This window comes from Cupressus sempervirens, chromosome 9 (genome assembly GCF_028749045.1).
Source record: "Cupressus sempervirens isolate cs-2001-9-10 chromosome 9, ASM2874904v1, whole genome shotgun sequence".
Lineage (NCBI taxonomy): Eukaryota > Viridiplantae > Streptophyta > Pinopsida > Cupressales > Cupressaceae > Cupressus > Cupressus sempervirens.
Window position 1 is genome coordinate 94,439,742 of NC_143126.1, and position 72,089 is coordinate 94,511,830.

Consider the following 72,089-nt stretch of genomic DNA (forward strand, 5'->3'; position numbering starts at 1 on the left):
TTTTGAAAGGTTGAATGAGAATTTGCATCGAATTGTTGTTAGAATTCATACTCACATTTGCTCATATTCATATACGCAAAGATCAAAGTTGACCAAAAGTTGACCAGATTTAACCATGGTTGACTTGAGTAGACAAATTTCAAAAAGAATTTTGAAATTATTTAATTAAATGGAGTACTTACTTATATTTAATTAAACAAAGTTATTTAATTAAATGAGAAGCCATTCATAATTAATTAAATGAACTTATTTAATTAAATAATAAAATTGTCTCTAATTAATTAAAGATTATTTAATTAAATAGAAAAAGTAATTATGAGAGCATATCTCATTTTATTAAATTAAATATCTCAACAAAATCTCTCTTCAGTTCAAAAAGGGAAATTTCCAGTTCACTATTGATAGAAAATAAGTTAAATGAGTTAACTCCTTTTTCTACTCAAATTGAATCAGTTAACTCCTTATTTTACTCAAATTAAATCTGTTAACTCCTTTTAATTTGGAAATCTCCCTTTATGACTGAACTTCACTTTTAATCCTGACCGTTGATTGAAATCAATCTCAACCGTTGATGAATTTTAAGAAAGTCTATTTAAGAGACCCTTATCTCTTCATTTTGAAAGGTTGAATGAAAATTTGGATTGAATTGTTGCTGGAATTCATACTCACATTTGCTCGTATTCACATACGCGAAGATCAAGTTTGACCAAAAGTTGACCAAATTTAACGACGGTCGACATGAGTTGACTAGTTTTGAAATGAATTTTGAAATAATTAGACGAAATTATTTAATTAAATGAATTACTTACTTCTAATTAATTAAACAAAGTTATTTAATTAAACGAGAAGCCATTCCTAATTAATTAAAGATTATTTAATTAAATAGAAAAAGTAATTATGAGAGCATATCTCACTTTATTAAATTAAATATCTGAACAAAATCTCTCTTCTATTCAAAAAGAGAAATTTCCAGTTCACTATTGATAAAAAATGAGTTAAATCAGTTAACTCTTTTTTCTACTCAAATTGAATCAGTTAACTCTTTATTTTACTCAAATTAAATCTGTTAACTGCCTTTAATTTGGATATCTCCCTTTATGACTGAACTTCACCTTTAATCCTGACCGTTGATTGAAATCGATCTCAACCGTTGATGAATTCCAAGAAAGTCTTTTTAAGAGACCCTCATTTCTTCATTTTGAAAGGTTGAATGAGAATTTGCATCGAATTGTTGCTGGAATTCATACTCACATTTGCTCATATTCACATACGCAAAGATCAAGTTTGACCAAAAGTTGACCAGATTTAACCACGGTTGACTTGAGTTGACTAGTTTTAAAAAAAATTTTGAAATAATTAAACAAATTTTTTTAATTAAATGTAGTACATACTTCTAATTAATTAAACAAAGTTATTTAGTTAAATGAGAAGCCATTCCTAATTAATTAAATGAAGTTATTTAATTAAATAAGAAAAGTGTCTCTAATTAATTAAATATTATTTAATTAAATAGAAAAAGTAATTATGAGAGAAAATCTCATTTTATTAAATTAAATATCTCAACAAAATCTCTCTTCAATTCAAAAAGGGAAATTTCTAGTTCATTATTGATAAAAAATGAGTTAAATCAGTTAACTCCTTTTTCTACTCAAATTGAATTAGTTGTCTACTTATTTTACTCAAATTAAATCTGTTAACTCCCTTTATTTTGAAAATCTCCCTTTATGACTAAACTTCACATTTAATTATGATCGTTGATTGAAATCGATCTCAACCGTTGATGAATTCTAAAAGTCTATTTAAGAGACCCTCATCTCTTCATTTTGAAAGGTTGAATAAGAATTCGCATCGAATTGTTGCTGGAATTCATACTCACATTTGCTCATATTCACATATGTAAAGATCAAATTTGACCAAAAGTTGACCAGATTTAACCATGGTTGACTTGAGTTGACTAGTTTCGAAAAGAATTTTTAAATAATTAAACGAAATTATTTAATTAAATGGAGTACTTACTTCTAATTAATTAAACAAAGTTATTTAATTAAATGAGAAGCCATTCCTAATTAATTAAATGAATTTATTTAATTAAATAAGAAAAGTGTCTCTAATTAATTAAAGATTATTTAATTAAATAGAAAAAGTAATCATGAGAGAAAATCTTCTTTTATTAAATTAAATATCTAAACAAAATCTCTTTTCATTTGAAAAATGGAAATTTTCAGTTCTCTATTGATAAAAAATGAGTTAAATCAGTTAACTCCTTTTTCTACTCAAATTAAATCTGTTAACTCGCTTTAATTTGGAAATCTCCCTTTATGACTGAACTTCACCTTTAATCCTGACCATTGATTGAAATTGATCTCAACCGCTGATGAATTCCAGGAAAGTCTATTTAAGAGACCCTCATCTCTTCATTTTGAAAGGTTGAATGAGAATTTGCATCGAATTCTTGCTGGAATTCATACTCACATTTGCTCATATTCACATACGCAAAGATCAAGTTTGACCATAAGTTGACCTGATTTAACCATGGTTGACTTGAGTTGACGAATTTCAAAAAGAATTTTGAAATTATTTAATCAAATGGAGTATTTACTTATAATTAATTAAACAAAGTTATTTAATTAAATGAAAAGCCATTCTTAATTAATTAAATGAAGTTATTTAATTAAATAATAAAAGTGTCTCTAATTAATTAAAGATTATTTAATTAAATAGAACAAGTAATTATGAGAGCATATCTCATTTTATTAAATTAAATATCTCAACAAAATCTCTCTTCAGTTCAAAAAGGGAAATTTTTAGTTCACTATTGATAGAAAATAAGTTAAATGAGTTAACTCCTTTTTCTACTCAAATTGAATCAGTTAACTCCTTATTTTACTCAAATTAAATCTGTTAACTCCCTTTAATTTGAAAATCTCCCTTTATGACTGAACTTCCCTTTTAATCCTGACCGTTGATTGAAATCAATCTCAACCATTGATGAATTCCAAGAAAGTCTATTTAAGAGACCCTTATCTCTTCATTTTGAAAGGTTGAATGAGAATTTGGATTGAATTGTTGCTGGAATTCATACTCACATTTGCTCATATTCACATACGCGAAGATCAAGTTTGACCAAAAGTTGACCAAATTTAACGATGGTTGACTTGAGTTGACTGGTTTCGAAATGAATTTTGAAATAATTAGACGAAATTATTTAATTAAATAGATTACTTACTTCTAATTAATTAAACAAAGTTATTTAATTAAACAAGAAGCCATTCCTAATTAATTAAAGATTATTTAATTAAATAGAAAAAGTAATTATGAGAGCATATCTCACTTTATTAAATTAAATATTTCAACAAAATCTCTCTTCTATTCAAAAAGAGAAATTTCCAGTTCACTATTGATAAAAAATGAGTTAAATCAGTTAACTCTTTTTTCTACTCAAATTGAATCAGTTAACTCTTTATTTTACTCAAATTAAATCTGTTAACTCCCTTTAATTTGGAAATCTCCCTTTATGACTGAACTTCACCTTTAATCCTGACCGTTGATTGAAATCGATCTCAACCGTTGATGAATTCCAAGAAAGTCTTTTTAAGAGACCCTCATCTCTTCATTTTGAAAGGTTGAATAAGAATTTGCATCGAATTGTTGTTGGAATTCATAGTCACATTTGCTCATATTCACTTACGCAAAGATCAAGTTTGACCAAAAGTTGACCAGATTTAACCACGGTTGACTTGAGTTGACTAGTTTTGAAATTTTTTGTGAAATAATTAAATAAGTTTTTTAAATTAAATGGAGTACATACTTCTAATTAATTAAACAAAGTTATTTAGTTAAATGAGAAGTCATTCCTAATTAATTAAATGAAGTTATTTAATTAAATAAGAAAAGTGTCTCTAATTAATTAAATATTATTTAATTAAATAGAAAAAATAATTATGAGAGAAAATCTCATTTTATTAAATTAAATATCTCAACAAAATCTCTCTTCAATTAAAAAAGGGAAATTTCTAGTTCATTATTGATAAAAAATGAGTTAAATCAGTTAACTCCTTTTTCTACTCAAATTGAATTAGTTGTCTCCTTATTTTACTCAAATTAAATATGTTAACTCCCTTTATTTTGAAAATCTCCCTTTATGACTGAACTTCACCTTTAATTCTGATCGTTGATTGAAATCGATCTCAACCATTGATGAATTCTAAGAGTCTATTTAAGAGACCCTCATCTCTTCATTTTGAAAGGTTGAATAAGAATTCGCATCGAATTGTTGCTGGAATTCATACTCACATTTGCTCATATTCACATGCGTAAAGATCAAATTTGACCAAAAGCTGACCAGATTTAACCATGGTTGACTTGAGTTGACTAGTTTCGAAAACAATTTTGAAATAATTAAACGAAATTATTTAATTAAATGGAGTACTTACTTATAATTAATTAAACAAAGTTATTTAATTAAATGAGAAGCCATTCCTAATTAATTAAATAATTTCGTTTAATTATTTCAAAATTCTTTTCAAAACTAGTCAACTCAAGGCAACCGTGGTTAAATCTCGTCAACTATTTGTCAAACTTGATATTTGCGTATGTGAATATGAGCAAATGTGAATATGAATTCTAACAACAATTCGATGCAAATTCTCATTCAACTTTTCAAAATGAAGAGATGAGGGTCTCTTAAATAGACTTTTCTGGAATTCATCAACTGTTGAGATCGATTTCAATCAACGGTCAGGATTAAATGTGAAGTTCAGTCATAAAGGGAGATTTCTAAATTAAAGGGAGTTAACAGATTTAATTTGAGTAAAATAAAGAGTTAAGTGATTCAATTTAAGTAGAAAATGGAATTAACTAATTTAACTCATTTTTTATTAATAGTGAATTGGAAATTTCCCTTTTTGAACCGAAGAGAGATTTTGTTGAGATATTTAATTTAATAAAATGAGATATGCTATCATAATTTCTTTTTCTATTTAATTAAATAATCTTTAATTAATTAAAAACACTTTTCTTATTTAATTAAATAACTTTATTTAATTAATTAGGAATGGCTTCTCATTTAATTAAATAACTTTGTTTAATTAATTAGAAGTAAGTACTCTATTTAATTAAATAATTTCGTTTAATTATTTCAAAATTCTTTTCGAAACTAGTCAACTCAACTCAACCGTGGTTAAATCTGGTCAACTTTTGGTCAAATTTGATCTTTGCGTATGTGAATATGAGCAAATGCGAGTATGAATTCCAGCAACAATTCGATGCAAATTCTCATTCAACCTTTCAAAATGAAGAGATGAGGGTCTCTTAAATAGGCTTTCCTGAAATTTTTCAACGGTTGAGATCGATTTCAATCAACGGTTAGGATTAAAGGTGAAGTTTAGTCATAAAGGGAGATTTCCAAATTAAAGGGAGTTAATAGATTTAATTTGAGTAAAATAAGGAGTTAACTAATTCAATTTGAGTAGAAAAAGAATTTAACTCATTTTTTATCAATACTAAACGGAAAATTTTCCTTTTTGAACTGAAGAGAGATTTTGTTGAGATATTTAATTTAATAAAATGAGATATGCTCTCATAATTACATTTTCTATTTAATAAAATAATCTTTAATTAATTAGAGCCACTTTTCTTATTTAACTAAATAACTTCATTTAATTAATTAGGAATGGCTTCGCATTTAATTAAATAACTTTGTTTAATTAATTAGAAGTAAGTACTCCATTTAATTAAATAATTTCATTTAATTATTTCAAAATTCTTTTCAAAACTAGTCAACTCAAGTCAGCCGTGGTTAAATTTGATCAACTTTTGGTCAAACTTTATCTTTACGTATGTGAATATGAGCAAATGTGAGTATGAATTCCAGCAACAATTCGATGCAAATTCTCATTCAACCTTTCAAAATGAAGAGATGAGGGTCTCTTAAATAGACTTTCCTAGAATACATCATTAGTTCAGATTGATTTCAATCAACGGTCAGGATTAAAGGTGAAGTTCAGTCATAAAGGGAGATTTTCAAATTAAAAAGAGTTAACAGATTTAATTTGAGTAAAATAAGGAGTTAACTGATTCAATTTGAGTAGAAAAAAGAGTTAACTCATTTAACTCATTTTTGATTAGTATTGAACTGTAAATTTCCCTTTTTGAACTGAAGACAGATTTTGTTGAGATATTTAATTTAATAACATGAGATATGCTCTCAGAATTACTTTTTCTATTTAATTAAATAATCTTTAATTAATTAGAGACTCTTTTCTTATTTAGTTAAATAACTTCATTTAATTAATTAAGAATGGCTTCTCATTTAATTAAATAACTTTGTTTAATTAATTAGAAGTAAGTACTCTATTTAATTAAATAATTTCGTTTAATTATTTCAAAATTCTTTTCGAAACTAGTCAACTCAAGTCAACCATGGTTAAATCTGGTCAACTTTTGCTCAAACTTGATCTTTGCGTATGTGAATATGAGCAAATACGACTATGAATTCTAGAACCAATTCGATGTAAATTCTCATTCAACCTTTCAAAATGAAGAGATGAGGGTCTCTTAAATAGACTTTCCTAGAATTCATCAACGGTTGAGATCGATTTCAATCAACGGTCAGTATTAAAGGTGAAGTTAATTCATAAAAGGAGATTTCCAAATTAAAGAGAGTTAACAGATTTAATTTGAGTAAAATAAGGAGTTAACTGATTCAATTTGAGTAGAAAAATGAGTTTACTGATTTAACTCATTTTTTATCAATAGTGAACTGAAAATTTCTCTTTTTGAACTGAAGAGAAATTTGGTTGTGATATTTAATTTAATAAAATGAGATATGCTCTCATAATTACTTTTTTTATTTAATTAAATAATTTTTAATTAATTAGAGACACTTTTCTTATTTAATTAAATAACTTCATTTAATTAATTAGGAATAGCTTCTCATTTAATTAAATAACTTTGTTTAATTAATTAGAAGTAAGTACTCCATTTAATTAAATAATTTTGTTTAATTATTTAAAAATGCTTTTTGGAACTAGTCAACTCAAGTCAACCGTGATTAAATCTGGTCAACTTTTGGTCAAACTTAATCTTTGTGTATGTGAATATGAGCAAATGTGAGTATGAATTCCTGCAACAGTTCGATGCAAATTCTCATTCAACTTTTCAAAATGAAGAGATGAGGGTCTCTCAAATAGAGTTTCTTGTAATTCATCAACGGTTGAGATCGATTTCAATCAACAATCAAGATTTAAGGTGAAGTTTAGTCATAAAGAGAGATTTTCAAATTAAAGGGAGTTAACAGATTTAATTTGAATAAAATAAGGAGTTAACTGATTCAATTTGAGTAGAAAAAGGAGTTGACTGATTTAATTTAATTTTAATCAATAGTGAACTAAAAATTTCCCTTTTTGAACTGAAGAGAGATTTTGTTGAGATATTTAATTTAATAAAATGAGATATGCTCTCATTATTACTTTTTCTATTTAATTAAATAATCTTTAATTAATTAGAGACACTTTTCTTATTTAATTAAATAACTTCATTTAATTAATCAGGAATGGCGTCTCATTTAATTAAATAATTTTTTTTTAATTAGTTAGAAGTAAGTACTCCATTTAATTAAATAATTTTGTTTAATTATTTTAAATTTTTTTTCAAAACTAGTCAACTCAAGTCAACCGTGGTTAAATCTGGTCAACTTATGGTCAAACTTGATCTTTGCGTATGTGAATATGAGCAAATGTGAGTATGAATTCCAGCAACAATTCAATGCAAATTCTCATTCAACCTTTCAAAATGAAGAGATGAGGGTCTCTTAAATAGACTTTCCTAGAATTATTCAACGGTTGAGATCGATTTCAATCAATGGTTAGGATTAAATGTGAAGTTCAGTCATAAAGGGAGATTTCCAAATTAAAGGGAGTTAAAAGATTTAATTTGAGTAAAATAAGGAGTTAACTGATTCAATTTGAGTAGAAAAAAGAGTTAATTGATTTAACTCATTTTTTATCAATAGTGAACTGGAAATTTCCCTTTTTGAACTGAAGAGAGATTTTGTTGAGATATTTAATTTAATAAAATGAGATATGCTCTCATAATTAATTTTTCTATTTAATTAAATAATCTTTAATTAATTAGAGATATTTTTCTTATTTAATTAAATAACTTCATTTAATTAATTAGGAATGGCTTCTTATTTAATTGAATAATTTTGTTTAATTAGTTAAAAGTAAGTACTCCATTTAATTTAATAATTTTGTTTAATTATTTTAAATTTTTTATCGAAATTACTCAACTCAAGTCAACCGTGGTTAAATCTGGTCAACTTTTGATCAAACTTGATCTTTGCGTATGTGAATATGAGCAAATGTAAGTATGAATTCCAGTAACAATTCGATGCAAATTCTAATTCAACCTTTCAAAATGAAGAGATGAGGGTCTCTTAAATAGACTTTTCTGGAATTAATCAATGGTTGAGATCGATTTCAATCAACGGTTAGGAATAAAGGTGAAGTCCAGTCATAATGGGAGATTTCTAAATTAAAAGGAGTTAACAGATTTAATTTGAGTAAAATAAGGAGTTAACTAATTCAATTTGAGTAAAATAAGGAGTTTACTGATTAAATAATCTTTAATTAATTAGAGATATTTTTCTTATTTAATTAAATAACTTCATTTAATTAATTAGAAATGGCTTCTCATTTAATTAAATATCATTATTTATTTAATTAGAAGTAAGTACTCCATTTAATTAAATAATTTTGTTTAATTATTTCAAAAAAAATTTGAGACTAGTCAACTCAAGTGAATCGTGGTTAAATTTGGTCAACTTTTGAGCAAACTTGATCTTTGCGTATGTGAATATGAGCAAATATGAGTATGAATTCTAACAACAATTCGATGCAAATTTTCATTTAACCTTTCAAAATTAAGAGATAAGGGTCTCTTAAATAGACTTTCTTGGAATTCATCAACGGTTGAGATCGATGTCAATCAACGATCAAGATTAAAGGTGAAGTTCAGTCATAAAGAGACATTTCTAAATTAAAAGGAGTTAATAGATTTAATTTAAGTAAAATAAAGAGTTAACTGATTCAATTTGAGTAGAAAAAGGACTTAACTAATTTAACTCATTTTTGATCAATAGTGAACTGAAAATTTCTCTTTTTGAACTGAAGAGAGATTTTGTTGAGATATTTAATTTAATAAAATGAGATATGCTCTCATAGTTACTTTTTCTATTTAATTAAATAATATTTAATTAATTAGAGACACTTTTCCTATTTAATTAAATAACTTCATTTAATTAATTAGGAATGGCTTGTCATTTAATTAAATAACTTTGTTTAATTAAGTAGAAGTAAGTACTCCATTTAATTAAACAATTTCGTTTAATTATTTCAAATTTTTTTTCGAAACTAGTCAACTCATGTCAACCGTGGTTAAATCTGGTCAACTATTGGTCAAACTTGATCTTTGCGTATGTGAATATGAGCAAATGTGAGTATGAATTTCAGCAACAATTCTATGCAAATTCTCATTCAACATTTCAAAATGAAGAGATGAGGGTCTCTTAAATAGACTTTCTTGGAATTCATCAACGGTTGAGATCGATGTCAATCAACGATCAGGATTAAAGGTGAAGTTCAGTCATAAAGGGACATTTCCAAATTAAAGAGAGTTAACAGATTTAATTTAAGTGAAATAAATAGTTAACTGATTCAATTTGAGTAGGAAAAAGACTTAACTGATTTAACTCATTTTTGATCAATAGTGATCTGGAAATTTCTCTTTTTGAACTGAAGAGAGATTTTGTTGAGATATTTAATTTAATAAAATGAAATATGCTCTCATAGTTACTTTTTCTATTATATTAAATAATCTTTAATAAATTAGAGACACTTTTCTTATTTAATTAAATAACTTCATTTAATTAATTAGGAATGACTTCTCATTTAATTAAATAACTTTGTTTAATTAATTAGAAGTAAGTACTCCATTTAATTAAATAATTTACTTTAATTATTTTAAAATTCTTTTTGAAACTAGTCAACTCAAGTCAACCGTGGTTAAATCTATTAAACTTTTGGTCAAACTTGATCTTTATGTATGTGAATATGAGCAAATGTGAGTATGAATTCCAGCAACAATTCGATGCAAATTCTCATTCAACCTTTCAAAATGAAGAGATGAGGGTCTCTTAAATAGACTTTCCTTGAATTCATCAACGATTGAGATCGATTTCAATCAACGGTCAGGATTAAAGGTGAAGTTCAGTCATAAAGGGAGATTTCCAAATTAAATGGAGTTAACATATTTAATTTGAGTAAAATAAGGAGTTAACTGATTCAATTTGAGTAGAAAAAGGAGTTAACTGATTTAACTCATTTTTTATCCATAGTGAACCGAAAATTTCCCTTTTTGAACTGAAGAAAGATTTTGTTGAGATATTTAATTTAATAAAATGATATATGCTCTCATAATTACATTTTCCATTTAATTAAATAATCTTTAATTAATTAGAGACACTTTTCTTATTTAATTAAATACCGTCATTTAATTAATTAGGAATGGCTTCTCATTTAATTAAATAACTTTGTTTAATTAATTAAAAGTAAGTACTTCATTTAATTAAATAATTTCTTTTAATTATTTCAAAATTTTATTTGAAACTAGTCAACTCAAGTAAACCGTGGTTAAATCTGGTCAACTATTTTTGGTCAAACTTGATCTTTGCGTATGTGAATATGAGAAAATGTGAGTATGAATTCCAGCAACAATTCAATGCAAATTCTCATTCAACCTTTGAAAATGAAGAGATGAGGGTCTTTTAAATAGACTTTCTTTGAATTTATCAACGATTCAGATCGATTTCAATCAACGGTCAAGATTAAAGGTGAAGTTCAGTCAGAAAGTGAGATTTCCGAATTAAAGGGAGTTAACAGATTTAATTTGAGTAAAATAAGGAGTTACCTGATTCAATTTCAGTAGAAAAAGGAGTTAACTAATTTAACTCATTTTTTATCAATAGTGAACTGAAAATTTCCCTTTTTGAACTGAATAGGGATTTTGTTGAGATATTTAATTTAATAAAATGAGATATGCTCTCATAATTATTTTTTCCATTTAATTAAATAATCTTTAATTAATTATAGACACTTTTCTTATTTAATTAAATAACTTCATTTAAATAATTAGGAATGGCTTCTCATTTAATTAAATAACTTTGTTTAATTAATTAGAAGTAAGTACTTTATTTAATTAAATAATTTCGTTTAATTATTTCAAAAAAAATTTTGAAAGTAGTCAACTCAAGTCAACCATGGTTAAATTTGGTCAACTTTTCGTCAAACTTGATTTTTTTCGTATGTGAAATTAAGCAAATGTGAGGATGAATTTCAGCAACAATTCGATGCAAATTCTCATTCAACCTTTCAAAATGAAGAGATGAGGGTCTCTTAAATAGACTTTCTTGGAATTCATTAATGGTTGAGATCGATTTCAATCAACGGTCAGGATTAAAGGTGAAGTACAATGATAAAGGGAGATTTTAAAATTAAATGGAGTTAACAGATTTAATTTGAGTAAAATAAGGAGTAACTGATTCAATTTGGGTAGAAAAAGGAGTTAATAGATTTAACTCATTTTTTATCAATAGTGAACTGGAAATTTCCTTTTTTAAACTAAAGAGAGATTTTGTTGAGATATTTAATTTAATAAAATGAGATATGCTTTCATAATTACTTTTTTCATTTAATTAAATAATTTTTAATTAATTAGAGACAATTTTCTTATTTAATTAAATAACTTCATTTAATTAATTAGGAATGGCTTCTCATTTCATTAAATACTTTTGTTTAATTAATTAGATGTAAGTACTCCATTTAATTAAATAATTTTGTTTAATTATTTAAAAATTCTTTTCGAAACTAGTCAACCCAAGTCAACCGTGGTTAAATCTGGTCAACTTTTGGTCAAACTTGATCTTTGTGTATGTGAATATGAGCAAATGTGAGCATGAATTCCAGCAACAATTTGATGCAAATTCGTATTCAACCTTTCAAAATGAAGAGATGATGGTCTCTTAAATAGACTTTCCTGGAATTCATCAACGGTTGAGATGGATTTCAATCAACGGTCAGCATTAAAGGTAAAGTTCAGTCATAAAGGGAGATTTCCAAATTTAAGGGAGTTAACAGATTTAATTTGAGTAAAATAAGGAGTTAACTTATTCAATTTGAGTAGAAAAATGACTTAACTGATTTAACTCATTTTTTATCAATAGTGAAATGAAAATTTTCTTTTTTGAACTAAAGAGAGATTTTGTTGAGATATTAAATTTAATAAAATGAGATATGCTTTCATAATTACTTTTTCCATTTAATTAAATAATCTTTAATTAATTAGAGACACTTTTCCTATTTAATAAAATAACTTCATTTAATTAATTAGGAATGGCTTCTCATTTAATTAAATAACTTTTTTTAGTCAATTAAAAGTAAGTACTCCATTTATTTAAATAATTTTGTTTAATTATTTAAATTTTTTTTTCGAAACTAGTCAACTAAAGTCAACTGTGGTTAAATCTGATCAACTTTTAGTCAAACCTGATCTTTGCGTATGTGAATATAAGCAAATGTTAGTATGAATTCTGGCAACAATTCGATGCAAATTCTCGTTCAACCTTTCAAAATGAAGAGATGATTGTCTCTTAAATAGACTTTCCTGAAATTCATTAGCGATTGAGATCAATTTCAATCAACGGTCAAGATTAAAGGTGAAGTTCAGTCATAAAGTGAGATTTTCAAATTAAAGGGAGTTAACAGATTTAATTTGAGTAAAATAAGGAGTTAACTGATTCAATTTGAGTGAAAAAAGGAGTTAACTGATTTAACTCATTTTTTATCAATAGTGAACTGAAAATTTATATTTTTGAACTGAAGAGAGATTTTATTTAGATATTTAATTTAATAAAATGATATATGCTCTCATAATTACTTTTTTCATTTAATTAAATAATCTTTAATTAATTAGAGACACTTTTCTTATTTAATTAAATAACTTCATTTAATTAATTAGGAATGGCTTCTCATTTAATTAAATAACTTTTTTTAATTAATTAGAATGAGTACTCTATTTAATTAAATAATTTCATTTAATTATTTCAAATTTTTTTCGAAACTAGTCAACTCAAGTCAACCATGGTTATATCTGGTCAACTTTTGGTCAAACTTGATTTTTGTGTATGTGAATATGAGCAAATGTGAGTATGAATTTCAGCAACAATTCGATGCAAATTCTCATTCAACCTTTCAAAATGAAGAGATGAGGGTCTCTTAAATAGACTTTCCTTGAATTCATCAACGACTGAGATCAATTTCAATCAACGGTCAGGATTAAACCTGAAGTTCAGTCATAAAGGGATATTTCCAAATTAAAGGGAGTTAACGGATTTAATTTGAGTAAAATAAGGAGTTAACTGATTCAATTTGAGTAGAAAAAGGAGTTAACTTATTTAACTCATTTTTGATCAATAGTGAACTGAAAATTTTTCTTTTTGAACTGAAGAGATATTTTGTTGAGATATTTAATTTAATAAAATGAGATATGCTCTCATAATTACTTTTTCTATTTATTTAAATAATCTTTAATTAATTAGAGACACTTTTCTTATTTAATTAAATAACTTCATTTAATTAATTAGGAATGGCTACTCATTTAATTAAATAACTTTGTTTAATTAATTAGAAGTAAGTACTCTATTTAATTAAATAATTTTGTTTAATTATTTAAAAATTCTTTTCGAAACTAGTCAACTCAAGTCAACCGTGCTTAAATCTGGTCAACTTTTGGTCAAACTTGATCTTTGCGTATGTGAATATAAGAAAATGTGAGTATGAATTTCAGCAACAATGCGACGCAAATTCTAAGTCAATCTTTCAAAATGAAGAGATGAGGGTCTCTTAAATAGACTTTATTTGAATTCATCAACGATTGAGATCGATTTCAATCAACGGTCAGGATTAAAGGTGAAGTTCAGTCATAAAGGGACATTTTCAAATTAAAGGGAGTTAACATTTTTAATTTGAGTAAAATAAGGAGTTAACTGATTCAATTTGAGTAGAAAAAGGAGTTAAATCATTTAACTCATTTTTGATCAATAGTGAACTGAAAATTTCCATTTTTGAACTGAAGAGAGATTTTGTTTAGATATTTAATTTAATAAAATGATATATACTCTCATAATTACTTTTTTCATTTAATTAAATAATCTTTAATTAATTAGAGACACTTTTCTTATTTAATTAAATAACTTCATTTAATTACATAGGAATGGTTTCTCATTTAATTAAATAACTTTGTTTAATTAATTAGAATAATTACTTCAGTTAATTAAATAATTTTGTTTAATTATTTCAAATTTTTTTTCGAAACTAGTCAACTAAAGTCAACCTTGGTTAAATTTGGTCAACTTTTGGTCAAACTTGATCTTTGCGTATGTGAATATGAGCAAATGTGAGTATGAATTCCAGCAACAATTCGATGCAAATGCTCACTCAACCTTTCAAAATGAAGAGATGATGGTCTCTTAAATAGACTTTCTTGTAATTCATCAGTGATTGAGATTGATTTCAATCAAGGGTCAGGATTAAAGGTGAAGTTCAGTCATAAAGTGAGATTTTCAAATTAAAGGGAGTTAACAGATTTAATTTCAGTAAAATGTGTTAACTGATTCAATTTGAGTAGAAAAAGGAGTTAACTGATTTAACTCATTTTTTATCAATACTGAACTGAAAATTTTCCTTTTTGAACTGAAGAGAGATTTTGTTTAGATATTTAATTTAATAAAATGATATATGCTGTCATAATTACTTTTTTCATTTAATTAAATAATTTTTAATTAATTAGAGACACTTTTCTTATTTAATTAAATAACTTCATTTAATTAATTACGAATGGCTTCTCCTTTAATTAAATAACTTTGTTTATTTAATTAGAAGTAAGTACTCCATTTAATTAATTAATTTCGTTTAATTATTTCAAAAAAATTTCGAGACTAGTCAACTCAAGTCAACCATGGTTAAATCTGGTCAACTTTTGAGCAAACTTGATTTTTGCGTATGTGAATATGAGAAAATATGAGTATGAATTCCAGCAACAATTTGATGCAAATTTTCATTCAACCTTTTAAAATGAAGAGATGATGGTCTCTTAAATAGACTTTTCTAGAATTCATCAACGGTTGAGATCGATTTCAATCAACAGTCAGGATTAAAGGTGAAGTTCAGTCATAAAGGGAGATTTCTAAATTAAAGGGAGTTAACATATTTAATTTGAGTAAAATAAGGAGTTAACTAGTTCAATTTGAGTAGAAAATGGAGTTAACTGATTTAACTCATTTTTGATCAATAGTGAACCGAAAATTTTCTTTTTTGAACTGAAGAGAGATTTTGTTGAGGTATTTAATTTAATAAAATGAGATATGCTCTCATAATTACTTTTTCTATTTAATTAACTAATCTTTAATTAATTAGAGACACTTTTCTTATTTAATTAAATAACTTCATTTAATTAATTAAGAATGGCTTCTCATTTAATTAAATAACTTTTTTTAATTAATTAGAAGTAAGTACTCCATTTAATTAAATAATTTCGTTTAATTATTTCAAAATTCTTTTCGAAACTAGTCAACTGTGGTTAAATCTTGTCAACTTTTAGTCAAACTTGATCTTTGTGTATGTGAATATGAGCAAATGTGAGTATGAATTTCAGCAACAATTCGATGCAAATTGTCATTCAATCTTTCAAAATGAAGAGATGAGGGTCTCTTAAATAGACTTTCCTGAAATTCATCAATGGTTGAGATCGATTTCAATCAATGGTTTGGATTAAAGGTGAAGTTTAGTCATAAAGGGAGATTTCCAAATTAAAGGGAGTTAATAGATATAATTTGAGTAAAATAAGAAGTTAACTGATTCAATTTGAGTAGAAAAAAGAGTTAACTGATTTAACTCGGTTTTGATCAATAGTTTACTGAATTAACCTAGAATTTCACTAAATTTGGTAACTTTTTTTTTTTATAAAAATAACATGAAATTAAATATCACATATAACTTGTACTTAATAACGGAAGCAATAGCAATGTCCATCTAAAAGTAAACATAACATATATAACTGATTACATTCTTTAAAGATCCCTTAACATTGAATTACATACATGAATCCATCTAGTACAACATCCACATAAAATTATGTTGATAAGTCCAATGTTTAAATATTACATTTCAAATGCTCATTCATCCTCTATACATGTCATAGGGTATGACAAGCTCAAAGAATATACATATGTAGAATAAGGTACATCACCCTATTCTAATTCATGATACATCAAAGTAAAGATAATCACATGATACATCATCATAGAAGACATATACATCTATCATAAAGATCAAGCAAAATAAACTAAGTGCACGGTTCCTCCCAATCGTTAATAGCATCATTAGACCATCGTGAGCCCTAGCCATCCCTCCGTGTGTAACATCCCAAAACACTGAAGAGATCATCGGTATTAACATAATAGGAATGTCACTCCTAACATATACAACATCATATGTAGAAAGTAATCTAACATGCAAATATAAGCATAAGATAACATTATCTAACATATGCTAATCATCAATGAAAAGATACATATCCACCATCACGAAGGATGCATCAACCATGATGTCTCAATGAATCTCAAATGATAAGAGTGAAAAATACACTACCACCCGACCACGTGGTACCTAAGTGGTCCACTCCCACCGTGTTGGGGAGATAATCTCAAGTCCCAAACAGGCTATCAAAATTACATAGCATAAATCCCTATAATCCAAGAATCCTAAAATTATACTAACTCAAAGGTTCTAATCACACACAAAAATCGACATCTAATTCCCAGAGGCACACAAAGACATGTAAGAACCTATTATGCAAGCGAGAAAGTATCATCGCATTTATCTCGTACAAGTTACCCTGGCAGTTAGGTAAACTCCACGGGTCCATACAGATCTCATGCGGCCACTAGTATCCTCTCATATTGACAAGGCATACTATGGAATGCAAGGTCACAACCATGCGTTCTCACTACTCCCATCCTATTCTATACAAGCACTCAAGGCATGGGCGAGAATCAAAACTCTTATCTTTTTAAGTTCATTCAATTAGTATTAGGTGTGAATGTTATCACTTATTAATCCAACTTACAATGAGTTACCCTGGTAGCCTCTTAGGGCCCCGACCCCCATTGCAAGCCACTTTAAAACACTACAAGTAGATTACCTACCCTAGGCTCATGGAATCATAAATCACCACAGTCCTGTACAAGCGACTGTAAATAAAATCCAAAAGATAATTCATAAAAAGAATCGTCAAATAAGCATCAAATATCCATAATAAGAATCATCAAATCTCCAAGATAAGAATTATTAAATCTCCATGAGCATCCGAAAAGCATCCATAGAAAATCATGACCACAACAGTTCTCTATTGGCAACTGAAGGCATCACTGATAATCATAAGTATCCATTGGTTCTCAATAACCAAAATATATCTCAAAATAAATCACCATAATCATTGGTTCTCAACAAGCAACCAAGAATATCTCAAAATCATACTAATCGAAGACTCCAAAATGGTTGAGTCAAACATGTCACAACATGACATCATCAAAAATAAATTCACATTTTAGTCCCATCATGGTGACTAGAATGTAATCCAAGGATAACTGATCGATGATTCAAAAATGATTAGCTCAAGTGTCTCATACGCATACATCTCAGCTTCACACATGAAGACTGATGAATAATAACAATCAGTAAATACAAACATTTCATAGAGCATATGATCACATTACCATGGTTGGGCTTATAAAGATTGAGACCAAATAAGATCAACATGCCAACACATCTCATAACTCCCGAGCCTCTGGTAACAACCTAAGACTGGTCAACACTAGTCAACCCAAAAACTCAAAACAAGAAGCATAAAAAATACACGATGCAAACACATGTTTTGGTTTTGCTATCTTACATAGTTGAATCAAGTGTAGAGGTTTCCAGTTTTCTGTTTGCAAGTATATTTTCAAGTGTCTCAAGTTTCATCATTTGACCTACAAGTCAATCCGTTTGTTCCCCGATAACATTATCCTTCCATTAATAAAAATTATATTTAAAAAATAACTTAAGGATAAATATTCACTAAACTGATCATCATTGACCTTTAATTAAATTGTTCTCTTATTTAACCATGATCCATATTCTAATTGATTAACTTTTCAACTTTTTTAAGATCATTATTCGTTATATTATAAGAGAACCAATTATCATTCTTCAAATAAGAGATTATAACTTTATTTATCTCAATCCATTAACATAGGTACACCATTCATGACCTATTAACATCTTTTTAATTTTCAATTAAAAACTTAATTAAGTATTACTAAATTTTGAGTCTTTGAATTTAATCATCACCATCGTTAACAACCATACAATATCTAAAGTCATAATTAAAGTTATAATTCAAGTCATAAGAATAAGACCTATCAACTTCAATATAGATAATCTACAATCTCATTAAAAGAATTATATCAAATAAATCTCTATTACATATCTTAATTACTAATTAAATCTAATTAACTCTCATTAATTGATTTAATTAATAATTGTATAACCATAAGAACGTTCTAATTAACGTCAGTTGACTAATAACTAACTAGAATTCTGTAAGTTAAAAGTCAACTATAATTCAATACTCAAATGATCATATTAATAATTCAATAATAATAACTTGTTAATATTTAATGACAAACTATATTGGGAATCTTTTTGTTAAATCCTTAATGATCACATACATCACTCTGCAACAATATTCTCATTTATATTTTAATAATAACAAGTTATAATAAATCCTCAATACCAGGTATTATTATCTCAAATAAGTTTTCCTTATGTACGTTGATTTAGTTAACTGATAATCTTCCAAATTATTAACCAATTCAATTTGATTAATATCTTTTACAGTACTTCGATCATTAACTAATCTCCTTTAGAGTAACTCTGTTCGTATTAGTTGATAACTATTTATACTATTATTTATTAATAGTTTGTTAAACCCAACAAACATTAATAAATAATAAACTTATCAGAACTATAAATAATCAATCTAGAGAACTTTTACATAGAACTTCATTAGCTAACTCTTAGTACTATTAAGGTATTCAAACGTATTAACCAATAACATAATAATTCAATCTTAATCCAATATCATTTAGAATTTCTAAATTTAAATCAACATAATATAACTTATCATCTTACAATTATTTAATCAATATTAAAATCAACTATTAGATTCCATTTTCTAATTGTTCTAATAATATTTTGTCTATACAAAAGTTGTTTGAAAAAGATCCCTATCAGAAACTAATAAGACTTATTGTAGATTTTAACATGAATAATTTTCAAATTTTTAGCATTATGATCTTCATTAAACAACTCTAAAATTATTTAAAATATATTAAATAGTATTCAATATAAATTATAAAAAGTCCACTATATAAACTATATTAAAATATCTTTTCTTTTAATCCATTTACTTAGATTGACTAATAATTAACTACACTTCTTCTACTATTAACTAATCTTAATTAAATTCGATTTAATTAAATTAGATAATAGACCATATAAAACTAATGCATATTAATAAGATTATAATAAAGGAAGATTGCAATAATATTTTTAATTCATTAAATAATTTCTAATAGATTATCTCTAATCAAATTTGTTGATAACTATTTAAACCATTATTTATTAATAGTTTGTTAGATCTAACAAACATTAATAAATAATAAACTCATCAAACTATATTTCCATAAGTTCCATTAGTTATTATTTAACTAACCTTTAAGACATATCAATAATTCAAATCGTAGCTATGTTATAACAATGTTATAATATAACTATGACTCCTTGTCAATATAATAATTCTTATTTAAATCTAAATCCAATATTATTAAAATTTGAGTCTCTTAATAATCATCATTAAACACTTTTACCACCCCTTAACTATATATTAAATAGTATTTAATATACATTAAATAATTAATATTAAAAGTCATCCATTCTCTATTGAATTGAATATCTCTATCCATCAGCTTCATCCACAAACTTTCCATTAAAAATCTTCATTAATTCATTTAGAACATTTTTATTAGTCTTTAGACTAATTAAATAATTATTAAATTATAATTCTATAAGTTAAATCTAAACCCTAAAATAACTATTGCAAGATTTAGTTCAACATTAATAGGGTCCACATAAAAAAAAATTATTCTAACAAGCTCACCATAGTATTTAACTAATTAATAAAACATCAAGATTATTCTAATTAGGATATTCCAGTTTCCAAATTAAAACTTTTATAACAAACTAATTTAACATTAATATCATTTCTTGACAATAATAACAACTAATCCAAATTTGAATTAACATACATCTCAAACTAATTAAACATAAATATTATCTCGTACAAACCTTGACCACTAAAACAATTAGCATAATTTAGTACTAAAGATATATCCAAGTTAAATCAAAACAAAATTATAATAATACTAATCTAACTAAACTAAATTTTAAACAAATTCAAACTATCTCCAAGACAAACATTTATTAAAATAGGATTTACTAAATTAAATACTAATTACAACACTAACTTCTAACATAACTAAACCCAATGCTAACTTTGTATTATAATTCTACTAAATTAAACTACTACTAATTTAAATAATAACTAAATCTAACTATCATAACCTTAAGATTCCCATACTAACTACTAACTTTAAATTAATAAACAATCTAAACTACAATTAATAAGTGTAATTAAAACATAAATAACTACAAGCAATAAAGACCAACCCTATGCTAATCTAATCACTAACTAAACTTAACCCTACTACATTCCCCACCCTACTAACTAAACCCCACACCCCTACGTCTAGATCTGACCCCTCCTTTTTAGGGCCGCTCACGCGCTGCCCGAGGCCTGCGCGTGGCAGGTCTGTCCCCTGAACCGCGTGGGGAAGAAGGTACGCAGGGGGCCAGAGAAGGCTTTACAAGCCGTGCCCTCCTGTCTCGTCGACCCAGCTGCTTTACTTGCCCCCACACGTCACTGCAGGGTCAGCGACATTAGTAGGAAAAGGGGCATGGCAGGGTTAGCAAATAAACAATTAAATTTGATCATTCCCTACCCTTCCTATGATAAATTTGACCCCTGTACTTGCTGACAGGTGGTTGGATTGTCAGTCTTTTTTTTCTTTTTATAAGCTCTCCCAAGTGATATGACCAGTTCCATGGTCTTATGAATTAAATACTTAAAAGTTTTATAGTTGAGGGATGGATTTTAAAAATGCTAACATATATAATTAAATGTTTTATTTTCTATCCATTTTAAGTTATACTATTAAATGGAGTGACAAGGATCTTAGGTTGCATGACAAGGGGGAATACTTAATAGAATATTCTCTATGACAAGAAGTGGAAATTAACTTTTCCATACATTTTTCAGAGAGGTCTTTTAAGCCTGGAAATGCAAATTTTTTTTTGAAAGCCAATTTTGGCTAAGTGTTGGCATGCTTTCTTGCTTAGGTTCTTTAATATGCAAAATGAATTTAAACAATTCTAGAGTTAATAGAGTTCCTATGAACAAGCACACTAATGCCAAAAGGACACAAGGTATTATAATTATCCTTCTATAATAGTTCATGTTAATTCAATCATCTAAAGGCAAGGTTGTATGTTTTATCTATAGTCATCATAGTAAGGTGTGTGTTCTTTCTTCATTATTTAAAATCAGAGATATTCAAGCCTCTTAATCAATTGCTCTTGTTCTTAGGAATCTTAGAAAGGGATTATGAACCAATATTCAAAATTCAAAAGGTGATGAATTAATCCTTATCAAATTTAATTGTATCACTATTGTAACTTAACAATGAAAGTGCTAGCTTGGTGATCACAATATAGGATTGATACTATAACATGTTAATGTTCAAAATATTGAATTGAAATTTCAACACACCCATATGCCTTTCATCTTCATAATTGAAACTCAGAATTTCCCAATTCAAGACATTAACTATCATTCTAATTTCTCACATACATATGCCAAAATTTGAAACCACATGACAGCAATGCAAGCGAATTTTCATAATCTTTTCTTTCCTTTATTATTCATCCTAGTTCAAGGCTCCATCGGGCAAGAACCAGTAAGAAAACCCGATGTCTTTGCCACTACATCAAATTCAATTAAAATTTACATAATATTACAATTCAATGAGATTTCTTCAAGGATTCCACAATAGAACTTTTATCAAATGACTTCATTGCATCAAGAGTAAACATGGAAAATACAAGAAACAACATGGAGATAACAACACAAGGAGATAAGCAAAATGAACATACATTCCCACCTGGTTGCACAATAGGTCCAACAATGAACCAATATAAGGGAAAGGTGGATTTTCTCAATAGGAGAAGTCAATCACCATACCTTCACTTAGCCCTTTCGGGGCTTAAAACTTCAAGAATTTCCATTCTTCCTCAAGGCCCTTACGGGGCTATATTCACAAGGATTTTCATTCTTTACCACATTCAAGAATTCTCAATAACAAAAAAGTATGGGATGACAAGTAGGGGCCCATACACCCTACCCTTTTTTTCCCTCCTCTCTCCATGAGAGGAGACTCTACACTAGTGAGTTCCAACTAATGCCCTTTCCCCAAGCATGGCCACTTCTTCCCTATCCAAGGGTGAGTGTTGCCAAATACATCCCCATGAAAAATCTCTCAAAAAAAACAATCAACACACCAAGAAGGCATAACATCAAAGAAAACAAGATAAAATCTCTCCCAATACCACCCTCAACACACAAGCAAGGAATGCATATCTACACAATGTCTCCAACATGATTCAACAAGATTCAAAACATGAACACACACAAAGAACCATTCATGGAGTGAAGAACTCCTACCTTCATAAAAGAGTTATGGCAATGGTGGTTTGAGAAGAGCTTTCCTTTTTCTTTCTTCAATCTTCAAGGCTTCCTACAAAACTAGAGGATTGGGTAACAAAAAAACTAAACTCCCCCCAAAAAGCCTCTAAGTATGGTCCCTAACCCCGCTAAGCTTCAAGTAACTCAAGATGGAGGTTTGGTTTCACTAACCCAAGTAAAGAGCAACCCCATTTTCGAAATAAGCCTATAATAGGGTTTTTAAGAGACCCTAAGAGTCAACCTAGGAGGCTAAAGGTTTGGAAAGTACCCCCACCCATACCCTTACCCATAGGGGTACTTAAATTTAATGCTTCTAAGCCTTTAAAGGCTCATTAGGATTAATTAAAAGTTAGTAGAATAGTAAGATCAAATTACAACCTTTAAAGAATTACAATATATGATTAGCACAAAATTAACAAGAAATTTAACTCCGTTTCTTCCATTGAGTTATCTCGGCTGATTTTCCTGCATACTCATTGCACAGATCAATAGGTCCAAAAATCATGTGCATAATGTGAATAACATGCTAAAGAAAATTATACATAATTTAAAGCATCCACTTCTTAATAAATAGTTGTTTATCTAATTCTAATCATATTTTTAGACTTTCGACTTGCATAACCAAATGTGTTAGCTTGCATACATTTTCTTTCATCATTATACATATTTATAACAATTAAATGGCAAAATCAACTAACTGAAGTAAGCATCACACATCACAAAATAGCATAACAATGCTCAGTCTATCCAATAATGTTCTGACATGTCAGCATTAGTATCAAAATAAAAATCTATCATAGGTGCTAGGATGGGTCGGGGTGAGGCCTCACAGAGGGTCTCTTAAATAGACTTTCCTAGAATTCATCAACAGTTGAGATCGATTTCAATCAACAGTCAGTATTAAAGGTGAAGTTCAGTCATAAAGGGAGATTTCCAAATTAAAAAGAGTTAACAGATTTAATTTGAGTAAAATAAGGAGTTAACTGATTCAATTTGAGTAGAAAAAGGAGTTAACTGATTTAACTCATTTTTGATCAATAGTGAACTAGAAGTTTCCCTTTTTGAACTGAAGAGAGATTTTGTTGAGATATTTAATTTAATAAAATGAGATATGCTCTCATAATTACTTTTCCTATTTAATTAAATAATCTTTAATTAATTAGAGACACTTTTTTTATTTAATTAAATAATTTCATTTAATTAATTAGGAATGGCTTCTCATTTAATTAAATAAATTTGTTTAATTAATTAAAAGTAAGTACTCCATTAAATTAAATAATTTCATTTAATTATTTCAAAATTCTTTTCGAAACTAAACAACTCATGTCAACTGTGGTTAAATCTGGTCAACTTTTGGTCAAACTTGATCTTTACGTATGTGAATATGAGCAAATGCGAGTATGAATTCTAGCAACCATTCGATGCAAAATCTCATTCAACCTTTCAAAATGAAGAGATGAGGGTCTATTAAATAGGCTTTCCTAGAATTCCTCAACGGTTGAGATCGATTTCAATCAACGGTCAAGATTAAAGGTGAAGTTCAGTCATAAAGGGAGATTTCCAAATTAAAGGGAGTTAACAGATTTAATTTGAGTAAAATATGGAGTTAACTGATTCAATTTGAGTAGAAAAAGGAGATAACTGATTTAACTCATTTTTTATCAATAGTGAACTCGAAATTTCCCTTTTTGAACTGAAGAGAGATTTTGTTGAGATATTTAATTTAATAAAATGAGATATGCTCTCATAATTACTTTTTCTATTTAATTAAATAATCTTTAATTAATTAGGGCCACTTTTCTTATTTAATTAAATAACTTCATTTAATTAATTAGGAATGGCTTCTCATTTAATTAAATATCTTTGTTTAATTAATTAGAAGTATGTACTCCATTTAATTAAATAATTTCATTTAATTATTTCAAAATTCTTTTCAAAACTAGTCAACTCAAGTCAACCGTGGTTAAATTTGGTCAACTTTTGGTCAAACTTTATCTTTGCGTATGTGAATATGAGCAAATGCAACTATGAATTCCAGCAACAATCCGATGCAAATTCTCATTCAACCTTTCAAAATGAAGTGATGAGGGTCTCTTGAATACACTTTCCTAGAATTCATCATTAGTTGAGATCGATTTCAATCAACGGTTAGGATTAAAGGTGAAGTTCAGTCATAAAGGGAGATTTTCAAATTAAAGAGAGTTAACAAATTTAATTTGAGTAAAATAAGGACTTAGCTGATTCAATTTGAGTAGAAAAATGAGTTAACTCATTTAACTCATTTTTTATCAATAGTGACCTGGAAATTTTCCTTTTTCAACTGTAGAGAGATTTTGTTGAGATATTTAATTTAATAAAATGAGATATTCTCTCATAATTCCTTTTTCTATTTAATTAAATAATATTTAATTAATTAGAGACACTTTTCTTATTTAATTAAATAACTTCATTTAATTAATTAGGAATGGCTTCTCATTTAATTAAATAACTTTGTTTAATTAATTAGAAATAAGTACTCCATTTACTTAAATAATTTCATTTAATTATTTTAAAATTCTTTTCAAAACTAGTCAACTCAAGTCGACCGTGGTTAAATCTGGTCAACTTTTGGTCAAACTTGATCTTTACGTATGTGAATATGAGAAAATGTGAGTATGAATTCTAGCAACAATTCGATGGAAATTCTCATTCAACCTTTCAAAATGAAGAGATGAGGGTCTCTTAAATCGAATTTCCTGGAATTCATCAATTGTTGTGATCGATTTCAATCATCGGTCAGTATTGAACGTGAAGTTCAGTCATAAAGGGACATTTACAAAGTAAAGGGAGTTAATATATTTAATTTGAATAAAATAAGGAGTTAATTGATTCAATTTGAGTAGAAAAATGAGTTAACTCATTTAACTCATTTTTGATCAATAGTGAACTAAAAATTTCCCTTTTTGAACTGAAGAGAGATTTTGTTGAGATATTTAATTTAATAAAATGAGATACGCTCTCATAATTACTTTTTCTATTTCATTAAATAATCTTTAATTAATTAGAGACAATTTTCTTATTTTATTAAATAACTTCATTTAATTAATTAGGAATGGCTTCTCATTTAATTAAATAACTTTGTTTCAATAATTAAAAGTAAGTACTCCATTTAATTAAATAATTTCGTTTAATTATTTCAAAATTCTTTTCGAAACTAGTCAACTCAAGTCAACCATGGTTAAATCTGGTCAGTTTTTTGTCAAACTTGATCTTTGCATATGTGAATATGAGCAAATGTGAGTATCAATTCCAGCAACAATTCGATGCAAATTCTAATTCAACCTTTCAAAATGAAGAGATGAGCGTCTCTTAAATAGACTTTCTTGGAATTCATCAACAGTTGAGATTGATTTCAATCAATGGGTTGGATTAAAGGTGAAGTTCAATCATAAAGGGAGATTTCCAAATTAAAGGGAGTTAATAAATTTAATTTGAGTAAAATAGGGAGTTAACTGATTCAATTTGAGTAGAAGAAGGAGTTAACTGATTTAACTCATCTTTGATCAATAGTGAACTGAAAATTTCTCTTTTTGAGCTGAAGAGAAATTTTGTTGAGATATTTAATTTAATAAAATGAGATATGCTCTCATAATTACTTTTTCTATATAATTAAATAATTTTTAATTAATTAGAGACACTTTCCTTATTTGATTAAATAACTTCATTTAATTAATTAGGAATGGCTTCTCATTTAATTAAATAACTTTGTTTAATTAATTAGAAGTAAGTACTCTATTTAATTAAATAATTTCGTTTAATTATTTTAAAATTCTTTTTGAAACTAGTCAACTCAAGTCAACCATGGTTAAATCTGGTCAACTTTTGGTCGAACTTGATCTTTGCGTATGTGAATGGCTTCTCTTTAATTTGAGTAAAATAGGGAGTTAACTGATTCAATTTGAGTAGAAGGAGTTAACTGATTTAACTCATCTTTGATCAATAGTGAACTGAAAATTTCTCTTTTTGAACTGAAGAGAAATTTTGTTGAGATATTTAATTTAATAAAATGAGATATGCTCTCATAATTACTTTTTCTATATAATTAAATAATCTTTAATTAATTAGAGACACTTTTCTTATTTAATTAAATAATTTCATTTAATTAATTAGGAATGGCTTCTCATTTAATTAAATAACTTTGTTTAATTAATTAAAAGTAAGTACTATATTTAATTAAATAATTTCATTTAATTATTTCAAAATTCTTTTCGAAACTAAACAACTCAAGTCAATCGTGGTTAAATCTGGTCAACTTTTGGTCAAACTTGATCTTTGCGTATGTGAATATGAGCAAATGTGAGTATGAATTTCAGCAACAATTCGATGCAAATTCTCATTCAACCTTTCAAAATGAAGAGATGAGGGTCTCTTAAATAGACTTTCTTGGAATTCATCAACGGTTGAGATCAATTTCAATCAATGGTCAGGATTAAAGGTGAAGTTTAATCATAAAGGAAGATTTCCAAATTAACGGGAGTTAATAGATTTAGTTTGAGTAAAATAAGGAGTTAACTGATTCAATTTGAGTAGAAAAAGGAGTTAACTGATTTAACCCATTTTTTATCAATAGTGAACTAGAACTTTTCGTTTTTGAACTGAAGAGAGATTTTGTTGAGATATTTAATTTAATAAAATGAGATATACTCTCTTAATTACTTTTTCTATTGAATTAAATAATATTTAATTAATTAGAGACACTTTTCTTATTTAATTAAATAACTTCATTTAATTAATTAGGAATGGCTTCTCATTTAATTAAATAAATTTGTTTAATTAATTAAAAATAAGTACTCCATTTAATTACATAATTTTTTTTAATTATTTCAAAAAAAATTTCGAAACTAGTCAACTATGGTTAAATCTGGTCAACTTTTGGTCAAACTTGATCTTTGCGTATATGAATATGAGCAAATGTGAGTATGAATTCCAGCAACAATTCGATGCAAATTCTCATTCAACCTTTCAAAATGAAGAGATGAGGGTCTCTTAAATAGACTTTCCTGAAATTCATCAACGGTTGAGATCGATTTCAATCAACGGTCACGATTAAAGGTGGAGTTCAGTCGTAAAGGAAGATTTCCAAATTAAAGAGAGTTAGCAGATTTAGTTTGAGAAAAATAAGGAGTTAACTGATTCAATTTGAGTAGAAAAAGGAATTAACTGATTTAACTCATTTTTTATCAATAGTGAACTGAAAATTTCCCTTTTTGAACTGAAGAGAGATTTTTTTGAGATATTTAATTTAATAAAATGAGATATGCTCTCGTAATTACTTTTTCTATTTAATTAAATAATCTTCAATTAATTAGAGACACTTTTCATATTTAATTGAATAACTTCATTTAATTAATTAGGAATGGCTTCTCATTTAATTAAATAACTTTATTTAATTAATTAGAAGTAAGTACTCCATTTAATTAAATAATTTTGTTTAATTATTTAAAAATTCTTTTCGAAACTAGTCAACTCAAGTCGACTGTAGTTAAATCTGTTCAGCTTTTAGTCAAACTTGATCTTTACGTATGTGAATATGAGCAAATGTGAGTATGAATTTCAGCAACAATTCGATGAAAATTCTCCTTGAACCTTTCAAAATGAAGAGATGAGGGTCTCTTAAATAGACTTTCCTCTAATTCATCAACGGTTGAGATCGATTTCAATCAACGGTCAGGATTAAAGGTGAAGTTCAGTCATAAAGGGAGATTTCCAAATTAAAGAGAGTTAACAGATTTAATTTGAGTAAAATAAGGAGTTAACTGATTTAATTTGAGTAGAAAAAGGAGTTAACTGATTTAACTCATTTTTGATCAATAGTGAACTGAAAATTCCCCTTTTTGAACTGAAAAGAGATTTTGTTGAGATATTTAATTTAATAAAGTGAGATATGCTCTCATAATTACTTTTTCTATTTAATTAAATAATCTTTAATTAATTAGAGACACTTTTCTTATTTAATTAAATAACTTCATTTAATTAATTAGGAATGGCTTCTCATTTAAATAAATAACTTTGTTTAATTAATTAAAAGTAAGTACTCCATTTAATTAAATAATTTCATTTAATTATTTTAAAATTCTTTTCGAAACTAGTCAACTCGAGTCAACCGTGGTTAAATCTGATCAACTTTTGGTCAAACTTGATCTTTGCATATGTGAATATGAGCAAATGTGAGTATGAATTCCAGCAACAATTCGATGCAAATTCTCATTCAACCTTTGAAAATGAAGAGATGAGGGTCTCTTAAATAAACTTTCCTAGAATTCATCAATGGTTGAGATCGATTTCAATCAACGGTCAGGATTAAAGGTGAAGTTCAGTCATAAAGGAAGATTTTCAAATTAAAAGGAGTTAACAGATTTAATTTGAGTAAAATAAGGAGTTAACTGTGTAATGCCCCACCAAAGGATCCAAAGAATTTCACTAAGTTTGCTAAATAATAATTTTTTTTTTTAAAACATGAAAGAGAAACCATTCATAACATTCGCGGAAGCAATAGAATATCCAACTGAAAGTAAAACATAATATACATAACAGATTACATTCTTTAAAGATCCCTTAACGTTGAATTACATCTAAATCAACCATTCATCTAACATCACATCCTTATGAAATAAAAATGATACATCCAATGTTCATAAATTACATTTTAATTGCTCAATCATCCATTGTACATGACACATGGTATGAAAAGCTTAAAAGAACATACATCTATGTAAATAAAGAAAATCATCATCCAATATTAATCCATGATGCAATAACATAAATGAAACCACATGTCATACATGATACAACATCACAAAAGATGTAAACATCCATCATAAAAGATAACCATATATCACAAACATAAATACTAAGTGCACGGTTCCTCCCAATCGTAAATAGCATCATTAGACCATCATGGATCCTAGCCATCTCTCCGTGTGTAACATTCCAAAGCAGCAAAGAGATCATCAGTATTATCATAGTAGGAATGTCACTCTTAAAAACATCCTACTAACATGCAAAGTAAAGCATAGGATACCATCATCTAATATATGTAAATCATCAATATAAGAAACATACCAGTAAATACATCCATCATAGGGTATATCATCTATCATAATGATAAAGATAAATACCAACCAAGAATACTCCAGCCACAGTGTCTTAGACGGATCTCAAATGATAAGAGTGAAAAATACACTACCACCCGACTGCGTGGAACCTAAGTGGTCCACTCCCACCGTGCTAAGGAGATAATCTCAAGTCCCAAACAGGCTATCAAAATCACAAAGCATAAATCTCTATAAGTCTAGAAATCCTAAAAGTATACTAACTAAAAGGTTCCAATCACACAAAACCGACATCTAATTTCTAAAGGCACATAATGACATGTAAGAAACCTACTCTGCAAGCGGGAAAGTGTCATCACATTTATCACGTACAAGTTACCCTGGCAGTTAGCTAAAATCCACGGGTCCATACTGATCTCATGCAGCCACTAGTATCCTCTCATACTGACGAGGCATACTATGGAATGCACGGTCGCAACCATGTGTTCTCACTACTCCCATCCTAGCCTGTACAAGCACTCAAGGCATGGGTGAGAACATAAAAAAAATTATCTTTTTAGGTTCATTTAATCCCCATTTAGTGTGTAAATGTTATCACTTATTAACAAAACTTACAATGAGTTACCCTGGCAGCCACTTAGGGCCCCGACCCCCATTGCAAGCCACTTCTTGACACTACAAGTAGATTACCTACCCCAAGCTCATGAAATCATAAATCACTACAGTCTTGTACAAGCGACTGTAAAGAAAATTCAAAAGATAATCCATAAAAAAGAATCATCAAATATCCATGATAAAAACATCAAATATCCACAATAAGAATCATCAAATCTCCATGAGCATCTGGAAAAGCATCCATAGAAAATCATGACCACAACAGTTCTCTATTGGCAACTGAAGGCATCACTGATAATCATAAGTATCCATTGGTTCTCAATAATCGAAATATATCTCAAAATAAATTACAATATCCATTGGTTCTCAACAAGCAACCAAGAATATCTCAAAATCATACTGATCGAAGACTTCAAAATGGTTGAGTCAAACATGTCACAACATGACATCATCAAGAAATAAGCCAACATTTTAGTCCCATCATGGCGACTAGAAAGTAATCCAAGGATAACTGATCGATGACTCAAAAATTATTAGCTCAAGTGTCTCAGATACATATACATCTCAGCTTCACACATGAAGATTGATGGACAATAACAATCAGTAAATACAAACATTTCATAGAGCACATGATCACATTACCATGGTTGGGCTTCTAAAGATCGAGACCAAATGAAACCAACATGCCATCATATCTCATAACCCTCGAGCCTCTAGTAACAACTTAAGACTGGTCAGCACTAGTCAACCCAAAAACTCAAAACAAGAAGCATATAAAATACACAATGCAAACACATGTTTTGGTTTACTAAATTCACATAGTTGAATAATGTGTAGGGATTTCCAATTTTCTATTTGCAAGTATACTTTCAAGTGTCTTAAGTTTCATCATTTGACCTATAAGTCAACCCAATTGTTCTCTGATAGCATTATCCTTCCATTATTAAGAATTATATTTTAAGAATAACTTAACGATAAATATTCTCTAAACTGATCATCACTGACCTTTAATTAAATTGTCCTCTATATTAACCATGATCCATATTCTAATTGATTAACCTTTCAACTTTTCTAGTATCATTATTCGTTATATTATAAGAGGACCAATTATCATTCTTCAAATAAGAGATCATAACTTTATTAGAATGATCAATTAATATCAGTTCACAATTCTTGACCTTTTATCATCCTAATAATTCTCAATTATATATTACTAAGTCCTCACCATTAAAATATCTAAAGTCGTTATTCAAATCATCAGAATAAGACCTATCAATTTTGATATCAGTATTTCATTAAAAGAATTATATCAATTAAATCTTCATTACATAACTTAATTATTAATTAAATCTAATTAACTCTCATTAATTGATTTAATTAATAATTGCATAACCATAGCAACGTTCCAATTAACATCAGTTGACTAATAACTAACTAGAATTCTGTAAGTTAAAAGTCAACTATAATTCAATACTCAAATGATTATATTAATAATTCAATAATAATAACTTTTTAATATTAATAACAAGCTATATTGGAAATCTTATTAATAGATCACATTTATCATGATAATCATTTCAAGTTAAAACTCTATCGCATATAATCATATTGTCAACTCAATGAACATTAATTGATTAAAATCAATTATAATTCAAATTCAAAAATTATTATCTTTTACAAATTTTAATTAATAAATAATTTCCACTAGATTACTCTAATCGAATTAATTGATAGCTATTTAAACCATTTATATTATTATTTATTAATAATTTGTTAAACCCAACAAATATTAATAAATAATAAACTCATCAAAACTATAAATAATCAATCTAGAGAACCTTTACATAAACTTCATTAGCTAACTCTTAATACCATTAAGGTATATCAATAATACATAATGTATTAATCACAACAATAATTCAAATCGTAGCTATGTTATAACAAGGTCAAAATGTAACAATGACCCATTGTCCAATATCATTAAAATTTGCATCTCTTAATAATCATCATTAAACATCTTTATAATTATCATCTCTTAACTATTTAATATATATTAAATAGTATTTAATATACATTATAAAAAGTCCACTATATAAACTATATTAAAATATCTTTTTTTTTAAATTTTCTCTCATTTAAAAATTTATTTACTTCGATTGACTAATAATTAATTACACTTCTTCTACTATTAACTAATCTTAATTAAATTAAATTAAATTAGATTAGATAATAAACCATATAAAACTAATGCATATTAAGAAAATTCTAATAAGGAAAGATTGCAATAATATCTTTAATTGATTCCATGCTTTGATATATTATTTTTGTGAAGTTTAAGCATAAAGAACTCTTGATTATGGGAAATGGAAAAATATATATCCTTGAATAAAATAGTCTTAGTACAATGGCCATATCTCCCTAATGAATAGTTGGATCGAGTTGAAATTGAAATATGTTGGAGAGGGCCAAGTTGCGCAAATTTTGATCGGAGTGATCGAATAAATTCGATCATAATAAAAAGTTATGAATGACTGAGTTTGGGTCTATCCAAGAGGCAGTGACAGGGCAGTTTGTGATGAATTAAAAATTTCTTCTAAAAATATATGTTCTCTAAATTTAATAATTAAATAAAAGGGTTTGTTCATACGCATCTAAAAATATAATTTGATAGAAAGATTACATCTAACCATTCAAATTTTTACCATAAAATTTCTATCTTAATTTCAAATCTTGTCTTTCTAAATTAATATAAATTCAAACCCAAACCCGTTTAAGATCTAATTTCTTCCTCAATTGGATCTAGTGTTTTTTATTATTTTCTTTTTAACCGAATAAAATATCTAGGTTCTAATTTAAATTGCAAATTCATTCATGGAATATAATCAGACACATATAATAGACACGATGAAAACAAGAAGAGAAATAGTGCAAAGAGAATATGCGAATATCACGAGTGCACTTGAACATTAATGCTAATTTTTTCATGCTTCAGAAGTCCATAAAAAATCTCTTCCTTCTCCATCATTCGCAATTCCTCCAAGATCCAAGCCAACTGAAAACTTCCAAGTGATTAGAAGTGCTAGAAGGAGCATAGTAGCATGTAGAAACATATGAGCATATGAGCTTCTCCAATGCATGTAAGCTTTGAAGCTTCCAATTTAGCTTGTAACTTGTAGCTTCCATTAAGCTTGTAGCTTGTAGCTTCTATTTAAGCTTGAAGCTTGTAACTTTTATTAAGCTTGTCCAAACACACTAGGAGAGCTTCTATTTAAAGGCCTCTAAGATGCATCTAGAGTGTATCTAGAAACAACTAGAAGATAAGCATGACAACTAAGCATGGGTCTTCTCCAACCTTCTAGATGAGTCTTAAGGTTGTAGACACCATGTGCTCAAATAAAATGCTAACTCCTAAGTATAGACAACTAGTGCATTCTTAGAGTGCAAACTTCTGTGTTGTCTACATGACAACTCTTGAGAATTTGCAAACTCCTCAATATTAAAATAATACACAATCATTAATATAATATTTACTTAACCCTTTCCAATTTTATTTAATTATTTATTAAATCTCGTGCACTAACTTTAATAATTCCACTTTTCAATCTTAATAATTTTAAATATATTTTCCACTTTTAAATTTCATTTTCCAAAACTTAATTGCTAAAATATTTATTAACTTTAATAATATTATTATTTAGTCATTTATTTAAAAATAAACTCTAAATATATTATTATTAAAATAAATATTGTCACATTCCAAATTTAAACTTTAAACTTTTTATTTTCAAATTTAATTATTTAATTTAATTAATTTCTCAATTAATTAAGTAAAATAAATATTAAAATATTATATTAATTTTTTATTTAATTAAACCATTAATTAAATCTTTTAATTAGGCTTAATTAATAGAAAATACATCAAAGACTCATAAAGTAAAAATATGAAAATCCATCACAACCAAAATACATACAAAATTAAACCAAAGGTTTTTATCACGAATTACGTCATGCAACATATTCGGAGGGTACTCAACTCAGATATTTGTCCTAATTTTTCAAAATTCTTTTTGAAACTAGTCAACTCAAGTCAACCGTGGTTAAATCTAGTCAATTTTTGGTCAAACTTGATCTTTGCGTATGTGAATATGAGCAAATGTGAGTATGAATTTCAGCAACAATTCGATGCAAATTCTCATTCAACCTTTGAAAATGAAGAGGTGAGGGTCTCTTAAATAGACTTTCTTGGAATTCATCAATGGTTGAGATCGATTTTAATCAATGGTCAGGGTTAAAAGTGAACTTCAGTCATAAAGCAAAAATTTCAAAATAAAGGGAGTTAACAAATTTAATTTGTGTAAAATAAGGAGTTAACTGATTCAATTTGAGTAGAAAAAGGAGTTAACTGATTTAACTCATTTTTGATCAATAGTGAACTGGAAATTTTCCTTTTTGAACTGAAGAGAGATTTTGTTGAGATATTTAATTTAATAAAATGAGATATGCTCTCATAATTACTTTTTCTATTTAATTAAATAATTTTTAATTAATTAGAGACACTTTTCTTATTTAATTAAATAACTTCATTTAATTAATTAGGAATGACTTCTCATTTAATTAAATAACTTTGTTTAATTAATTAGAGGTAAGTACTCCATTTAATTAAATAATTTCGTTTAATTATTTCAAAATTCTTTTCAAAACTATTCAACTCAAGTCAACCGTGGTTAAATCTGGTCAACTTTTGGTCAAACTTGATCTTTGCGTATGTGAATATGAGTAAATGTGAGTATGAATTTCAGCAACAATTTTATGCAAATTCTCATTCAACCTTGCAAAATGAAGAGATGAGGGTCTGTTATATAGACTTTCCTGGAATTCATCAACGGTTGAGATCGATTTCAATAAACGGTCAGGATTAATGGTGAAGTTCAGTCATAAAGGGAGATTTTCAAATTAAAGGGAGTTAACAGATTTAATTTGAGTAAAATAAGGAGTTAACTGATTCAATTTGAGTAGAAAAAGGAGTTAACTGATTTAACCCATTTTTGATCAATAGTGAACTGGAACTTTTCATTTTTGAACTGAAGAGAGATTTTGTTGAGATATTTAATTTAATAAAATGAGATATACTCTCTTAATTACTTTTTCTATTTAATTAAATAATCTTTAATTAATTAGAGACACTTTTCTTATTTAATTAAATAACTTTATTTAATTAATTAGGAATGACTTCTCATTTAATTAAATAACTTTGTTTAATTAATTAGAAGTAAGTACTCCATTTAATCAAATAATTTCGATTAATTATTTCAAAATTTTTTTTAAAACTATTCGACTCAAGTCAACCGTGGTTAAATCTTGTCAACTTTTGGTCAAACTTGATCTTTGCGTATGTGAATATGAGTAAATGTGAGTATGAATTTTAGCAACAATTTGATGCAAATTCTCATTCAACCTTTCAAAATGAAGAGATGAGGGTCTGTTAAATAGACTTTCCTGGAATTCATCAACGGTTGAGATCGATTTCAATAAACGGTCAGGATTAAAGGTGAAGTTCAGTCATAAAGGGAGATTTTCAAATTAAAGGGAGTTAAGAGATTTAATTTGAGTAAAATAAGGAGTTAACTTATTCAATTTGAGTAGAAAAATGAGTTAACTGATTTAACTCATTTTTGACCAATAGTGAACTGAAAATTTCCCTTTTTGAACTGAAGAGAGATTTTGTTGAGATATTTAATTTAATAAAATGATATATGCTCTCATCATTACTTTTTCTATTTAATTAAATAATCTTTAATTAATTAGAGACACTTTTCTTATTTAATTAAATAACTTCATTTAATTAATTAGGAATGGCTTCTCATTTAATTAAATAACTTTGTTTAATAAATTAGAAGTAAGTACCCCATTTAATTAAATAATTTCATTGAATTGTTTCAAAATTCTTTTCGAAACTAGTCAACTCAAGTCAACCATGGTTAAATCTGGTCTATTTTTGGTCAAACTTTATCTTTGCGTATGTGAATATGAGCAAATGTGAGTATGAATTCCAGCAAGAATTCGATGCAAATTCTCATTCAACCTTTCAAAATGAAGAGATGAGGGTCTCTTAAATAGACTTTCCTGGAATTCATCAATGGTTGAGATTGATTTCAATCAACGGTCAGGATTAAAGGTGAAGTTCAGTCATAAGGGGAGATTTCCAAAGTAAAGGGAGTTAACAAATTTCATTTGAGTAAAATAAGGAGTTAACTGATTCAATTTGAGTAGAAAAAGGAGTTAACTGATTTAACTCATTTTTGATCAATAGTGAACTGGAAATTTCCCTTTTTGAACTGAAGAGAGATTTTGTTGAGATATTTAATTTAATAAAATGAGATATGCTCTCATAATTACTTTTTCTATTTAATTAAATAATCTTTAATTAATTAGAGACACTTTTCTTATTTAATTAAATAACTTCATTTAATTAGTTTTTCCTATTTTGCTAGGTTTTTCCTACACTTTTAATAATCTCGCTTAGGTTAATAAAGCATGTCTTATTAGGTGAATGGTTGTGAGGTGTCACCTTCCTACATGTGAGCATCCATTAGCTATCTTGGGAAGATACTTTTCTATCTTTAGTCCGATAGATGGTTGCTCCTGATTGGTTGGTGTTGCCACCTCCTCCCTCTTCCTAGCCTATATAACCATGCTACCTATCTTGTATTTGTATCTCTTGTTTTTGCATTTTTTTAATGCTATTTTGCTTTCAGCATTTGCATTACTCTCTTGGAGACTAACTCTGTGTTGCTATTGTTATTTTGTATCATCTACATTCATAGTTTGGATATTTACTCTTTGCACTAGTTTTCTGGGTTATTAATCTTATCATATTCTAACATGGTATCAGAGCTTTTCTATGTGCAAGAGTAGATTTTAGTTTCTTTATTTGAGAGATTTGGGGGGGGGCTAATAAACTTTATTGTAGTTTTTTTAAAAATGAAGTATGCTCTTCTCTTGCATTTTTGGATGATCCTGAGAATTAGAAAAGTTTTGACAAAAACAGTTTTTCTCTGGCGTTTCAATCTCAAATCTGACAACCAATTTGCATATTTGGAATTTTCAATCAGTTTTACAGGTTAAAGCATGCCATTGATGGACTTAGGAAGCTAATCCAGCATTTGCATGTCATATTCTGGTTGCTGGGGTCATTTTTTGATTTTTGGAGCCATTTTTTACTGTTAAAGGCGTTTGATTTACACTATAGCAACATCTTCTGTACATCAGCAAGAAAAACACTTTTTGGGTTTTGTTCGGAGCCTCAAGAAACCATCTGGGTATCTTTTAGATTTTACATGCAAGCTGTATATTTTGTAGAATTGAGCATGCAAAGCTACAGCCATACCCCTCTCCGTTGGCAGTCGTAGATTTGAACGCAGTTTTCAAATGTCTCATTCTTGCTCATACGGACTCCAATTTTGATGATTCTTATTATGAACTTGGATTTTTTTTGTGCTCTATCGACTAGTGGAGTTGTTTTTTGTTTTTCATGCATGAATTTTTCAGAAATTGCAGATTCTCAGCTGTGACTATGCACAATTCTCGTTTTGGAAACTTTAGAGGATCATAACTTTCTCATACGACCTTGTATCAAGGCGATTCTTTTTTTGAAAGTGCATGAATTTTTTAGTAGATTGCAGTGGTGCTATTTGTTTTCTTGATTATTGTGCCCAAGTTTCACTTTTAGCATATGCTCTTCATGAGGAGGCCCTATTGGTTTTTTAGCCATAACTTGAGCATACGCACATATTTTTTTGATCTGAAAAATGAATCGGAAAGCTGGTTCCAAGACGAAGATGATGGTATAGGTGTTATTTATTTTTTCTTCAGTTTGGTTGCATGTTTTGGCAGTTAAAGCCAGATGTTCTATTTTGCCTTCCGGTAGCCATATCTCGCTCATTTGAACTCTTTTCTGGGCTCGCCAGATATCGTTGAAAAGATTTTTCTATGAGTTATTCAGTTGTAGAGGTCTTTTATCCAGATTTCGCTTCAGGTTCTTTCTCCTTCAAGTTTTTCACTTTCGCACTCTGGAGGATTACTTGGATTCTACAGGTCCTGGAATCTCTTCTTCTGTTCTTTTGGCTCACTCTTCTTTCTGACTTCTGAGCATTGTATGCTTCTATTCTATTGCATTCCTTTTTTTGTAAACATACTGAGATAAAGTGTCTGCTTTTGCATATCTGGGATCTTGTACACCTTGTGTTTGTTTGTACTCGCACTCAGTTATAAAGTGTCATGGGGGGTCATGATGTTTTTCCATTTTTTGCTCATCCACCTTTGTCAAGTGAATTTTTCTTCCACGACATTAGCTCATGCAGTGTGTCGGTGACACAACCCTTTATCCTGTGCTTGTACTTCTATTACACTGTTGGTGTTTCTGATTCTTCTTCTTGTAGATGTTTTTGGCATTGCATTTCAGTGTTCCTGTCACACCTCTCCCTGTTCAGCATTATGGGGGGGTTTACCTGTTGGCTCTTTTGCTTCTTTGGTTCGGTTGAGTGATCTACATATTCAATTTTTGTTCCTATGTACTAGTTGGATGTAGTGGCTAGGCACTTATGCATTTCTGTAAGATGGTTCATCTACTATATAGACACTCATTCATTCCTACTTTTGGAGGTCACCTCTTCGATTGATCAGCTCTTCAAACTTTGTCTTCTCTACCTGGTCATGCACTATTTTAGTGGGGGTTCCAGCAGTTTCTTCTGACAGTGTTTCCAGCTTCATGCTTCGGAGATGCTTCATGCTCTTTTTTGTTCCTCTCTTTGGGACATTTCCTAGATTGGAGGCTTAGTTTCTTTCATTAAGTTCTTTTTTTTGTATTAGGTACCTGATCAGGCCTTGTTGCTAGGACCCATTTTCTTACTTTCATAGCTTTGCTAGGTTAGCTTCCTCCCAAGCTTCGCTTATGGCGGGGTGTTAGTGTAATTTTTTATTTTGCCTATTTTGCTAGGTTTTTCCTACACTTTTAATAATCTCGTTTAGGTTAATAAAGCATGTCTTATTAGGTGAATGGTTGTCAGGCATCAATTTCCTACATGTGAGCATCCATTAGCTATCTTGGGAAGATACTTTGCTATTTTTAGTCCGATAGATGGTTGCTCCTCATTGGTTGGTGTTGCCAACTCCTCCCTCTTCCTAGCCTATATAAGCATGCTACCTGGCTTGTATTTGTATCTCTTGTTTTTGCATCCTCTTAATGCTATTTTGCTTATAGCATTTGCATTACTCTCTTGGAGACTAACTCTGTGTTGCTATTTTGATTTTGTATCATCTGCATTCACAGTTTAGATATTTACTCTTTCCACTAGTTTTCTAAGTTATTAATCTTATCAGATTCTAACAAATATGAGTATGAATTCCAGCAACAATTCGATGCAAATTCTCATTCAACCTTTCAAAATGAAGAGATGAGGGTCTCTTAAAAAGACTTTCCTAGAATTCATCAACGGTTGAGATCGATTTTAATCAACGGTCAGGATTAAAGGTGAAGTTCAGTCATAAAGGGAGATTTTTAAATTAAAGGGAGTTAACAGATTTAATTTGAGTAAAATAAGGAGTTAACTGATTCAATTTGAGTAGGAAAAGGAGTTAACTGATTTAACTCATTTTTGATCAATAGTGAACTGAAAAATTTCCCTTTTTGAACTCAAGAGAGATTTTGTTGAGATATTTAATTTAATAAAATGAGATATGCTCTCATAATTACTTTTTCCATTTAATTAAATAATTTTTAATTAATTAGAGACACTTTTCTTATTTAATTAAATATCTTCATTTAATTAATTAGGAATGGCTTCTCATTTAATTAAATAACTTTGTTTAATTAGTTAGAAGTAAGTACTTCATTTAATTAAATAATTTTGTTTAATTATTTCAAAATTCTTTTCGAAACTAGTCAACTCAAGTCAACCGTGGTTAAATTTGGTCAACTTTTGGTCAAACTTGATCTTTGCGTATGTGAATATGAGCAAATGTGAGTATGAATTCCAGCAACAATTCGATGCAAATTCTCATTCAACCTTTCAAAATAAAGAGATAAGGGTCTCTTAAATAGACTTTTCTCAAATTCATCAACGGTTGAGATCGATTTCAATCAATGGTCAGGATTAAAGATGAAGTTTAGTCATAAAGGGAGATTTCCAAATTAAAGGGAGTTAACAGATTTAATTTGAGTAAAATAAGGAGCTAACTGATTCAATTTGAGTAGAAAAAGGAGTTAACAGATTTAACTCATTTATGATGAATAGTGAACTGGAAATTTCCCTTTTTGAACTGAAGAGAGATTTTGTTGAGATATTTAATTTAATAAAATGAGATATGCTCTCATAATTACTTTTTCTATTTAATTAAATAATTTTTAATTAATTAGAGACACTTTTCTTATTTAATTAAATAACTTCATTTAATTAATTAGGAATGGCTTCTTATTTAATTAAATAACTTTGTTCAATGTGTTAGAAATAAGTACTCCATTTAATTAAATAGTTTCGTTTAATTATTTCAAAATTCTTTTCGAAACTAGTCAACTCAAGTCAACCGTGGTTAAATATGGTCAACTTTTGGTCAAACTTGATCTTTGCGTATGCGAATATGAACAAATGTGAGTATGAATTTCAGCAACAATTCAATGCAAATTCTCATTCAACCTTTCAAAATGCAGAGATGAGGGTCTCTTAAATAGACTTTCCTGGAGTTCATCAACGGTTGAGATCGATTTCAATCAACGGTAGGGATTAAACGTGAAGTTCAGTCATAAAGGGAGATTTCCAAATTAAAGGGAGTTAACAAATTTAATTTGAGTAAAATAAGGAGTAAACTTATTCAATTTGAGTAAGAAAAAGAGTTAACTCATTTAACTCATTTTTTGATCAATAGTAAACTGGAAATTTCCCTTTTTGAACTGAAGAGAGATTTTGTTGAGATATTTAATTTAATAAAATGAGATATGCTCTCATAATTACTTTTTCTATTTAATTAAATAATCTTTAAATAATTAGAGACACTTTTCTTATTTAATTAAATAACTTCATTTAATTAATTAAGAATGGCTTCTCATTTAATTAAATAACTTTATTTAATTAGTTAGAAGTAAGTACTCCATTTAATTAAATAGTTTCATTTAATTATTTCAAAATTCTTTTCGAAACTAGTCAACTCAAGTCAACTGTGGTTAAATCTGGTCAACTTTTGGTCAAACTTGATCCTTTTGTATGTGAATATGAGCAAATGTGACTATGAATTCCATCAACAATTCGATGCAAATTCTCATTCAACCTTTCAAAATGAAGAGATGAGGGTCTCTTAAATAGACTTTCCTGGAATTCACCAATGGTTGAGATTGATTTCAATCAACGGTCAATATTAAAGGTGAAGTTCAGTCATAAAGGGAGATTTCCAAATTAAAGGGAGTTAATAGATTTAATTTGAGTAAAACAAGGAGTTAACTGAATCAATTTGAGTAAAAAAATGAGTTAACTGATTTAACTTATTTTTTATCAATAGTGCACTGGAAATTTTCCTTTTTGAACTGAGGAGAGATTTTGTTGAGATATTTAATTTAATAAAATGAGATATGCTCTCATAATTATTGTTTCTATTTAATTAAATAATCTTTAATTAATTAGAGACACTTTTCTTATTTAATTAAATAACTTCATTTAATTAATTAGGAATGACTTCTCATTTAATTAAATAAATTTGTTTAATTAATTAGAAGTAAGTACTTCATTTAATTAAATAATTTCATTTAACTATATCAAAATTCTTTTCAAAACTAATCAACTCAAGTCAACCGTGGTTAAATCTGGTCAACTTTTGGTCAAACTTGATCTTTGCGTATGTGAATATGAGCAAATGTGAGTATTAATTCCAGCAACAATTCGATGCAAATTCTCATTCAACCTTTCAAAATGAAGAGATGAGGGTCTTTTAAATACACTTTCTTGGAATTCATCAACGGTTGAGATCGATTTCAATCAATGGTTGAGATCGATTTCAATCAACAGTCAAGATTAAAGGTGAAGTTCAGTCATAAAGGGAGATTTCCAAATTAAATGGAGTTAACAGATTTAATTTGAGTAAAATAAAGAGTTAACTGATTCAATTTGAGTAGAAAAAGGAGTTAACTGAGTTAACTCATTTTTGATCAATAGGTTGAACTGGAAATTTCTGTTTTTTAACTAAAGAGAGATTTTGTTGAGATATTTAATTTAATAAAATGAGATATGCTCTCATAATTACTTTTTCTATTTAATTAAATAATCTTTAATTAATTAGAGATATTTTTCTTATTTAATTAAATAACTTCATTTAATTAATTAGGAATGGCTTCTTATTTAATTAAATAACTTTGTTTAATTAGTTAAAAGTAAGTACTCCATTTAATTAAATAATTTTGTTTAATTATTTTAAATTTTTTGTCAAAATTACACAACTCAAGTCAACCGTGGTTAAATCTGGTCAACTTTTGATCAAACTTGATCTTTGCGTATGTGAATATGAGCAAATGTAAGTATGAATTCCAGTAACAATTCGATGCAAAATCTAATTCAACCTTTCAAAATGAAGAGATGAGGGTTTCTTAAATAGACTTTTCTGGAATTAATCAATGGTTGAGATCGATTTCAATCAACGGTTAGGATTAAAGGTGAAGTCCAGTCATAAAGGGAGATTTCCAAATTAAAAGGAGTTAACAGATTTAATTTGAGTAAAATAAGGAGTTAACTGATTCAATTTGAGTAAAATAAGGAATTTACTGATTAAATAATCTTTAATTAATTAGAGATATTTTTATTATTTAATTAAATAACTTTATTTAATTAATTAGAAATGGCTTCTCATTTAATTACATAACATTGTTTATTTAATTAGAAGTAAGTACTCCATTTAATTAAATAATTTTGTTTAATTATTTCAAAAAAAATTTGAGACTAGTCAACTCAAGTGAATCGTGGTTAAATTTGGTCAACTTTTGAGCAAACTTGATCTTTGCGTATGTGAATATGAGCAAATATGAGTATGAATTCTAACAACAATTCGATGCAAATTCTCATTTAACCTTTCAAAATGAAGAGATGAGGGTCTCTTAAATAGACTTTCTTGGAATTCATCAACGGTTGAGATCGATGTCAATCAACGATCAAGATTAAAGGTGAAGTTCAGTCATAAAGAGACATTTCTAAATTAAAAGGAGTTAACAGATTTAATTTAAGTAAAATAAAGAGTTAACTGATTCAATTTAAGTAGAAAAAGGACTTAACTGATTTAACTCATTTTTGATCAATAGTGAACTGAAAATTTCTCTTTTTGAACTGAAGAGAGATTTTGTTGAGATATTTAATTTAATAAAATGAGATATGCTCTCATAGTTACTTTTTCTATTTAATTAAATAATATTTAATTAATTAGAGACACTTTTCCTATTTAATTAAATAACTTCATTTAATTAATTAGGAATGGCTTGTCATTTAATTAAATAACTTTGTTTAATTAAGTAGAAGTAAGTACTCCATTTAATTAAACAATTTCGTTTAATTATTTCAAACTTTTTTTCGAAACTAGTCAACTCATGTCAACCGTGGTTAAATCTGGTCAACTATTGGTCAAACTTGATCTTTGCGTATGTGAATATGAGCAAATGTGAGTATGAATTTCAGCAACAATTCTATGCAAATTCTCATTCAACATTTCAAAATGAAGAGATGAGGGTCTCTTAAATAGACTTTCTTGGAATTCATCAACGGTTGAGATCGATGTCAATCAACGATCAGGATTAAAGGTGAAGTTCAGTCATAAAAGGACATTTTCAAATTAAAGAGAGTTAACAGATTTAATTTAAGTAAAATAAAGAGTTAACTGATTCAATTTGAGTAGGAAAAAGACTTAACTAATTTAACTCATTTTTGATCAATAGTGATCTGGAAATTTCTCTTTTTGAACTGAAGAGAGATTTTGTTGAGATATTTAATTTAATAAAATGAGATATGCTCTCATAGTTACTTTTTCTATTATATTAAATAATCTTTAATTAATTAGAGACACTTTTCTTATTTAATTAAATAACTTCATTTAATTAATTAGGAATGACTTCTCATTTAATTAAATAACTTTGTTTAATTAATTAGAAGTACTCCATTTAATTAAATAATTTTATTTAATTATTTCAAAATTCATTTCAAAACTAGTCAACTCAAGTCAACTGTGGTTAAATGTGGTCAACTTATGGTCAAACTTGATCTTTGCATATGTGAATATGAGCAAATGTGAGTATGAATTCCAGCAACAATTCGATGCAAATTCTCATTCAACCTTTCAAAATGAAGAGATGAGGGTCTCTTAAATAGACTTTCCTTGAATTCATCAACGATTGAGATCGATTTCAATCAACGGTCAGGATTAAAGGTGAAGTTTAGTCATAAAGGGAGATTTCCAAATTAAATGGAGTTAACATATTTAATTTGAGTAAAATAAGGAGTTAACTGATTCAATTTGAGTAGAAAAAGGAGTTAACTGATTTAACTCATTTTTTATCCATAGTGAACCGAAAATTTCCCTTTTTTAACTGAAGAAAGATTTTGTTGAGATATTTAATTTAATAAAATGATATATGCTCTCATAATTACATTTTCCATTTAATTAAATAATCTTTAATTAATTAGAGACACTTTTCTTATTTAATTAAATACCGTCATTTAATTAATTAGGAATGGCTTCTCATTTAATTAAATAAGATTGTTTAATTAATTAAAAGTAAGTACTTCATTTAATTAAATAATTTCTTTTCATTATTTCAAAATTCTTTTTGAAACTAGTCAACTCAAGTAAACCGTGGTTAAATCTGGTCAACTTTTTTTGGTCAAACTTGATCTTTGCGTATGTGAATATGAGAAAATGTGAGTATGAATTCCAGCAACAATTCAATGCAAATTCTCATTCAACCTTTCAAAATGAAGAGATGAGGGTCTTTTAAATAGACTTTCTTTGAATTTATCAACGATTCAGATCGATTTCAATCAACGGTCAAGATTAAAGGTGAAGTTCAGTCAGAAAGTGAGATTTTCGAATTAAAGGGAGTTAACAGATTTAATTTGAGTAAAATAAGGAGTTACCTGATTCAATTTCAGTAGAAAACGGAGTTAACTAATTTAACTCATTTTTTATCAATAGTGAACTGGAAATTTCCCTTTTTGAACTGAATAGGGATTTTGTTGAGATATTTAATTTAATAAAATGAGATATGCTCTCATAATTTTTTTTCCATTTAATTAAATAATCTTTAATTAATTATAGACACTTTTCTTATTTAATTAAATAACTTCATTTAAATAATTAGGAATGGCTTCTCATTTAATTAAATAACTTTGTTTAATTAATTAGAAGTAAGTACTTTATTTAATTAAATAATATCGTTTAATTATTTCAAAAAAAATTTTTGAAAGTAGTCAACTCAAGTCAACCATGGTTAAATTTGGTCAACTTTTCGTCAAACTTGATTTTTTTCGTATGTGTACATAAGCAAATGTGAGGATGAATTTCAGCAACAATTCGATGCAAATTCTCATTCAACCTTTCAAAATGAAGAGATGAGGGTCTCTTAAATAGACTTTCTTGGAATTCATTAATGGTTGAGATCGATTTCAATCAACGGTCAGGATTAAAGGTAAAGTTCAATGATAAAGGGAGATTTTAAAATTAAATGGAGTTAACATATTTAATTTGAGTAAAATAAGGAGTAACTGATTCAATTTGGGTAGAAAAAGGAGTTAACAGATTTAACTCATTTTTTATCAATAGTGAACTGGAAATTTCCCTTTTTAAACTAAAGAGAGATTTTGTTGAGATATTTAATTTAATAAAATGAGATATGCTTTCATAATTACTTTTTCCATTTAATTAAATAATTTTTAATTAATTAGAGACAATTTTCTTATTTAATTAAATAACTTCATTTAATTAATTAGGAATGGCTTCTCATTTCATTAAATACTTTTGTTTAATTAATTAGATGTAAGTACTCCATTTAATTAAATAATTTTGTTTAATTATTTAAAAATTCTTTTCGAAACTAGTCAACCCAAGTCAACCGTGGTTAAATCTGGTCAACTTTTGGTCAAACTTAATCTTTGTGTATGTGAATATGAGCAAATGTGATCATGAATTCCAGCAACAATTTGATGGAAATTCGCATGCAACCTTTCAAAATGAAGAGATGATGGTCTCTTAAATAGACTTTCCTGGAATTCATCAACGGTTGAGATGGATTTCAATCAACGGTCAGGATTAAAGGTAAAGTTCAGTCATAAAGGGAGATTTCCAAATTTAAGGTTGTTAACAGATTTAATTTGAGTAAAATAAGGAGTTAACTTATTCAATTTGAGTAGAAAAAGGACTTAACTGATTTAACTCATTTTTTATCAATAGTGAAATGAAAATTTTCTTTTTTGAACTAAAGAGAGATTTTGTTGAGATATTAAATTTAATAAAATGAGATATGCTTTCATAATTACTTTTTCTATTTAATTAAATAATCTTTAATTAATTAGAGACACTTTTCCTATTTAATTAAATAACTTCATTTAATTAATTAGGAATGGCTTCTCATTTAATTAAATAACTTTTTTTAGTCAATTAAAAGTAAGTACTCCATTTATTTAAATAATTTTGTTTAATTATTTAAATTTTTTTTTCGAAACTAGTCAACTAAAGTCAACTGTGGTTAAATCTGATCAACTTTTAGTCAAACTTGATCTTTGCGTATGTGAATATAAGCAAATGTTAGTATGAATTCTGGCAACAATTCGATGCAAATTCTCGTTCAACCTTTCAAAATGAAGAGATGATTGTCTCTTAAATAGACTTTCCTGTAATTCATTAGCGATTGAGATCAATTTCAATCAACGGTCAAGATTAAAGGTGAAGTTCAGTCATAAAGTGAGATTTTCAAATTAAAAGGAGTTAACAGATTTAATTTGAGTAAAATAAGGAGTTAACTGATTCAATTTGAGTGAAAAAAGGAGTTAACTGATTTAACTCATTTTTTATCAATAGTGAACTGAAAATTTATATTTTTGAACTGAAGAGAGATTTTGTTTAGATATTTAATTTAATAAAATGATATGTGCTCTCATAATTACTTTTTTCATTTAATTAAATAATCTTTAATTAATTAGAGACACTTTTCTTATTTAATTAAATAACTTCATTTAATTAATTAGGAATGGCTTCTCATTTAATTAAATAACTTTTTTTAATTAATTAGAATAAGTACTCTTTTTAATTAAATAATTTCATTTAATTATTTCAAATTTTTTTCGAAACTAGTCAACTCAAGTCAACCATGGTTATATCTAGTCAACTTTTGATCAAACTTGATTTTTGTGTATGTGAATATGAGCAAATGTGAGTATGAATTTCAGCAACAATTCGATGCAAATTCTCATTCAACCTTTCAAAATGAAGAGATGAGGGTCTCTTAAATAGACTTTCCTTGAATTCATCAACGGCTGAGATCAATTTCAATCAACGGTCAGGATTAAACCTGAAGTTCTGTCATAAAGGGATATTTCCAAATTAAAGGGAGTTAACGGATTTAATTTGAGTAAAATAAGGAGTTAACTGATTCAATTTGAGTAGAAAAAGGAGTTAACTTATTTAACTCATTTTTGATCAATAGTGAACTGAAAATTTTTCTTTTTGAACTGAAGAGATATTTTGTTGAGATATTTAATTTAATAAAATGAGATATGCTCTCATAATTACTTTTTCTATTTATTTAAATAATATTTAATTAATTAAAGACACTTTTTTAATTTAATTAAATAACTTCATTTAATTAATTAGGAATGGCTTCTCATTTAATTAAATAACTTTGTTTAATTAATTAGAAGTAAGTACTCTATTTAATTAAATAATTTTGTTTAATTATTTAAAAATTCTTTTCGAAACTAGTCAACTCAAGTCAACCGTGCTTAAATCTGGTCAACTTTTGGTCAAACTTGATCTTTGCGTATGTGAATATAAGCAAATGTGAGTATGAATTTCAGCAACAATGGGACGCAAATTCTAAGTCAATCTTTCAAAATGAAGAGATGAGGGTCTCTTAAATAGACTTTATTTGAATTCATCAACGATTGAGATCGATTTCAATCAACGGTCAGGATTAAAGGTGAAGTTCAGTCATAAAGGGACATTTTCAGATTAAAGGGAGTTAACAGGTTTAATTTGAGTAAAATAAGGAGTTAACTGATTCAATTTGAGTAGAAAAAGGAGTTAAATCATTTAACTCATTTTTGATCAATACTGAACTGAAAATTTCCATTTTTGAACTGAAGAGAGATTTTGTTTAGATATTTAATTTAATAAAATGATATATACTCTCATAATTACTTTTTCCATTTAATTAAATAATCTTTAATTAATTAGAGACACTTTTCTTATTTAATTAAATAACTTCATTTAATTACATAGGAATGGTTTCTCATTTAATTAAATAACTTTGTTTAATTAATTAGAATAATTACTCCATTTAATTAAATAATTTCGTTTAATTATTTCAAAAAATTTTTCGAAACTAGTCAACTAAAGTCAACCTTGGTTAAATTTGGTCAACTTTTGGTCAAACTTGATCTTTGCGTATGTGAATATGAGCAAATGTGAGTATGAATTCCAGCAACAATTCGATGCAAATGCTCACTCAACCTTTCAAAATGAAGAGATGATGGTCTCTTAAATAGACTTTCTTGTAATTCATCAGCGATTGAGATTGATTTCAATCAAGGGTCAGGATTAAAGGTGAAGTTCAGTCATAAAGTGAGATTTTCAAATTAAAGGGAGTTAACAGATTTAATTTCAGTAAAATGAGTTAACTGATTCAATTTGAGTAGAAAAAGGAGTTAACTGATTTAACTCATTTTTTATCAATACTGAACTGAAAATTTTCCTTTTTGAACTGAAGAGAGATTTTGTTTAGATATTTAATTTAATAAAATGATATATGCTGTCATAATTACTTTTTTCATTTAATTAAATAATTTTTAATTAATTAGAGACACTTTTCTTATTTAATTAAATAACTTCATTTAATTAATTACGAATGGCTTCTCCTTTAATTAAATAACTTTGTTTATTTAATTAGAAGTAATTACTCCATTTAATTAATTAATTTCGTTTAATTATTTCAAAAAAATTTCGAGACTAGTCAACTCAAGTCAACCATGGTTAAATCTGGTCAACTTTTGAGCAAACTTGATTTTTGCGTATGTGAATATGAGCAAATATGAGTATGAATTCCAGCAACAATTTGATGCAAATTCTCATTCAACCTTTCAAAATGAAGAGATGATGGTCTCTTAAATAGACTTTCCTGGAATTCATCAACGGTTGAGATGGATTTCAATCAACGGTCAGGATTAAAGGTAAAGTTCAGTCATAAAGGGAGATTTCCAAATTTAAGGGAGTTAACAGATTTAATTTGAGTAAAATAAGGAGTTAACTTATTCAATTTGAGTAGAAAAAGGACTTAACTGATTTAACTCATTTTTTATCAATAGTGAAATGAAAATTTTCTTTTTTGAACTAAAGAGAGATTTTGTTGAGATATTAAATTTAATAAAATGAGATATGCTTTCATAATTACTTTTTCTATTTAATTAAATAATTTTTAATTAATTAGAGACACTTTTCTTATTTAATTAAATAACTTCATTTAATTAATTAGGAATGGCTTCTCATTTAATTAAATAACTTTTTTTAGTCAATTAAAAGTAAGTACTCCATTTATTTAAATAATTTTGTTTAATTATTTAAATTTTTTTTTCGAAACTAGTCAACTAAAGTCAACTGTGGTTAAATCTGATCAACTTTTAGTCAAACTTGATCTTTGCGTATGTGAATATAAGCAAATGTTAGTATGAATTCTGGCAACAATTCGATGCAAATTCTCGTTCAACCTTTCAAAATGAAGAGATGATTGTCTCTTAAATAGACTTTCCTGTAATTCATTAGCGATTGAGATCAATTTCAATCAACGGTCAAGATTAAAGGTGAAGTTCAGTCATAAAGTGAGATTTTCAAATTAAAAGGAGTTAACAGATTTAATTTGAGTAAAATAAGGAGTTAACTGATTCAATTTGAGTGAAAAAAGGAGTTAACTGATTTAACTCATTTTTTATCAATAGTGAACTGAAAATTTATATTTTTGAACTGAAGAGAGATTTTGTTTAGATATTTAATTTAATAAAATGATATGTGCTCTCATAATTACTTTTTTCGTTTAATTAAATAATCTTTAATTAATTAGAGACACTTTTCTTATTTAATTAAATAACTTCATTTAATTAATTAGGAATGGCTTCTCATTTAATTAAATAACTTTTTTTAATTAATTAGAATAAGTACTCTTTTTAATTAAATAATTTCATTTAATTATTTCAAATTTTTTTCGAAACTAGTCAACTCAAGTCAACCATGGTTATATCTAGTCAACTTTTGGTCAAACTTGATTTTTGTGTATGTGAATATGAGCAAATGTGAGTATGAATTTCAGCAACAATTCGATGCAAATTCTCATTCAACCTTTCAAAATGAAGAGATGAGGGTCTCTTAAATAGACTTTCCTTGAATTCATCAACGACTGAGATCAATTTCAATCAACGGTCAGGATTAAACCTGAAGTTCTGTCATAAAGGGATATTTCCAAATTAAAGGGAGTTAACAGATTTAATTTGAGTAAAATAAGGAGTTAACTGATTCAATTTGAGTAGAAAAAGGAGTTAACTTATTTAACTCATTTTTGATCAATAGTGAACTGAAAATTTTTCTTTTTGAACTGAAGAGATATTTTGTTGAGATATTTAATTTAATAAAATGAGATATGCTCTCATAATTACTTTTTCTATTTATTTAAATAATATTTAATTAATTAAAGACACTTTTTTAATTTAATTAAATAACTTCATTTAATTAATTAGGAATGGCTTCTCATTTAATTAAATAACTTTGTTTAATTAATTAGAAGTAAGTACTCTATTTAATTAAATAATTTTGTTTAATTATTTAAAAATTCTTTTCGAAACTAGTCAACTCAAGTCAACCGTGCTTAAATCTGGTCAACTTTTGGTCAAACTTGATCTTTGCGTATGTGAATATAAGCAAATGTGAGTATGAATTTCAGCAACAATGGGACGCAAATTCTAAGTCAATCTTTCAAAATGAAGAGATGAGGGTCTCTTAAATAGACTTTATTTGAATTCATCAACGATTGAGATCGATTTCAATCAACGGTCAGGATTAAAGGTGAAGTTCAGTCATAAAGGGACATTTTCAGATTAAAGGGAGTTAACAGGTTTAATTTGAGTAAAATAAGGAGTTAACTGATTCAATTTGAGTAGAAAAAGGAGTTAAATCATTTAACTCATTTTTGATCAATACTGAACTGAAAATTTCCATTTTTGAACTGAAGAGAGATTTTGTTTAGATATTTAATTTAATAAAATGATATATACTCTCATAATTACTTTTTCCATTTAATTAAATAATCTTTAATTAATTAGAGACACTTTTCTTATTTAATTAAATAACTTCATTTAATTACATAGGAATGGTTTCTCATTTAATTAAATAACTTTGTTTAATTAATTAGAATAATTACTCCATTTAATTAAATAATTTCGTTTAATTATTTCAAAAAATTTTTCGAAACTAGTCAACTAAAGTCAACCTTGGTTAAATTTGGTCAACTTTTGGTCAAACTTGATCTTTGCGTATGTGAATATGAGCAAATGTGAGTATGAATTCCAGCAACAATTCGATGCAAATGCTCACTCAACCTTTCAAAATGAAGAGATGATGGTCTCTTAAATAGACTTTCTTGTAATTCATCAGCGATTGAGATTGATTTCAATCAAGGGTCAGGATTAAAGGTGAAGTTCAGTCATAAAGTGAGATTTTCAAATTAAAGGGAGTTAACAGATTTAATTTCAGTAAAATGAGTTAACTGATTCAATTTGAGTAGAAAAAGGAGTTAACTGATTTAACTCATTTTTTATCAATACTGAACTGAAAATTTTCCTTTTTGAACTGAAGAGAGATTTTGTTTAGATATTTAATTTAATAAAATGATATATGCTGTCATAATTACTTTTTTCATTTAATTAAATAATTTTTAATTAATTAGAGACACTTTTCTTATTTAATTAAATAACTTCATTTAATTAATTACGAATGGCTTCTCCTTTAATTAAATAACTTTGTTTATTTAATTAGAAGTAATTACTCCATTTAATTAATTAATTTCGTTTAATTATTTCAAAAAAATTTCGAGACTAGTCAACTCAAGTCAACCATGGTTAAATCTGGTCAACTTTTGAGCAAACTTGATTTTTGCGTATGTGAATATGAGCAAATATGAGTATGAATTCCAGCAACAATTTGATGCAAATTCTCATTCAACCTTTCAAAATGAAGAGATGATGGTCTCTTAAATAGACTTTTCTAGAATTCATCAACGGTTGAGATCGATTTCAATCAACAGTCAGGATTAAAGGTGAAGTTCAGTCATAAAGGGAGATTTCCAAATTAAAGGGAGTTAACATATTTAATTTGAGTAAAATAAGGAGTTAACTAATTCAATTTGAGTAGAAAATGGAGTTAACTGATTTAACTCATTTTTGATCAATAGTGAACTGAAAATTTTCTTTTTTGAATTGAAGAGAGATTTTGTTGAGGTATTTAATTTAATAAAATGAGATATGCTCTCATAATTACTTTTTCTATTTAATTAACTAATCTTTAATTAATTAGAGACACTTTTCTTATTTAATTAAATAACTTCTTTTAATTAATTAAGAATGGCTTCTCATTTAATTAAATAACTTTTTTTAATTAATTAGAAGTAAGTACTCCATTTAATTAAATAATTTCGTTTAATTATTTCAAAATTCTTTTCGAAACTAGTCAACTGTGGTTAAATCTTGTCAACTTTTAGTCAAACTTGATCTTTGTGTATGTGAATATGAGCAAATGTGAGTATGAATTTCAGCAACAATTTGATGCAAATTGTCATTCAATCTTTCAAAATGAAGAGATGAGGGTCTCTTAAATAGACTTTCCTGAAATTCATCAACGGTTGAGATCGATTTCAATCAATGGTTAGAATTAAAGGTGAAGTTTAGTCATAAAAGGAGATTTCCAAATTAAAGGGAGTTAATAGATATAATTTGAGTAAAATAAGAAGTTAACTGATTCAATTTGAGTAGAAAAAAGAGTTAACTGATTTAACTCGGTTTTGATCAATAGTTTACTGAATTAACCTAGAATTTCACTAAATTTGGTAACTTTTTTTTTTTTATAAAAATAACATGAAATTAAATATCACATATAACTTGTACTTAATAACGGAAGCAATAGCAATGTCCATCTAAAAGTAAACATAACATATATAACTGATTACATTCTTTAAAGATCCCTTAACATTGAATTACATACATGAATCCATCTAGTACAACATCCACATGAAATAATGTTAATAAGTCCAATGTTTAAATATTACATTTCAAATGCTCATTCATCCTCTATACATGTCACAGGGTATGACAAGCTCAAAGAATATACATATGTAGAATAAGGTACATCATCCTATTCTAATTCATGATACATCAAAGTAAAGATAATCACATGATACATCATCATAGAAGACATATACATCCATCATAAAGATCAAACAAAATAAACTAAGTGCACGGTTCCTCCCAATCGTTAATAGCATCATTAGACCATCGTGAGCCCTAGCCATCCCTCCATGTGTAACATACCAAAACACTAAAGAGATCATCGGTATTAACATAATAGGAATGTCACTCCTAACATATACAACATCATATGTAGAAAGTAATCTAACATGCAAATATAAGCATAAGATAACATTATCTAACATATGCTAATCATCAATGAAAGGATACATATCCACCATCACGAAGGATGCATCAACCATGATGTCTCAATGAATCTCAAATGATAAGAGTGGAAAATACACTACCACCCAACCACGTGGTACCTAAGTGGTCCACTCCCACCGTGTTGGGGAGATAATCTCAAGTCCCAAATAGGCTATCAAAATTACATAGCATAAATCCCTATAATCCAAGAATCCTAAAAGTATACTAACTCAAAGGTTCTAATCACACACAAAAATCGACATCTAATTCCTAGAGGCACACAAAGACATGTAAAAACCTATTATGCAAGCGAGAAAGGGTCATCGCATTTATCTCGTACAAGTTACCCTGGCAGTTAGGTAAACTCCACGGGTCCATACAGATCTCATGCGGCCACTAGTATCCTCTCATATTGACAAGGCATACTATGGAATGCAAGGTCACAACCATGCGTTCTCACTACTCCCATCCTATCCTATACAAGCACTCAAGGCATGGGCGAGAACCAAAACTCTTATCTTTTTAAGTTCATTCAATTAGTATTAGGTGTGAATGTTATCACTTATTAATCCAACTTACAATGAGTTACCCTGGTAGCCTCTTAGGGCCCCGGCCCCCATTGCAAGCCACTTTAAAACACTACAAGTAGATTACCTACCCTAGGCTCATGGAATCATAAATCACCACAGTCCTGTACAAGCGACTATAAATAAAATCCAAAAGATAATTCATAAAAAGAATCGTCAAATAAGCATCAAATATCCATAATAAGAATCATCAAATCTCCAAGATAAGAATTATTAAATCTCCATGAGCATCTGAAAAGCATCCATAGAAAATCATGACCACAACAGTTCTCTATTGGCAACTGAAGGCATCACTAATAATCATAAGTATCCATTGGTTCTCAATAACCAAAATATATCTCAAAATAAATCACCATAATCATTGGTTCTCAACAAACAACCAAGAATATCTCAAAATCATACTAATCGAAGACTCCAAAATGGTTGAGTCAAACATGTCACAACATGACATCATCAAAAATAAATTCACATTTTAGTCCCATCATGGTGACTAGAATGTAATCCAAGGATAACTGATCGATGATTCAAAAATGATTAGCTCAAGTGTCTCATACGCATACATCTCAGCTTCACACATGAGGACTGATGAATAATAACAATCAGTAAATACAAACATTTCATAGAGCATATGATCACATTACCATGGTTGGGCTTATAAAGATTGAGACCAAATAAGATCAACATGCCAACACATCTCATAACTCCCGAGCCTCTGGTAACAACCTAAGACTGGTCAACACTAGTCAACCCAAAAACTCAAAACAAGAAGCATAAAAAATACACGATGCAAACACATGTTTTGGTTTTGCTATCTTACATAGTTGAATCAAGTGTAGAGGTTTCCAGTTTTCTGTTTGCAAGTATATTTTCAAGTGTCTCAAGTTTCATCATTTGACCTACAAGTCAATCCGTTTGTTCCCCGATAACATTATCCTTCCATTAATAAGAATTATATTTAAAAAATAACTTAAGGATAAATATTCACTAAACTAATCATCATTGACCTTTAATTAAATTGTTCTCTTATTTAACCATGATCCATATTCTAATTGATTAACTTTTCAACTTTTTAAAGATCATTATTCGTTATATTATAAGAGAACCAATTATCATTCTTCAAATAAGAGATTATAACTTTATTTATCTCAATCCATTAACATAGGTACACCATTCATGACCTATTAACATCTTCTTAATTTTCAATTAAAAACTTAATTAAGTATTACTAAAGTTTGAGTCTTTGAATTTAATCGTCACCATCGTTAACAACCATACAATATCTAAAGTCATAATTAAAGTTATAATTCAAGTCATAAGAATAAGACCTATCAACTTCAATATAGATAATCTACAATCTCATTAAAAGAATTATATCAAATAAATCTCTATTACATATCTTAATTATTAATTAAATCTAATTAACTCTCATTAATTGATTTTATTAATAATTGTATAACCATAGGAACGTTCTAATTAACGTCAGTTGACTAATAACTAACTAGAATTCTGTAAGTTAAAAGTCAACTATAATTCAATACTCAAATGATCATATTAATAATTCAATAATAATAACTTGTTAATATTTAATGACAAACTATATTAGGAATCTTATTATTAAATCCTTAATGATCACATACATCACTCTGCAACAATATTCTCATTTATATTTTAATAATAACAAGTTATAATAAATCCTCAATACCAGGTATTATTATCTCAAATAAGTTTTCCTTATGTACGTTGATTTAGTTAACTGATAATCTTCCAAATTATTAACCAATTCAATTTGATTAATATCTTTTACAGTACTTCGATCATTAACTAATCTCCTTTAGAGTAACTCTGTTCGTATTAGTTGATAACTATTTATACTATTTATACTATTATTTATTAATAATTTGTTAAACCCAACAAACATTAATAAATAATAAACTTATCACAACTATAAATAATCAATCTAGAGAACTTTTACATAGAACTTCATTAGCTAACTCTTAGTACTATTAAGGTATTCAAACGTATTAACCAATAACATAATAATTCAATCTTAATCCAATATCATTTAGAATTTCTAAATTTAAATCAACATAATATAACTTATCATCTTACAATTATTTAATCAATATTAAAATCAACTATTAGATTCCATTTTCTAATTGTTCTAATAATATTTTGTCTATACAAAAGTTGTTTGAAAAAGATCCCTATCACAAACTAATAAGACTCATTGTAGATTTTAACATGAATAATTTTCAAATTTTTAGCATTATCATCTTCATTAATCAACTCTAAAATTATTTAAAATATATTAAATAGTATTCAATATAAATTATAAAAAGTCCACTATATAAACTATATTAAAATATCTTTTCTTTTAATCCATTTACTTAGATTGACTAATAATTAACTACACTTCTTCTACTATTAACTAATCTTAATTAAATTTGATTTAATTAGATTAGATAATAGACCATATAAAACTAATGCATATTAATAAGATTATAATAAGGGAAGATTGCAATAATATTTTTAATTCATTAAATAATTTCTAATAGATTATCTCTAATCAAATTTGTTGATAACTATTTAAACCATTATTTATTAATAGTTTGTTAGACCTAACAAACATTAATAAATAATAAACTCATCAAACTATATTTCCATAAGTCCCATTAGTTATTATTTAACTAACCTTTAAGACATATCAATAATTCAAATCGTAGCTATGTTATAACAATGTTATAATATAACTATGACTCCTTGTCAATATAATAATTCTTATTTAAATCTAAATCCAATATTATTAAAATTTGAGTCTCTTAATAATCATCATTAAACACTTTTACCACCCCTTAACTATATATTAAATAGTATTTAATATACATTAAATAATTAATATTAAAAGTCAACCATTCTCTATTGAATTGAATATCTCTATCCATCAGCTTCATCCACAAACTTTTCATTAAAAATCTTCATTAATTCATTTAGAACATTTTTCTTAGTCTTTAGACTAATTAAATAATTATTAAATTCTAATTATATTACTTTGATATATTATTTTTGTGAAGTTTAAGCATAAAGAACTCTTGGTTATGGAAAATGAAGAGACATATGTTCTTGAATAAAATAGTCCCAGTACGGCGGCCATATCTCCCTAATGAACCGTTGGATTGGGGTAAAATTTAAATATGTTGGAGAGAACCAAGTTGCGCTGATTCTGACCAGAGCGATTGAACAAATTCGATCCTGATAAAAAGTTATGAATGACTGAATTCAGGTCTATCTAAGAGGCAGCGACAGGACAATTTGTGATGAATTAAGAATTTTGTTTTAAAATAATTGTTCTCTAAATTCATCCATAAAAAGGTTTGTTCATATGCATCTAAAAATATAATTGATAGAAAGATTACATCTAATCATTCAAATTTTTACCATAAAATTTCTATTTTAATTCCAAATCTTGTCTATCTAATTTCACAATATAAATTCGAACCCAAACCGGATTAAGATCTAATTATTTTTTCTTAATTGGATCCAGGATTTTTTTTTTATTTTCTTCTCAACCAAGTAAAATATCTTGATTCCAATTTCAAATAGTAGATTCAATCATAGAGAGTATTCAGACACATAAAACAGATATGATGAAGACAGGAAGAAAAAGAGTGCAAAGGAAATATGAGAATATCACGAGTGCACCTGGACACTGATGCTAATTTGCCATGCCTCAAAAGTCCATCGAAAATTTCTTCCTTCTCCATCATTCGCCATGCTCTTAAGAAACCTTTGAAATGCTTTTTGAAACCGCTAAAAGATGTCACCAACTAAGCATGGGTCTTTTCCAATTCTTTTTTAATGAGTCATAGAATTGTAGACACCTTGTGCTTAATTGATGCACTAACCCCCATGTTGTTGACATGTGTTAATTTCCATGCAAGCTTATAACTCTAATTTAATTTACTCTTTTCAATTTAATTTATTTATTTATTAAGTCTCATGCACTAACTTTAATATCTACACCTTTCAATCTTAATATATTTATATTTTAATCATATGAGATTTAGAATATTTTAATAATTTAAAATATATTTTACACTTTTAAATTTTATTTTTCAAAATTTTATTGCTAAAATATTTATTAACTTTAATAATAATATTATTTAGTCATCTATTAAAAACTGAGCTCCAAATATATTATTATTAAAATAAATATTGTCACATTCCAAATTTAATATTATAACTTTTTTCTTTCAATTTAATTATTTTATTTAAATAATTTCTCAATTAATTAAATTAAATAAATATCAAAATACCATATTAATTTTCTATTAAATTAAACCATTAACTAAATCTTTTAATTAAGCTTAATTAATAGAAAATACTCCAAATACTCACAAAGGTAAAAATACAAAAAACCCATCATAGTCAATATACATATAAATCAAACCAATGGGTCTATATCACGAATTACATCATCTGACGCATTCGGAGGGTACTCAACTCAGATACTTGTCCTAATTTTTCAATTAGAACAAATGGCTTAAAGGGTTGGGATTTGCACTTGAGAATTTATCTCCCCTCTCTTATCATTGAGATAATGTGATAGGGTACGCTCATCCTAGCAATTCAGGGAAGTCGATACCCGGTACCTGCAACCTACATAAAAACTATGCATGTACAAGCACAATATATACTAAACTAAACAGGCAATGGCAGGAAGTGGTGCATCATGTAGATCTCGACTAGCAGGTGACTACGACTCCCTTCCTTAACAACATCAGACACACCATACAACAGTAAACACACAAAGCAAACACGCACACCATACACATGCAAGTATGGGGTAAGTATCTATAAGAAAACACATATGATAATAAATCATCTTATTAATCATCATTAATAATTGCAAACACTGAAAATAATCATCATACATACATGAAATGTAGAGTTTAAGTAATCTCATCACATATCAACTGAATCCATAGCACAATATCCGATAATCTCAAAATGAAGAGATGAGTGTTTCTTAAATAGACTTTCTTAAAATTTATCAACGGTTGAGATCGATTTCAATCAACGGTCAAGATTAAAGGTGAAGTTCAGTCATAAAGGGAGATTTTCAAATTAAAGGGAGTTAACAGATTTAATTTGAGTGAAATAAGCAGTTAACTGATTCAATTTGAGTAGAAAAAAGAGTTAACTGATTTAACTCATTTTTTATCAATAGTGAACTGGAAATTTTTCTTTTTAAATTAAAGAGGGATTTTGTTGAGATATTTAATTTAATAAAATGAGATATGCTCTCATAATTACTTTTTCTATTTAATTAAATAATCTTTAATTAATTAGAGACACTTTTCTTATTTAATTAAATAACTTCATTTAATTAATTAGGAATGGCTTCTCATTTAATTTAATAACTTTGTTTAATCAATTAAAAGTAAGTACTCCATTTAATTAAATAATTTTGTTTAATTATTTTAAAAAAAATTTCAAAGCTAGTCAACTCAAGTCAACCGTGGTTAAATTTGGTCAACTTCTGGTCAAACTTGATCTTTGCGTATGTGAATATGAGCAAATGTGAGTATAAATTCCAGCAACAATTCGATGCAAATTCTTATTCGACCTCTTAAAATGAAGAGATGAGGGTCTCTTAAATAGACTTTCTTGGAATTCATCAACGGTTGAGATCGATTTCAATCAATGGTCAGGATTAAAGGTGAAGTTAGGTCATAACGGGAGATTTCCAAATTAAAAAGAGTTAACCGATTTAATTTGAGTAAAATAAAGAGTTAACTGATTCAATTTGAGTCGAAAAAGGAGCCAATTGGTTTAACTCATTTTTGATCAATAATGAACTGTAAATTTTCCTTTTTGAACTGAAGAGAGATTTTGTTGAGATATTTAATTTAATAAAATGATATATGCTCTCATAATTACTTTTTCTATTTAATTAAATAATCTTTAATTAATTAGACACACTTTTCTTATTTAACTAAATAACTTCATTTAATTAATTAGGAATGGCTTCTTGTTTAATTAAATAAATTTATTTAATTAATTAGAAGTAAGTACTCCATTTAATTAAATAATTTCATTTAATTATTTAAAAATTCTTTTCGAAACTAGTCAACTCAAATCAACCGTGGTTAAATTAGGTCAACTTTTGGTCAAATTTGATCTTTGCGTATGTGAATATGAGCAAATGTGAGTATGAATTCCAGCAACAATTTGATGAAAATTCTCATTCAAAAATGAAAAGATGAGGGTTTCTTAAATAGATTTTACTGAAATTCATCAACGGTTGAATTCGATTTGAATCAACGGTCAGCATTAAAGGTGAAGTTCAATCATAAAAGGAGATTTCCAAATTAAAGGGAGTTAACAAATTTAATTTGAGTAAAATAAGGAGTTAACTGATTCAATTTGAGTAGAAAAAGGAGTTAACTGATTTAACTCATTTTTTATCAATAGTGAATTGAAAATTTCCCTTTTTGAACTTAAGAGAGATTTTGTCGAGATATTTAATCTAATAAAATGAGATATGCTCTCATAATTACTTTTTCTATTTAATTAAATAATCTTTAATTAATTAGAGACATTTTTCTTATTTAATTAAATAACTTCATTTAATTAATTAGGAATGGCTTCTCATTTAATTAAATAACTTTGTTTAATTAATTAGAAGTAAGTATTGCATTTAATTAAATAATGTCGTTTAATTATTTAAAAATTCTTTTCGAAATTAGTCAACTCAAGTCAACCGTGGTTAAATTTGGTCAACTTTTGGTCAAACTTGATCTTTGTGTATGTGAATATGAGCAAATGTGAGTATGAATTCCAGCAACAATTCGATGAAATTCTTATTCAACCTTTCAAAATGAAGAGATGAGGATCTCTTTAAAAGACTTTCCTGAAATTCATCAACGGTTGAGATCGATTTCAATCAACGGTCAGGATTAAAGGTGAAGTTAGGTCATAAAGGGAGATTTCAAATTAAAGGCAGTTAACATATTTAATTTGAGTAAAATAAGGAGTTAACTGATTCAATTTGAGTAGAAAAAGGAGTTAATTGGTTTAACTCATTTTTGATCAATAGTGAATTGAAAATTTTTCTTTTTGAATTGAAAAGAGATTTTGTTGAGATATTTAATTTAATAAAATGATATATGCTCTCATAACTACTTTTTTTATTTAATTAAATAATCTTTAATTAATTAGACACACTTTTTTTATTTAATTAAATAACTTCATTTAATTAATTAGGAATGGCTTCTCATTTAATTAAATAAATTTGTTTAATTAATTCAAAGTAAGTACTCTATTTAATTAAATAATTTCATTTAATTATTTAAAAATTCTTTTCGAAACTAGTCAACTCAAGTCAACCGTGGTTAAATCTGGTCAACTTTTGGTCAAATTCGATCTTTGCGTATGTGAATATGAGCAAATGTGAGTATGAATTCTAGCAACAATTCGATGCAAATTCTCATTCAACCTTTCAAAATGAAGAGCTGAGGGTCTCTTAAATAGACTTTGCTGGAATTCATCAACGGTTGAGATCGATTTGAATTAATGGTCAGGATTAAAGGTGAAGTTCAGTCATAAAGCAAAATTTTCAAATTAAACGGAGTTAACAGATTTAATTTGAGTAAAATAAGGAGTTATCTGATTCAATTTGAGTTGAAAAAGGAGTTAACTGATTTAACTCATTTTTTATCAATAGTGAACTGGAAATTTCATTTTTTGAACTGAAGAGAGATTTTGCCGAGATATTTAATTTAACAAAATGAGATATGCTCTCATAATTACTTTTTCTATTTAATTAAATAATCTTTAATTAATTAGTGTCACTTTTCTTATTTAGTTAAATAACTTCATTTAATTAATTAGGAATGGCTTCTCATTTAATTAAATAACTTTTATTAATTAATTAGAAGTAAGTACTCCATTTAATTAAATGATTTCGTTTAATTATTTTAAAATTCTTTTCGAAACTAGTCAACTCAAGTCAACCATGGTTAAATATGGTCATCTTTTGGTCAAACTTGATCTTTGCGTATGTGAATATGAGCAAATGTGAGTATGAATTCCAGCAACAATTCGATACAAATTCTTATTTGACCTTTCAAAATGAAGAGATAAGGGTCTCTTTAAAAGACTTTCCATGAATTCGTCAACGGTTCAGATCGATTTCAATCAACGGTCAGGATTAAAGGTAAAGTTAGGTCAGAAATGGAGATTACCAAATTAAAGGGAGTTAACAGATTTAATTTGAGTAAAATAAGAAGTTAACTGACTCAATTTGAGTAGAAAAAGGAGTTAACTGGTTAAACTCATTTTTGATCAATAGTGAACTGAAATTTTTCCTTTTTGAACTGAAGAGAGATTTTGTTGAGATATTTAATTTAATAAAATGAGATATTCTCTCATAATTACTTTTTTTATTTAATTAAATAATCTTTAATTAATTAGAGACGCCTTTCTTATTTATTTAAATAACTTCATTTAATTAATTAAGAATGGCTTCTCATTTAATTAAATAACTTTGTTTAATTAATTAGAAGTAAGTACTTCATTTAATTATTTCAAAAAAAAATTTGAAACTAGTCAACTCAAGTCAACCGTGGATAAATCTGGTCAACTTTTGGTCAAGCTTGATCTTTGTGTATGTGAATATGAGCAAATGTGAGTATGAATTCCAACAACAATTCGATGCAAATTCTCATTAAACCTTTCAAAATAAAGAGATGAGGGTCTCTTAAATAAACTTTCCTAGAATTCATCAACGATTGAGATCGATTTAAATCAATGGTCAGGATTAAAGGTGAAGTTCAGTCATAAAGAGAGATTTCCAAATTAAAGGGAGTTAACAGATTTAAATTGAGTAAAATAAGAAGTTAACTGGTTCAATTTGTGTAGAAATAGGAGTTAACTGATTTAACTCATTTTTTATCAATAGTGAACTGAAAATTTCCCTTTTTGAACTGAAGAGAGATTTTGTCGAGATGTTTAATTTAATAAAATGAGATATGCTCTCATAATGACTTTTTCTATTTAATTAAATAATCTTTAATTAATTTGAGACACTTTTCTTATTTAATTAAATAACTTCATTTAATTAATTAAGAATGACTTCTCATTTAATTAAATAACTTTGTTTAATTAATTAGAAGTAAGTACTCCATTTAATTAAATAATTTCGTTTAATTATTTTTAAATTCTTTTCGAAACTAGTCAACTCAAGTCAACCGTGGTTAAATCTAGTCAACTTTTGGTCAAACTTGATCTTTGCATATGTGAAAATGACCAAATGTGAGTATGAATTTCAGCAACAATTCGATGCAAATTCTCATTCAACCTTTCAAAATGAAGAGATGAGGGTCTCTTAAATAGACTTTTCTTGAATTCATCAACAGTTGAGATCGATTTCAATCAACGGTCACCATTAAAGGTGAAGTTCAGTCATAGAAGGTGATTTTCAAATTAAAGGGAGTTAACAAATTTAATTTGAGTAAAATAAGGAGTTAGCTGATTCAATTTGAGTAGAAAAAGGAGTTAACTGATTTAACTCATTTTTGATCAATAGTGAATTGGAAATTTCCCTTTTTGAAGTGAAGAGAGATTTTGTCGAGATATTTAATTTAATAAAATGAGATATGCTCCCATAATTACTTTTTCTATTTAATTAAATAATCTTTAATTAATTAGAGACACTTTTCTTATTTAATTAAATAACTTCATTTAGTTAATTAGGAATGGCTTCTCATTTAATTAAATAACTTTGTTTAATTAATTAGAAGTAAGTACTCCGTTTAATTCAATAATTTTGTTTAATTATTTCTAAATTCTTTTCAAAACTAGTCAACTCAAGTCAACCGTGGTTAAATCTGGTCAACTTTTGGTCAAACTTGATCTTTACGTATGTGAATATGAGCAAACGTGAGTATGAATTTCAGCAACAATTTGATGCAAATTCTCATTCAACCTTTCAAAATGAAGAGATGAGGGTCTCTTAAATAGACTTTCTTGGAATTCATCAACGGTTGAGATCGATTTCAATCAATGGTTAGGATTAAAGTTGAAATTCAGTCATAAAGGGAGATTTTCAAATTAAAGAGAGTTAATAGATTTAATTTGAGTAAAATAAGGAGTTAACTGATTCAATTTGAGTAGAAAAAGGAGTTAACTGATTAAACTCATTTGTGATCAATAGTGAACTGGAAATCTTTCTTTTTGTACTAAAGAGAGATTTTGTTAAGATATTTAATTTAATAAAATGAGATATGCTCTCATAATTACTTTTTCTATTTAATTAAATAATCTATAATTAATTAGAGACACTTTTCTTCTTTAATTAAATAACTTCATTTAATTAATTAGGAATGGCTTCTCATTTAATTAAATAACTTTGTTTAATTAATTAGAAGTAAGTACTCCATTTAATTAAATAATTTTTTAAAATTATTTCAATTTTTTTTGAAAACTAGTCAACTCAAGTCAACCGTGGTTAAATTTAGTCAACTTTTGGTCAAACTTGATCTTTGCGCATGTGAATATGAGCAAATGTGAGTATGAATTCCAGCAACAATTCGATGCAAATTCTCATTCAACCTTTCATAATGAAGAGATGAGGGTCTCTTAAATAGACTTCCCTGGAATTCATCAATGGTTGAGATCGATTTCAATCAACGGTCAGGATTAAAGGTGAAGTTCAGTCATAAATAAAGATTTTCAAATTAAAGGGAATTAATAGATTTAATTTGAGTAAAATAAAGAGTTAACTGATTCAATTTGAGTAGAAATAGGAGTTTACTGATTTAACTCATTTTTTATCAATAGTGAACTGGAAATTTCTATTTTTGAACTGAAAAAAGATTTTGTTGAGATATTTAATTTAATAAAATGAGATATGCTCTCATAATTACTTTTTCTATTTAATTAAATAATCTTTAATTAATTAGAGACACTTTTCTTATTTAATTAAATAACTTAATTTAATTAATTAAGAATAGCTTCTCATTTAATTAAATAACTTTGTTTAATTAATTAGAAGTAAGTACTCCATTTAATTAAATAATTTCGTTTAATTATTTCAAAATTCTTTTCAAAACTAGTCAACTCAAGTCAACCATGGTTAAATCTGGTCAATTTTTTGTCAAACTTGATCTTTGCGTATGTGAATATGACCAAATGTGAGTATGAATTCCAGCAACAATTCGATGCAAATGTAATGCCTACCCTCGTGCACATCTTTTCTTGACATTGTTATTATTGTCAGACCATGATAGACTATTCTTAGGTTGATGGATTAGTGGTATTGTTTTAACGCTATCAGACATTATGTTATGGATTCAGTGGTTATATGATGAGATCATTTAGATTTTGCATTTCATGGATACATGATGATCATTTTACTATTTTTAGTTATTATTGATGATTAGATGGATGGTTTATTATCTTATGTGTTTTATTATGAATACTTACCCCATACTTGCATGTGTATAGTGTTTATTGTATGGCGTGTCTGATGTGGTTAAGGAAGGGAGTCGTAGTCACCTGCTTAGTCGGCATCTACACGATGCACCACTTCTTGCCATTGTCTGTTTAGCTTAGTATTATATATATTGTATGTACATGCATAGTTTTTTTGCAGGTTGCAGGTACCGGGTATCGACTTTCTTGAATTGCTAGGATGAGTGTACCCTATTATACTATCTCAATGATAAGAGAAGGGAGATAAATTCTCAAGTCCAAATCTCAAACCTTTAAGCCAATTGTCCTAGTGAAGTGGGACAAGTATCTGGATATTTTACCCGTCGAATGTGTCGGATGACATAATTCATGATTTTTAACCCTTTAGACTGATTTTGAGTGATTTGCTCTATGATGGGTTTTCATATTTTATCTTTGAAGTCTATGGTGAATTTTCTATTAATTAAGTCTTAATAAATAGATTTAATTAATAAATTAATTATTTGAGAAAATTAATATAAAATATCATGTTATTTGATATTTTGATTATAATTAATTAAATGTGAATTATTGAAGAAAAATGAATTAAATAAAAGAAAATTAGAAATTAAAATTAATAATAATAATAATAAAATAATAATAAAGTAATAAATAAATAATAATAATAAAAGTTATAAAAGTTAAAATGAAAGTTATAAATATTTAAATAGAAATTATATAAGAAGTGAATTGGAGTTATAAGCTTGCATGGGAGTTAGCGCACTTCTCTATTTCTCAAGTGTCAACAACACGGGGGTTAGTGCATCAATTAAGCACATGGTGTCTACAACCCTATGGCTTATCTTGAAAGTTGGAAAAGACGCACACTTAGTTGGTGACACCTTCCAGCTATTTCTAGAAGCATTCTAGATGTTTCCTGAAAGCTCTTTATATTCAGGCATTCATAGAAGCTTAGACATGGCATTGGGAGAGCAATTGGAGCATTGCAGGACTTGAGAATTCTGAAAAAGGGAGGAGATTGCTCTGCGGATTTTTTGAGGAAGAGCGATTTAGCATCATTATTCGGGTAGATTCTCGTGATTTTATTTATGCTATTTTCGCATCATGCATTCCCTGTCTTCTTTGTGTCTTCCATTTGTCTTCTGAGAAGTTTCATATTTATATGCATTCTCAATATGGGTAGATTACATTTATTGGAGAATCTTATATGCATTCTATAATGCAAATATTTTTTTCTTAATTGTAGATATAATCTTTGTGGAAAAAAAAGAGAGACATACATGGTTATATGTTTAGATCTGCATACATATACATATATATATTTATATATATGCATATGTATACATTGATAAAATCGCACTGGAAAATTTATTAAATCGCATCGCGATTCATATCGCATGAAACAAGTATATATATTATATGTTGTGGGCACGATTCGTACCCCGCGCTGGCGGAAGGCAGAGACTAGCCCTCGCAGGTCTACGGTGACAGGGGTACTACGTACCCACTGTCGGCGCAGTGCCTGCCACCGCAGGTACTGCATACCGCAGCAAGTGTTTTGGGGGTTATTATTGTTAATGTGACACAAAAAAAAAATATTTATGTTAAAACGTTTATAAACAATCGATTTCTCATTGCTATATAATATGAAGTCAATCAAAATTGTTAAATCGATTTTATGAAAATGTATTAATATATTTACATATATATATATATATATATATATATATATATATATATATATATATATATATATATATATATATATATATATATATATATATATATATATATATATATATATATATATATATATATATATATGTAATATGTAATATGTAAATATGTTATTTATAAATTTAAGTTATTTTTATTTGATAAATGATTTATATTGAAGGTTTATTTTCATAAGGTGACTTTTTAATAACTTTCAACTATTTAATAATTTAAATGTTTTAAATTATTAAATAAGGAATTGATAGTTGGGTGGGGGATGTATCAAACAAATGTTATTAATTGGAAAATAGATTTTTAATTCTAATAAGGAAAGCTTTTATTTATCAAAAAATAATATATGTGTTCCTCCATTCAATCTTCAGACTTGAAAACTTAAACTGAGATCTCTACATTTAAACTCAAGTTATAAAACCAAAACATGTGTTTGCATTGTGTATTCTTTATGCTATTGTTTTGAGTTTTGGGTTGACTACTGTTGACCAGTATAGGACGTCTACCAGCGGCTTGGGGATTATGTGATTGTGAAGACATGGTGATGTTTTAATCTTGATCTTTATAAACCCAACCATGGTTATGTGATAGAATTCTCTATGTATTGGTTGTGATTACTGATTGTTATAGTTGAGATTCTTATGTATGAGATACTTGACTTAACCATTATTTTTGGTCATCAATAAGTTATCCTTGGTTTATTTTCTAGTCGCCATGATGGGACTAAAATGTGGATTTATTTTTGATGTGACATGTTTGACTCAACCATTTTTTGAGTCTTCGATCAGTATGATATATATATATATATATATATATATATATATATATATATATATATATATATATATATATATATATATATATATATATATATATATATATATATATATATATATATATATATATATATATATATATATATAATTTAGAACCATTAGATATTTGATTATCAGTGATACTTTAGTTGTCAATAGAGAGCTGTTGTGTTCATGATTTTCTATGGATGTTAGCTCATGGAGATTTGATGCTTTTATGCATATTTGATGATTTTATGGATTATCTTTTGTGATTTTGAGATTTATGATTCCATGAGCATTAGGGTAGGATATTTGCATGTAGTGATGGGAAGTGGCTTGCAATGGGGGCCGGGGCCCTTAGAGGCTGCCAGGGTAACTCATTATAAGTTGGAGTAATAAGCGATAACATTCACACCTAACACTAACTGAATGAACCTAAAAAGATAAGTTTTTTGTTCTTGCCCATGCCTTGAGTGCTTGTACAGACTAGGATGGGAGTAGTGAGACATATGGTTGTGACCTTGCATTTTGTAGTATGCCTCGTCAGTATGAGAGGATACTAGTGGCCACATGAAATCAGTATGGACCCGTGGAGTTTAGCTAACTGTCGGGGTAACTTGTACGTGATAATTGCGATGACACTTTCCCGCTTGCATAGTAGATTCCTACATGTCATTGTGTGCCTCTGGGATTAGATGTCAGATTTTGTGTTTGGAACCTTTGAGTTAGTATACTTTTAGGATTTTTGAACTTATAGAGATATGTGCTATGTGATTTTGATAGCCTGTTTGGGACTTGAGATTATCTCCTTAGCATGGTGGGAGTGGACCACTTAGGTACCACGCAGTCGGGTGGTAGTGTATTTTCCACTCTTATCATTTTGAGATTCATTGAGACATTGTGGCTGATGCATCCTTCATAATGGTGGATATGTATCCTTTTTCATTGATGATTGGCATATGTTAGATGATGTTATCTTATGCTTTTATTTGAATGTTAGATTACTTCTATATATGATGTTTTATTTATTAGGAGTGATTTTCCTACTATGTAACTATGTAATACCGATGATCTCTTCGGTGATTTGGAATGTTATGCATGGAGGGATGGCTAGGATCCACAATGGTCTAATGATGCTATTGACGGTTGGGAGACACCATGCACTTAGTTTATTATGTTTTATTTTTATGATGGATGTATATATTTTCTATGATGTTGTATCATGTGTATCATGTGATTATCTCTACTTTGATGTATCATGGATTAGAATAGGATGATGTACCTTATTCTATGTATGTATATTCTTTTGAGCTTGTCATACCCTATGACATGTACAGTGGATGATTAAGTGTTTGAAATGTAATGTATAAACATTGGAGTTATCATTATTATTTCATGTGGATGTTGTACTAGATGGATTCATGTATGTAATTCAACGTTAAGGGATCTTAAAGAATGTAATATGTTATTTATGTTATGTTTAATTTTCAGATAGACATTGCTATTGCTTCTATTATTGTGCATAAGCTATATGTGGTGTTTACTTGCATAAAAAAAAAATGCTACTAATCTTAGTGAAATTCTATGTTAATTCTTTGGATCCCTTGGTGGGGCATTACATTTGGTATCAGAGCTAGGTTCCTACATTGGGAGCTCTGGGTATTTTGTAACAACTAGGACTATGAACTATTAAGTGTAACTTTTCAAACTTGATCTAGGTGAATTGAAACAGGACTCAAACTGTTACTTGAATATTTTTCATACTTCAACACTTAGTTTTAAAACTAGAAATTTTACTTAAACCTAGACATAGAACTGAACTTAGTGCCTTGTACTATTGTAGGATGGTATCTGGGACTAGGTCTTCTGTTAGAGGACGTGGTAGAGGCCATAGATGTGGTAGAACTATCAGTGTCCATGGGTCTGCCCATGAGGGATCAGCTCATGTAGAGAGCAGGGAAGAGCACTGTAGTAGGAAAGAGGAAGAGAGTTGTAGAGAGGACCAAGCTGAGTCTGAAGAGGTCGGTTTGAGGAAAATGATGCAGACTATTCTAGAACATCTACCTCCTATTCAAGAATAGCCTAAAGTGCATCAGACAGAACAAGAGCACAAACCCAGATCTAGAAGTCCTTGGAAGGAACGTCAGAGGTCCATTGTGTCCACTCAGATGAAGGATCTTTCAAGATCCAAGGTTAAGCCTTTCAATGGGCAAGGTTCTGGTTATGTGGCCGAACAGTGGCTTATTTCTCTCGGCAGGATTTTTGCCATGCAAGAGTTTGACAGCAATGTTAAGGCAAGGTTTGCGATCACTAATCTAGAGAATTTTGGGTCCACTTGGTGGATGATAGAGGAGAAGAAGTTGGGAATTGATATGAGCAGTGTCACATGAGAGTTATTCCTAGAGAGTTTTTGTGAACGATTCCTACCAGAGGAATGAAAACAACAAAGGGCTGTTGAATTTCATAATCTCAGATAGTACACTTTGTCAATGACCAAGTATGAGCATAAGTTTTATGAGCTTATGCCTTTTTTAGGGTTCGGTGAAAATTCAGCTTAGTTGACACAACATTTTATTAGGGGTTTGAATAATCGTATTATTGGGGGAGTTAAGGTATTTGAACCAAAAACCCTCAAGGATGCGGTGCATCGAGATATCCTTGTTGAGCAAAGTGTCAACCTTGGTCAAGGTGGTTTTGTAGGAGCACCAGCGGCATCAGGATCTAAAAGCAACTACAATTCAGGTG